Source organism: Somniosus microcephalus, unplaced genomic scaffold (genome assembly GCF_052327205.1).
Source record: "Somniosus microcephalus isolate GS21.2 unplaced genomic scaffold, FLI_Smic_1.0 unresolved_chr1, whole genome shotgun sequence".
NCBI classification, from domain to species: domain Eukaryota; kingdom Metazoa; phylum Chordata; class Chondrichthyes; order Squaliformes; family Somniosidae; genus Somniosus; species Somniosus microcephalus.
This window is the reverse complement of record NW_028225179.1, coordinates 164,234,853-164,305,474: the sequence shown is the minus strand read 5'-3', so window position 1 is coordinate 164,305,474 and position 70,622 is coordinate 164,234,853. Positions and strand designations below refer to the sequence as shown.

The 70,622-nt window shown below is 49.7% G+C and overlaps 2 protein-coding genes across 2 annotated transcripts; both read left to right on the top strand.

The window, feature by feature from the left end:
- Window positions 1-11,324: 11,324 nt before the first annotated feature.
- On the top strand, window positions 11,325-20,195 carry LOC147096459 (zinc-binding protein A33-like). Its single transcript, XM_085973827.1, has 6 exons — window positions 11,325-11,456; window positions 12,142-12,237; window positions 12,331-12,561; window positions 15,060-15,082; window positions 15,174-15,289; window positions 18,689-20,195. Exons 1-6 carry the CDS (start codon window positions 11,325-11,327, stop codon window positions 19,234-19,236), a joined length of 1,146 nt encoding a protein of 381 aa, XP_085829953.1. The 3' UTR covers window positions 19,237-20,195.
- A 12,034-nt stretch (window positions 20,196-32,229) lies between these two features.
- On the top strand, window positions 32,230-66,346 carry LOC147096458 (zinc-binding protein A33-like). Its single transcript, XM_085975257.1, has 6 exons — window positions 32,230-32,640; window positions 33,860-33,955; window positions 43,890-44,123; window positions 62,605-62,627; window positions 63,185-63,300; window positions 65,738-66,346. The coding sequence occupies exons 1-6, from the start codon at window positions 32,230-32,232 to the stop codon at window positions 66,283-66,285; spliced, it is 1,428 nt and encodes a 475-aa protein (XP_085831383.1). The 3' UTR covers window positions 66,286-66,346.
- The last annotated feature ends 4,276 nt before the right edge of the window (window positions 66,347-70,622 follow it).

Here is a 70,622-nt window from a genome sequence, read left to right as displayed (position 1 = left end):
ACGCCAAAACTTTCCCCTTTATCCCATGAGCCTCAATTTTCCATGCTAATCTTTTATGTGGGACCTTATCGAAGGCCTTTTGGAAGTCCAGGTACACCACATCTACTGGCTCTCCCCCATCTATTCTACCAGTTACTCCCTCAAAAAATTCCAATAGATTAGTCAAGCACGATTTACCCTTTGTAAATCCATGTTGACTCTGTCCTATCCTGTCCCCATTTGCTAAGTGCTCCGCTATTTCATCCTTAATGATGGACTCCAGCATTTTGCCCACAACTGATGTAAGGCTTACAGGTCTGTAATTACCTGCTTTTTCCCTACCCCCCTTTTTGAATAGTGGGGTAACGTTAGCTACCCTCCAATCCATCGGCACTGTTCCCGAGTCTAATGAATTCTGAAAAATCATCCTTAGTGCATCCGCTATCTCTAGGGCCACCTCCTTCAGTACCCTAGGATGCATGTTATCAGGCCCTGGGGATTTGTCCACCTTCAATCCCTTTAGCTTCCTTAACACCATATCCTTAGAGATATTGATTTGCGTCAGTTCCTCCTTTGCCAATGTCCCTATTTTTCCCGATATCCCAGGGAGGTTTTTTGTGTCTTCCTTCGTAAAGACTGACCCAAAGTATGCATTTAGTTGATCTGCCATTTCCTTATTTCCCATTATATATTCCCCCGTATCTGACTGCAATGGACCAACTTTGGTTTTCACCAGTCTTTTCCTTTTGATATATTTATAAAAGCTTTTGGAGTTAGTTTTTATATTTTCCGCCAGCTTGTTTTCGTAAGCTATTTTGCCCCTCTTGATCATGCCCTTTGCCCTCCTTTGCTCTATCTTAAACTGTTCCCAATCTTCCGCTCTGGCGCTTTTTTTGGCTATTTTATACGCCCTATCTTTGGATTTTATGCTGTCTCTAATTTCCCCTGTTATCCACGGTTGAGTCACCTTTTTAGATTTCCTTTTATGCCAGATTGGTATAAACAATTTTTGCAATTTTGTCATTCTATCTTTAAATGTTTGCCATTGTTTATCTACCTCCAGTCCTCCCAGGAACGTTGTCCAATCAGACCTACTCAGTTCCCGTCTCATGGCATCATAATTCCCCTTGTTTAAATTCAGGACCTTAGTCTCTGAGTCAATTTCTTCGCTCTCCATTTCGAGTGAGAAATCGATCATGTTATGGTCGCTCTGACCCAAGGGTCCCCGTACAACAAGATTACTGATTAGTCCCTTCTCATTGCACAGTACCCAGTCCAATATAGCCTGTTCCCGAGTTGGTTCCTCGACATATTGATCCAGATAACCATCCCTTAAACACTCAAGGAATTCCTCCTCCTCATTATTTTTACTGATTAGGCTAGTCCAATCTATATGTAAGTTAAAGTCACCTATGATGACAGCTGTGCTCTTATTGCACGCTTCTCTAATTTCCCTCGTGATGCCCTCCCTAACCTCTATTTTACTATTTGGAGGCCTATATACCACTCCTATTAATGTTTTTCGCCCCTCGCTATTTCTTAGCTCCACCCATATAGATTCTGTATTAACTGAGTTAATATCCTTCTTTTCAATTGCATTTATCCCCTCTTTTACTAGCAATGCTACCCCTCCTCCCTTTCTTTTTTGTCGATCCTTCCTAAATACTGAATACCCCTGTATGTTAAGCTCCCAGCCCTGCTCACCCTGCAACCATGTTTCCGTAATCCCAATTAGATCATAATTATTAACCTCTATTTCCACAGCTAATTCATCTACCTTGTTCCTGATGCTTCTCGCATTAAGGTATAAAACCCTCAGGCTTTTTTTATGCTCACATTTTTTATGAATTAGTTTGGCCCTTTGTTTTTTGTTCCTCACCCTTTTACCATTTATTTCTGTCTGCCTTTCACTTTCCTCTATTTCACTACATAGGTTTCTAGCCCCCTGCCATACTAGTTTAAATGCTCCCGAACTGCTTTATCAAAAATTACCCCGAGAACATCAGTTCCATCTCTGCACAGGTGTAGACCGTCCCTTTTGTATAGGTCACACCTACCACAAAACTGAGATTACAACCTTTGAGGTCCTGCTCTTTAATCCTTCACCTAGCTCCCTAAATTCTTGCTGCAGGACCTCATCCCTCTTTTTACCTATGACGTTGGTACCAATGTGGACCACGACCTCTGGCTGTTCACCCTCCCCCTCCAGAATGTCCTGCAGCCGCTCAGTGATATCCTTGACCCTGGCACCAGGGAGGCAACAAACCATCCTGGATTCACGTCTACGGCCACAGAAACGCCTATCTGTTCCCCTTACTATAGAATCCCCTACCACTATTGCTCTCCCACTCTTTTTCCCCCCTTCCTGGGCAGCAGGAGCACCCCCAGTGCCAGGAAGTTGGCTGCTGCTGCCTTCCCCTGGTGAGTCATCCCCCTCAACAGTATCCAAAGCGGTATACTTGTTTGAGAGGGGAATGGTCACAGGGGTCTCCTGCACTACCTGCCTGCTTCTATTGCTCCGCCTGGTGGTCACCCATTTCCTGTCTTCCTGTGCATCCCTTCCCTGCGGTGTGACCAACTCACTAAACGTGCTATCCACGACCCTCTCAGCATCGTGAATGCTCAACAACCCATCCACCCGCAGCTCCAGCGCCTCAATGCGGTCTGCTAGTAGCTGCAGATGGATGCATCTCTGGCACACGTGGCCATCAGGGGCACCGGGGTCCCTGAATTCCCACATAGAGCAAGAGGAGCATATCACGGGGCTGGGCTCACCTGGCATGACCTTCCCTTTACTTAATTTAAATTAATTTACTATCACCAATTAAAATTATCTCTAAGGCGCTTGTATAGTCTACCAACAGTCCCTGCTACACCAGAAAAGACGCTAGTAACTCTAAACTACAGAGTTAAAGTTTAAAAAAGAGAAATACTCACCAACCAATCACTTACCTGCTCCCTGGTGACGTCACACTCTCTCTCTCTAACTCACTGTCTCCAGTCTCTCTCTCTCTCTCTAGCTCACTCTCCAGTCTCTCTCTCTCTAACTCACTGTCTCCAGTCTCTCTCTCTCTAACTCACTGTCTCCCGTCTCTCTCTCTCTAACTCACTGTCTCCCGTCTCTCTCTCTCTAACTCACTGTCCCCAGTCTCTCTCTAACTCAATTCAATTCAATTCCAATTGCTTTATTGGCATGATAAGGTACATCTTATGTTGCCAAAGCATCAAAATACATTTATGGTTGAACACATAAACGCAGTTCTATTCATACAGTGTATAAACAGGTATATCCCTGAGTGTATAAATATACATTCGCATTATTTATATATACTCTTTTCTTAGGTTTACTGGTTGTCCCTCTGTTCATGGCAAGCTGTAACATAGTGTGCAGCCAGTGCTACACAGCTTCTCTCCTCCCCCAGTAGGTATGGGAGTTTTTGGTCGTCATTCAGATTTCTGAATTCAGGGCATATTTGTGAGAATTTTTGGTAGAAATTCTCGCTGATGCCCTGATATTTTCCACAGGCTGTGAGGAAGTGCATCTCTGTCTCCACTACTCCCTGACTGCAGTGAGAGCATATCCTGTCCTCTCTTGGCAGCCTGGTCTGCCTGTGTCTGTCTTTTTCGATCGCTAGGCTATGTTCGCTAAGTCTGTACCTTGTCAAGGTTTTTCTCAGTTTGTTATCCTTTACCATGGTCAGGTACTCAGCCATGTTGTATTGTCTGTTTAGGGCCAAGTAGCAATTGAGTTTGCTTTGGGTTTTTGTTGTTTCTGCCCAATATGACAGGTATTTTTCCTTTTGTTTAGTGACAATTGTGTTGGGTCGAATTCTCTCTGCTACGATGTCACTGTCCTGGGGCTGGTTATTGTTAGTAGTGTTAGTGGTTGCTTCACTGAGTCCCAGGACTAGTTGACTGAGGGAGTTATTCTTTATGGTCCTCGCTTGGCATTTCAAGGCTTCATAATGATAGCAGTGGGGGTTGCTCATTTTTAGGTGTTTCCAAAATTTGGTGGCTCTTTTTTGGATAGTAATTATTAGTGGAAATTGGCCTAGTTCTGCCCTGCATGCATTGTTTACGGTTTTCCTTTGAGTCCGGAGGATACTTTTACAGAATTCTGCATGTAGGATCTCAATTGGGTGTTTGTCCCATTTTGCAAATTCTTGTTGTGTTAGCGGTCCCCACACCTCACTGCCATAGAGTGCAATTGGTTCAATTACTGATTTGAAAATTTTGAGCCAAATGCTAATTGGGATTTCTATTTGGATTGATCTTTTAATGGCATAGAAAGCCCTTCTAGCTTTCTCTTTCAGTTCATTCACAGCCAGTTTGAAATTTCCCGTAGAGCTGATTTTTATGCCCAAGTATGTGTAGTTAGTGGTTTGTTCGATTTTAGTTGTTCCTAGTGTGAGATTTATTTTGGGTCCCTGATGTCTGGATCTTTGCTGGAACACGAGGACTTTGGTTTTTTGGAGGTTTATTGTCAGGGCCCAGGTCTGACAGGCCGACTCCAGCAGATCCAGGTTCTGCTGTAGGCCCTCCTTAGTTGGTGACAGCAGAACCAGGTCGTCTGCATAGAGGAGGAATTTAACCTTGGATTCATATAGGGTGAGGCCGGGTGCTGTAGATTGTTCAAGTAGTTTTGCCAATTCATTTATGTAAATATTAAAGAGTGTCGGTGAGATTGGCGAGCCCTGCGTCACCCCCCGCCCCTGTGGGAAGTATTTTGTTTGTTTGTCTCCAATTTTAACTGCACATTTGTTGTTTGTATACATTGATTTAATTACATCATATGTTTTTCCCCCTACCCCGCTTTCAATAAGTTTCAGGAATAGACCGTCGTGCCAGATGGAATCGAAAGCCTTCTGGAAATCTATAAAGCATGCGTAGATTTTGCTTTTGTTTTGATGAACGTGTTTGTCAATTAGGGTCTGTAGGGTGAAGATATGATCGGATGTTCTATAGTTTGGCAGGAATCCAATTTGGCTTTTACTCAAGACATTGTGCTCCTCAAGGAAGTTTATAAGTCTTTTGTTTATGATACTACAGAAAACCTTCCCCAGGTTACTGTTTACACAGATGCCTCGATAGTTATTTGGGTCACCTTTATCCCCACTTTTGTATATGGGTGTTATGAGTCCTTTGTTCCAGATATCAGGGAAGTAACCGACACTCGGAACCAAGTTGAAGAGTTTCAGTATAGCCAATCTCATTTTATCGTCCGTGTGTTTAATCATCTCGCTTAGGATGCCGTCTGCCCCACAAGCTTTTCCTGGTCGCAGGTCCTTGAGTTTTTCAATTAGCTCTTTTTCAGATATTATGGGGTCTATCGGGTTTTGGTTATCTTTTATGGCAGATTCTAGCTTTGCCATTTTTTCGCATATTTGGTATTGCTCTGGGCTTAGTGTGTTTTTCTGGTATAATTTTTCAAAATGGTTTTCCCATGTGTCTCCGTTTTGAATGGCCAATTCATCGTGTTGTTTTTTGTGTAATGTATTCCAGTTGTCCCAGAAACAATTGGAATCAATGGATTCCTCAATGGAGATGAGTGTATACTTAATATACTGCTCTTTCTTGGTTCTGAGTGTGCTTTTGTATTGTGTTAGTGCCTGACAATAAGTAAGGCGTAATTCCTCGTTTTCTGGTTGTCTGTGTTTTTGGTTTGATATTTTCCTGAGTTTTTTTCCTCATGTTCTGGCAATCGGAGTCACTGTCTCCAGTCTCTCTCTCTCTAACTCACTCTCTCCAGGCTCTCTCTCTCTAACTCACTGTCTCCAGTCTCTCTCTCTCTCTAACTCACTGTCTCCCGTCTCTCTCTCTCTCTAACTCACCTTCTCCAGTCTCTCTCTCTCTAACTCACTGTCTCCAGTCTCTCTCTCTCTAACTCACTGTCTCCCATCTCTCTCTCTCTAACTCACTGTCTCCAGTCTCTCTCTCTCTAACTCACTGTCTCCAGTCTCTCTCTCTCTAACTCACTGTCTCCAGTCTCTCTCTCTCTCTCTCTAACTCACTGTCTCCAGTCTCTCTCTCTCTAACTCACTGTCTCCAGTCTCTCTCTCTCTAACTCACTGTCTCCAGTCTCTCTCTCTCTAACTCACTGTCTCCAGTCTCTCTCTCTCTAACTCACTGTCTCCAGTCTCTCTCTCTCTAACTCACTCTCTCCCGTCTCTCTCTCTCTAACTCACTGTCTCCAGTCTCTCTCTCTGTCATTCATAACATAAGAAATAGGAGCAGGAGTAGGCCAATTGACCCTTTGGGACTGCTCCGCCATTCAATAAGATCATGGCTGATCTTCTACCTCATTTCCACTTTCCTGCACTATCCCCATATCCCTTGATTCCCTTAATATTGAAAAATCTATCGATCTCTGTCTTGAATATACTCAACGACGGAGCCACCACAGCCCTCTGGGGTCGAGAATTCCAAAGATTCACCACCCTCTGAGTGAAGAAATATCTCCTCATTCTCAGTCCTACATGGCCGACCCCTTATTTTGAGACTGTGACCCCTGGTTCTGGACTACCCATCCAGGAGGAACACTCACTTCCATCCAGATGTTCAATCTATGTTCAGCCTGGGTTGTAGCAAATCGGGCAGCGACAACTCTCTCTAACAGTTCAGATTACTTTCCTATCTGCGCCTCTGACGTCCAGTTATTCATTAACTGACCTTAATCATCATCTTCTTCTTAGGCAGTCCCTCGGAACCGAAGATGATTTGCTTCCACATTAAAAATGAGTCCAATGCGGGACCTACAGTCTCTGTCACAGGTGGGGCAGACGGTGGTTGAAGGGGCGGGTGGGTGGGGTGCTTGGGTTGACGTGCGCTCCTTGTGCTTGGCTTCCGCTTGCTCCCGGCGAAGAGACTCGAGGGCCTAGAAATTCAGTGGGCTGCGCCACCCGTTAGCGCCTTAAGAGGGCGCTAAGTGGGTCGGAAGCCACTGGCCATGCCTCCCGCTACATTCAGCGGGATGCTAATGGCGGCGCTAGCCGTTAGCGCTGCGCCGCCACCGATGATGTCATCGGTGTGCACAGCGCCCCGCTGACGCCCCGATTGCGATATTTAGATGCGCCCCCTGCTTTAACGCAGGACGCTATGTGTGACCGGTTCAGGGGGCCTACCTGCGGCGGTAGAGGCGCTAATTAAAGGAGAGGTGTGGGGCGGCCATTTTTGTTGCTGGCCGCCTGCCAGCACCTCTCCGCGCTGCTGTCCCCGGCCTCATGAGACCCCCCCCCCCCCGTGGAGTGCAGACTGCTTTCCAAGAGCCCGGCACTTCTCCTCGGTGCCGGGCTCTTTTGCCGGCACTCGTGATCCTCGATCACGCTGCACAAGGCCCCTCCCCTTTAAGAAGGGGAGGAAGGCCTGCAGTACCGCAGCGTGCGGTGCTGCGGCACGTTGCGCAGCGATATTCAGTTGCAGCGCCCCAAGGGGGATGTGGGGCGCCTCCAGTAGCGCCGTGCTTCCCTCTGGGGCGCGCCAACTGAATTTCCGGCGGGCGGTCGTGACTGCTTCCGGGGCGCTACTTTTAGTGCCCTGGCGAGGCTGGCGCCCCAAATGGGGCTATAGTGAATTTCTAGGCCGAGGTGTTCGGCGCCTTCCCGGATGCTTCTCCTCCACTTTGTGCGGTCTTGGGCCAGGGATTCCCAGGTGTCGGTGGGGATGTTACACTTTTTCAAGGAGGCTCTGAGGGTGTCCTTGAAGCGTTTCCTCTGCCCACCTGGGGCTCTCTTGCCGTGTCGGAGTTCCGAGTAGAGCGCTTGTTTTGGGAGTCTCGCATCGGGGATGCGGACAATGTGACCCGTCCATCGGAGCTGATTGAGCGTGGTCAAAGCTTCGATGCTGGGGATGTTAGCCTGAGCAAGAACACTGATGTTGGTGCGCCTATCCTGCCAATGGATTTGCAGGATCTTGTGGAGGCAGCGTTGGTGGTACCTCTCCAGTGCTTTGAGGTGCCTGCTGTACATGGTCCATGTCTCTGGGGCATACAGGAGGGCGGGTATCACTGCTGCCCTGTAGACCATGAGCTTAGTGCCGGTTTTGAGGTCCTGGTCTTCAAACACTCTCTTCCTCAGGCGACCGAAAGGCTGCACTGGCACACTGAAGGCGGTGTTGGACTTCATCGTCAACGTCTGCCCTTGTTGACAGTAGGCTCCCAAGGTATGGAAAGTGGTCCACGTTGTCCAAGGCCTTGTCGTGGATTTTGATAATCGTGGGGCAGTACTGTGTGGCGGGGGCAGGTTGGTAGAGGACCTTTGTCTTACGGATGTTTAGTGTAAGGCCCATGCTCTCGTACGCTTCGGTGAAGGTGTTGATGATGGTTTGGAGTTCGACCTCCGAGTGAGTGCAGACGCAAGCATCGTCTGCATACTGTAATTCAACGACAGAGGATGGGACGACCTTGATGGTGACTGTTAATGGGAACTGGATGGGTTCCCCAGTACCAACTCCCTCAGTACTAATGACTCCAGCCAACACTCATACACAACCGACAAGGAAGGGCACAATATGGGATTGGCAACTATGTCTTGACTCTCTATTGTCGTGTTTTAATTTAAATTGAGCCATATCACATGACTGGCTTGTCAGGAAGCTCCGGTCATGTCATTTTAATTCACCGCCCCATTCCCACTCAGACTTCACTGTACTCGGCCTCTTGCGTTGTTCCATGGAAGCTCAGCGTAAGCTCGAGGAACAGCACCTCATCTTCCGATTAGGCACTTTACAGCCTTCCGGACTCAATATCGAGTTCAACAATTTCAGATCATAACCTCGGCCCCCATTACATTTTTACTTATTTTTTATCCACACCTTTGTTTTGGCCCTTCCCCCCCTTTTTCTCTCTCCCACATGGCAGCTGTCTCCCATTCTGCCAGCGCATTTCACACCTAATCTAGAGCCGTCTTTTGTCTCCACTAGTCCGACCACCATCTCGTCTGGTTTTGAATACCTCTTAATGTCTCTTCACTTCTCTTTTGTTCTCTCCCAGCCTGGCCTTTTAATGTATTTCATTTCCTGTGCTTCTTCAGTCTTGACAAAGGGTTTTCACCCGAAACGTTGACTCTATTTTCTCCCCACGGATGTTGCCTGGCCTGCTGAGTTTTTCCAGCATTTTCTGTTGTTATTTAGGAAAGGGCTCAATATGGGATTGGCAACTATGTCTTGACTATCTATTGTCGTGTTTTTATATAAATTGAGCCATAGTCACCCTGATAACTGGGATGGCAGGAATGACGTATGAGGAGAGATTGGGTCGATTGGGCTTGTACTCGCTGGAGTTTAGAAGAATGAGAGGGGATCTCATTGAAACTTATAAAATTCTAACAGGACTAGACAGACTAGATGCAGGAAGGATGTTCCCGATGGTGGGGGAGTCCAGAACCAGGGGTCACAGTCTAAGGATAAGGGGTAAGCCATTTAGGACTGAGATGAGGAGGAATTTCTTCACCCAGAGAGTGGTGAACCTGTGGAATTCTCTAACACAGAAGGCAGTTGAGGCCAATTCATTAAATATATTGGCCCAGAAATTCGGGTCGGGGGCTTCCCGCGGGTGCAAGCCCCCGACCTACACTTACCTGGTGCGCCGACATTTGAGGCCTGGGCCTGCGTGGATTTCCGGTCTGTGGCCCGGTCCAGGTCCCGGCGCGCTGTGCTAGCATGATCCAGAGGCGTAGTTAGTTCGATGAGCTGGCTGGGATCAGGTGAGCACTGGGCAACCAATCGGAGGTTGCAAAAGTTCATTCATGAGTTTGATAGTAAGAACTGTCAAACTCATGAAAACTCCGGGCGCCCAAAACAGTACTTAAACTTAAAATAAAAGTTAAAAAAACATCCCACTAATTAAATGAACTATTAATAACTTTAAAAAACTATTTTAAACAATTATTCAAATTTCGGGAAAAAAGTTTTTTTTTCACGAAATCGGGTCTAAAAATACACTTACCTTAATGTAAATTCTTTAAAAATAATAAACCTGACGAAAAAAAATTCTAACTTTAATTATTAGACCACTTACCTTTTAAAACGCAGTCCTTATGCCTGGTTTTTACATTTCTAAAACCTAAAGACTTACCCTCACGGAAAAACCTGTAAAAAAAACGTAAGTGCAAAGCACACGCGCAGACTCCCGCGCGCACGCGTTCAACCTCTGAACCCCTTCATTCAGAGGTCCGGAAATGCCGGTTTCCCGCGCCTGCGCTGTGCATGCAAGAAACCGGCACTTCCATCGGGTCCACGCGTGGGTAGTCCGTCCGTACTCACACGTTGGGACCCGAATTACTGGGCGAATCAAGAAGGAGTTGGATATATTTTTTAAGGCTGTGGTAAACCACTTTTATCGTTACACTATAGTTATCACTGTTGTATTGTTATCACCGTTATCACTGTTGTGTCACGATACGAGGTCGCCTCTTGTCGCGCTGTTATACCTGGGCTGACCACCTCCGACTCCGCCCATGGCTCCACCTACCTGCCCAGGTATAAAGGTAGTCGACTGGCTGGTATTCCTCCTTGTTGGACCCGATCACCCACGAGGGTGGGCTCTGTTATTTAGTCAATAAAATTGATAAACCTATCAATTCGTCCAATAAAAAGCGACGAGTTAGGAACGTAACTAAAGGTTTTTATTGACTAAATAACAGAGCCCACCCTCGTGGGTGATCGGGTCCAACAAGGAGGAATACCAGCCAGTCAACTACCTTTATACCTGGGCAGGTAGGTGGAGCCATGGGCGGAGTCGGAGGTGGTCAGCCCAGGTATAACAGCGCGACAAGAGGCGACCTCGTATCGTGACACAACAGTGATAACGGTGATAACAATACAACAGTGATAACTATAGTGTAACGATAAAAGTGGTTTACCACAAAGGCTAAAGGCATCAAGGGATATGGGGAGAAAGCAGGGACAGGGTACTGAACTTGGATGATCAGCCATGATCTCATTAAATGGCAGAGCAGGCTCGAGGGGCCGAATGGCCTACTCCTGCTCCTATCTTCTATGTTTCTATGTTTAATACCTGATGGTGGCTGTAAATGGGAACTTGATGTGTTCCCCAGTACCAACTCCCTCAGTGCTAATGACCCCAGCCAACACTCAAACACAACCGACAAGGAAAGGGCACAATATGGGATTGGCAACCGTGTCCTGACTATCTATTGTCCTGCTTTTATTTAAATTGAGCCATAGTCACATGACTGGCTTGTCAGGAAGCCTCCGGTCATGTTACTGGTGTACGGTTTTGTTGACCTGCAGGCTGTGGGATTGAGTGACTCACCTTGTAAACAGGCGCCACTGGGTACAAAGGCGTTCGGTCGGTGGAGGGGCAAAGCGCAACATCACCCTGCCTCAACATGGCTGCGAGAGGCATTAGAGAGGGAGCCATCCGTGGCAAATCGTTGAGCGACCCTGGCCGCGGGGAACAGCGGGGCGAGCGGCGAGCGGCGAGCGTCCGGGGAAACGGACACGAAATGGACGAGTGGCAGGTGGAAGCGACAAGATCAGCACTGCCCTGCCTCAGGGTCGGCAGGACCAGCGGCCAAGGTACACGTCCGCACAACGCTCAGCATTGCGCCCTTATCGCTTTCCAGCTTTTTAAGATATACTTGCTCTCGAGGCGGTTCAGAGAAGGTTCACTCGGTTGATTCCAGAGATGAGGGGGTTGACGTATGAGGAAATGTTGAGTAGGTTGGGACTCTACTCATTGGAGTTCAGAAGAATGAGAGGCGATCTTATCGAAACATATAAGATTGTGAGGGGGCTTGATCGGGTGGATGCGGGGAGGATGTTTCCACTGATGGGTGAGACTAGAACTAGGGGGCATAATCTTAGAATAAGGGGCTGCCCTTTCAAAACTGAGATGAGGAGAAACTTCTTCACTCAGAGGGTAGTAAATCTATGGAATTTGCTACCCCAGAGAGCTGTGGAAGCTGCAACATTAAATAAATTTAAAATGGAGATAGACAGTTTCCTAGCAGATAAGGGAATTAGGGGTTACGGGGAGAGGGCAGGGAAGTGGACGTGAGTCTAGGTTCAGATCAGCCATGATCCTATTGAATGGCGGAGCAGGCCCGAGGGGCCGTATGGCCTACTCCTGCTCCTATTTCTTATGTTCTTATGTTCTAAATGCTTGCTTTCCTTCCCCGTGCAATGATTATTTTTTTGATATAGGGAGATCTCGGTAACCCATTGGATTGCCTTGAAAAGCAGGAGGCGAGTGTTCTGGACGCTGAGCGCCGGCAGGAACGGATGATTTCAGAAGTGACAGTAAGTTCATGACACCCTCGGAGGGGGAGCCCACCTGCGTTGCTTTTTTCTCTCGGGTTTTTTTTAAAACTCTTTTCTGATTTTAAAACGTAGGAACAGACTGTGCAGCGAGAGAATTTTATTGTGACCGAGTTTAACACACTGCACCGGATCCTCAATAACAAGAAACGGAATCTGATTAACAAGCTCAAGGCAGAGGAGCGAGGGATTTTGGAGGCGATGCGGACGAATCTCAAACTGATCCAGGATCAGCTCGCTGCCATTCAGCAAGAGCTTTCGGATCTGCGGAGCATTTCCGAGCAAGACCCGACCTCGCCCGAGCAGGTACTGAACTGCGATTATCTTTCATCACTATAAATAGAACCATATGGCACAAACATCGACTCCTGCATAATTCTGAAACATCATTTCGAAGAGGTGGTTCAATCGACCCCCTTCGGTGAAAAATAAAATGACAGGCATGTTACAATTAACCAAACATAAATTCCCAGTAGCTAAAATGAAAATGGATTAATATACTTCTTTTATTCGCTTATGGGATGTGGGCGTCACTGGCAAGGCCACTATTTATTGCCCATCCCTTATTCCCCCTTAAGTTGCTGTTCATAGACTATAGCTCAGCATTCAACACTATCATCCCCAACAAGCTGGCCACCAAACTCCAAACTCTTGGCCTGAACACTTCCCTCTGCAACTGGACCCTGGGCTTCCGAACAAACAGACCCCAGTCTGTCAAATTAGGTAACCACACCTCCCCCCCCCCCCCTGACCCTGAACACGGGGGCCCCACAAGGATGTGTGCTGAGCCCCCTCCTCTACTCCCTCTTCACCCACGACTGTGTGGCTGTTCATGGTTCCAACACCATCATCAAGTTTGCGGATGATACCACGGCAGTAGGCCAGATCACCAACAACGATGAGTCAGCCTACAGGGAGGAGGTCCAGCATCTCGTGAAGTGGTGCGCCGATAACAACCTGGCCCTTAACATCAAGAAAACCAAAGAAATCATTGTGGACTTCAGGAAGTCTAAAGGCGGAAGTCACACCCCCATCCACATCAATGGGGCTGTGGTGGAAAGGGTGGACAGCTTTAAGTTCCTCGGAGTCCACATCATGGAGGACCTCTCCTGGTCCCTCAATACCTCCTCTCTGGTGAAGAAGGCCCAGCAGCGCCTATATTTCCTAAGGAGGCTGAAGGGATGTAACCTGTCACCCCTGATCCTCTCTAACTTTTACCGCTGCACAATAGAGAGCATCCTGACGCACTGTATCACAGTATGGTATGGCAGCTGTAGCTACTATGACCGGAAAGCCCTGCAGCGGGTAGTCAAAACTGCCCAACGCATTACCGGCACCCGGCTACCGACCATAGAGCACATATACCAGAAACGCTGTTTACGGAGGTCACGGTCCATCATCAAAGACCCTACCCACCCCAGCCACAGTCTGTTCGCCCCCCTGCCATCTAGGAGACGCTACAGATGCATTCGCACCCGAACGACCAGATTTAGGAACAGCTTCTTTCCCAGGGCTGTCATCCTACTGAACTCCACAAATAAACACTAAAGCCTGCACATCTGCCAATGCACTTTATTATATTTATGTTAATGTATTACAAGCCAAATGAATTTTGAATGTTTAAATGTCTTAATCTAAATGTACACTCTCGGGAGCCGCAAGCCTACATTTCGTTGTACTGCACTTGTGCACTAACAATGACAATAAAGCTGATTATTATTATTATTATTAGAAGGTGGCGGTGAGCCGCCGCCTTGAACCACTGCAGTCCGTGTGGTGAAGGTACTCCCACAGTGCTGTTAGGGAAGGAGTTAGAAACATAGGAAAATAGGAGCAGGAGTAGGCCATTCGGCCCTTCAAGCCTGCTCTGCCATTCAATATGATCCTGGCTGATCCTCTATCTCAATACCATATTCCTGCTCTCTCCCCATACCCCTTGATGCCTTTTGTGTCTAGAAATCTATCTATCTCCTTCTTAAATATATTCAGTGACTTGGCCTCCACAGCCCTCTGGGGTAGAGAATTCCACAGGTTCACCGCCCTCTGAGTGAAGAAATTTCTCCTCATCTCTGTCCTAAATGTCCTACCCCGTATCCGGAGACTGTGACCCCTCGTTCTAGACCCCCCCAGCCAGGGGAAACATCCTCCCTGCATCCAGTCTGTCTATCCCTGTCAGAATTTTATACATTTCAATGAGATCCCCTCTCATTCTTCTAAACTCTAGTGAATACAGGCCTAGTCGACCCAATCTCTCCTCATACGACAGTCCTGCCATCCCAGGGGTGGGGGTTGGGGGCAGGCTGGTGGGGGGGGATGGTGTGTGGGGTGGGGTAGGGTGTGGCGGGGGGTTGTGGGGTGGTGGTGGTGGGGGGACTGGAGGAGATTACAGAGATGGGGAGGATCGAGGCCATAGAGGGATTTGAAAACACGGATGAGAATTTTTGAAATCGAGGCGTTGCTCAACCGGGAGCTAATGTAGGTCAGCGATTAATCAATTAATCCTCTCAATTAATCCATTAATTCATTCTTCATCCGATATTGGAAAACATACTCAGTACATGAGTGCGGAGCGCGATGTTTGTGAGTGAGCCTGTCACTGTTTTCTGTAACTATAGGCTGGGTGTCCCATTGCCCATGTATGGAGTTCACTTCCTTCTGTGAAACCTTCAGTATAAAGACTGGCCAATTATTCAGCTCGGTCAATATAATGATTAAATGGGTGACACTCTGTAAAAAGTCACAGGAACTAATAATGTGCAGTTATAATCTTGCTGTGAACTTATTTCTCTCTTATTTATTTTTAGGAGAAAGATTTCCAGAAGAGGAGGTACAGTCCTTTTTATCAAAGTACACAAATTGATTCCAGTCCTTGGCCAAAGCTTGTGTTGTTTTGATGTCCCATTGTATCCTATTTACAGGGTTAAGGACCAGCTGGATGAAGTATCCTTACTGTACGGTGATCTACCTCTAGGGATTTTCAAAGGCCCTTTACAGTACATGGTGTGGAAAGAAATGCTAGACTCCATCAGACCTGGTAAGAAGTCCAATGTGTGCTCCTCCTTCACTTCAAAACCCCTCATGATTTACCAGCTCTGTCTAGATAACTTGAACCAAAGCGTATAGAAAGGGAACATTTGCTCAAAATGATCCTGAAACAAATTTAAACAGCTTTGTGTGAGCCCCTGTGTCTCTATCACACCGATTAGAATGATGGTGCCCATGAGTAATTATTTCCAATTCGCTCACGCTGACTGCGTGACTGAGCCAGCGGATTGTGTTCCTGCTCCACACACTCCTGATACTTTTCCTGACCAGTATGCAGTATATCCCCTCCCCTCCCCTTTCAGCATTCCGTAGGGACCGCTCCCTCCAAGACACCCTAGTCCACTGCTCTATCACCCCCAGCACCCATAAGAACATAACATATTTTCTTAAATATGGAAAGCAAAACTGTATGCAGTATTCCAGGTGTGGCCTCACCAGTACCCTGTATAACTGAAGCAAGACTTCCCTGCTTTTATACTCCATCCCCCTTGCAATAAAAGCCAAGATTCCATTGGCCTTCCTGATCACCTGCTGCACCTGCATACTAACCTTCTGTGTTTCATGCACCAGGACCCCCAGATCCCTTTGTACTGTAGCACTTTGCAGTTTCTCTCCATTTAGATAATAACTTGCTCTTTGATTTTTTCTGCCAAAGTGCATAACCTCACACTTCCCACCCCTTCCCCTTCGCCCGGCACCTTCCCGTGCAAGCGCAGGAGATGCAACACCTGCCCTTATACCTCCTCCCTTCCCACCATCCAGGGCCCCAAACACCCCTTCCAGGTGAAACAGCGATTTACTTCTACTTCTTGCAATCTAGTATACTGTATTCGCTGCTCACGATGTGGTCTCTTCTACATTGGGGAGACCAAACGCAGACTGGGTGACCGCTTTGCGGAACACCTCCGTTCAGTCCGTAAGGATGACCCCGAGCTTCCGGTCGCCTGTCATTTTAATTCACCGCTCCATTCCCACTCAGACCTCACCGTCCTTGGCCTCTTGCATTGTTCCACGGAAGCTCAGCGTAAACTCGAGGAACAGCACCTCATCTTTCGATTAGGCACTTTACAGCCTTCCGGACTCAATATCGAGTTCAACAATTTCAGATCATAACCTCGGCCCCCATTACATTTTTACTTAATATTTTTTATCCACACCTTTGTTTTGCCCCCCCTTTTTTTCTCTCCCACATGGCAGCTGTCTCCCATTCTGCCAGCACATTTCACACCTAATCTAGAGCCGTCTTTTGTCTCCACTAGTCCGACCACCATCTCGTCTCGTTTTGAATACCTCTTAATGTCTCTTCACTTCTCTTTTGTTCTCTCCCAGCCTGGCCTTTTAATTTGTTTCATTTCCTGTGCTTCTTTAGTCTTGACAAAGGGTTTTGACCCGAAACGTTGACTCTCTTTTTTCTCCACGGATGTTGCCTGGCCTGCTGAGTTTTTCCAGCATTTTCTGTTGTTATTTCGGATTTCCAGCATCCGCAGTATTTTGCTATCGTGCAGTATATCCATGTTATATATTTTTTGTTAATTTTTGCAGCCCCGAGTTCACGGTACCCAAAGGATGGGTAGAATGTCTTCGATCACCATACATAGTAACGTCGTAAATGGTTCTATGAAGAGTTCAGAAAGGGCAAAGGCATTCAAAAAGCGGTTACCATTCTGCCAAAAATATCGAACGGAGCAAATCTTCATGAATCCATTTACACGTAGATAGACCAAGAGGAATTCTTACCCCATTACCGGCGTCTTTCTCTGGCTCTACACTTGTTTGAAGCCAATATCCCTTCCTTAGTTAGTTATTTAAAATGCACTAGTCTGTGATGTGGCATCTTTTATGGCCCCATTTGTTTCTAGTTGGAATTTGCATTTACTATAGTCTGTCATGTTTCAGATTCTTCACAAATATCCCTGAGGGGTTTCAGGAATTGAATGAGCAGATGGTAAACAACAATTCATATGTAAAATTAAACATGAAGTGCATTTAATCTTCTGGAATGCGTGAATATGAACAAACCTGGCCATCCCTGAAAGCCACAGAGAATAGAAACATAGAAACATAGAAGATAGGAGCAGGAGTAGGCCATTCGGCCCTTCGAGCCTGCTCCACCATTCAATGAGATCATGGCTGATCATCCAAATTCAGTACCCTGTCCCTGTCTTCGCCCCATATCCCTTGATCCCTTTAGCCTTAAGAAATATATCCAACTCTTTCTTGAATATATTTAATGAACTGGCCTCCACCGCCCTCTGTGGTAGAGAATTCCACAGGTTCACCACTCTCTGGGTGAAGAAATTCCTCCTCATCTCTGTCCTAAATGGCTTACCCCTTATCCTTAGACTATGACCCCTGGTTCTGGACTCCCCGGCCATCGGGAACATCCTTCCAGCATCTAGTCTGTATATAATGCAGAAATAGAATAACAACATCATTGTAAGGAGCTTGCTGTGTGCATATTTGGCTGCCGCCTTTCCTACATTACAACAGTGACTCCACTTTAAAGAAGTACTTAATTGGCTGTAAAGTGCTTTTTTGATGTCCAGTGGTCGTGAAAGGCACTATATAAATGCAAGTCTTTCTTTCTTTCTTTAACCTGCAAAGTACGATAGAAAACAAATTGCGTTCACTGTATTTAGTTTCACTGATGCAAAACTGATGGCCCTGCTCCACCTTACCTCTGCAATTTAAAAAATTCATTCATGGGATGTGGGCATCGCTGGCAAGGCCAGCATTTATTGCCCATCCCTAGTTGCCCTTGAGAAGGTGGTGGTGAGCCGCCTTCTTGAACCGCTGCAGTCCGTGTGGTGAAGGTACTCCCACAGTGCTGTTAGGTAGGGAGTTCCAGGATTTTGACCCAGTGTCAATGAAGGATCGGCGATATATTTCCAAGTTGGGATGGTGTGTGGCTTGGAGGAGAACTTGGAGGTGATGGTGTTCCCATGCGCCTGCTGCCCTTGTCCTTCTAGGTGGTGGAGGTCGCTGGTTTGGGAGGTGCTGCCGAAGAAGCCTTGGCGAGTTGCTGCAGTGCATCTTGTAGATGGTACACACTGCAGCCACGGTGCACCAGTGGTGGAGGGAGTGAATGTTTAAGGTGGTGGATGGGGTGCCAATCAAGCGAGCTGCTTTGTCCTGGATGGTGTCGAGCTTCTTGAGTGTTGCTGGAGCTGCACTCATCCAGGCAAGTGGAGAGTATTCCATCACACTCCTTACTTGTGCCTTGTAGATGGTGGAAAGGCTTTGGGGAGTCAGGAGTCAGGGGAGTTTGGGAAGTCAGAAATTCCACCTCCCTTCACCCCAACATTGGTGCCAGAGCCGTAAGCTCGCTTAGTGCTGCTTCTCTATTGAATTGAATTGAATGATACCCATTTATAACATCTTCACACAGTCCCAGCAGCAGTGACCCTGGATCCGAACACCGCGCACCCGAAGCTCATCCTGTCCGAGGACCTGACCAGCGTGAGTCACGGTGAGAGGTGGCAGGATCTCCCCGACAACCCAGAGAGGTTCAGCGCTTGTGTCAGTGTCCTGGGATCGAAGGGTTTCACAGCGGGGAGACACTACTGGGAGGTGGAGGCGGGGAACAAGACCAAGTGGACGGTGGGCCTGGTGAAAGAATCCAGCAACAGAAAGGGGAAAATCACAGCAGCCCCCGAGGATGGGTACTGGATCGTGGTGCTGATAAACGGAATTGACTACTGGGCTTGCACCTCACCCCCTACCCTCCTCAACCCGATTCCCAAACCCGGGAGGAGCGGGGTCTACCTGGACGGTAAGGGCGGACAGGTGTCTTTTTACAATGCGGACAGCATGTCCCATCTCCACACTTTCACCCACACCTTCACCGAGAGAATCTTTCCTTACCTTAATCCCTGTTTCAATGAAGGGGGCGAAAATTCCGAACCTTTGAAAATCTGCACCCCTAAAATCCATTAATACACGTTCTGTTGAGAAGATATTTATATCCTGAGGTCCATCTCACTTCAAGTGGGCTGCTTAATTTTATTATTCAGCGCATGTTTTCAACGTTATAGGCAAGTATAGCCTAGCCACTGGAGTGGACGTGGATGGAGAAATATGTCACTCTCGCTCTATCATTTATTACAATATATATATATTTAAAAGCCTGTGATATTGTTCAGGGTGCGTTCCAGGATATGGAACATCTGAAAGTGAGTGAGTGTAGGGAGATGCTGCCACCTATTGGCCTCAGGCGAAAACTACAGCATCACTGGGACCTGGTTACACAGGGACTTTCCCGCTATCACTGATTACGTGGCATTTCAATGTTAAATATATTGGAATAAAAACCTGACCAAAAATCGCGACAACGAGAAGTGGAGGTTTGCGGACAGGGAATGCAGACGAGCTTTATATTATTATATAGATAGACTGGGGATCCCGTTGCATTCAAGTGTGTACGTGGCATATTTTAGAATATTTTCTTCTACATAATCCACTTTGGTAGGAAAAATAGAAAAGCAGAGTATTTTTTAAATGGTGAGAGATTGGGAAATGTTGGTGTTCAGAGAGACCTGGGTGTCCTTGTACACGAATCACTGAAAGTTAACATGCAGGTACAGCAAGCAATTAGGAAAACAAATGGTATGTTGGCCTTTATTACAAGAGGTTTTGAGTATAAGAGTAAATACATCTTACTGCAATTATATCGGGCCCTGGTGAGACTACACCTGGAGTATTGTCTACAGTTTTGGTCTCCTTACCTACTTAAGGATATACTTGCTATAGAGGGAGTGCAACGAAGGTTCCTGGGATGGGGGGATTGTCCTATGAGGACTGATTGAGTAGACCAGGCCTATATTCGCTAGAGTTTAGAAGAATGAGAGGTGATCTCATTGAAACATACAAAATTCTTACATGGCTTGACAGGGTAGATGCAGAGAGGATGTTTCCCCTGGCTCGGGAGTCGAGAACCAGGGATCACAGTCTCAGAATAAGGGGTCGGCCATTTAGGACTGAGATGAGGAGAAATAACTTCACACAGAGGGCGGTGAATCTTTGGAATTCTCTACCCCAGAGGGCTGTGGAGGCTCAGTCGTTAAGAATATTATAGACAGAGATCGATAGGTTTTTGAATATTAAGGGCATCAAGGGATATGGGGATAGTGCTGGAAAGTGGAGTTGAGGTAGAAGATCAGCCATGATCTCATTGAATGGGTGGAGCAGGCTTGAAAGGCCGAATGGCCGACTCCTGCGCCTAATTCTTATCTATATATATAAAAGGATACTTCTGTCTGTCATTCCGTCTGTCTGTCTGTCTGTTTGTCTGTCTTGAATTAACTCGAAAGTTATAGAGCATACCTACACGTGCGTTATGTCGAAAGAAAGCTGACGATTCCAGAACCGTCCTAAGCGTATTTACGTTTCGGCCGGACAAAAATTGCACCCGCGGTATCCAAAAAACGTTCAACATTCCGCTCATTATCCGCTCATTAGCATCGAGTGACGTCGAGGTCGACCAATCATACGGCGGGTTCCTGGCACGTTCGGCCGGGCCCTCCTACGGTCGAGTGACGGGACGATTGACCAATCCTACGCTTCGGTGACCTGACGGTCCACCAATCGGTGCCTGTGTGGGCGGGCCTTATCGTTCTGAACCGAGGTGAGTCGCCGCCATCTTGATTCCAAACTTTTCATTTCTTTTTCCCGCTTTCTGCGTCTTTAAAAAAAAAAAAGTTCCTTTTAAAACAGAAATTCTTTTTAAAAAAAGTTAATTACTTTCAGAAATTGTTTTAAAAAAAAAGTTAATTACTTTCAGAAATTGTTTTAAAAAAAAAGTTAATTACTTTCTAAATCTTTTATCTAATCTCATTAATTTTCCTACCTTTCCCCGTTTTTGCAGGTAGGCCTCTAAGCCTGGGCGTCTGTTGCCAGCCATGCTGGACCCTAGGCAATTGTTTTGTGGCAAGCTCCTCCCACCCCTCACCCCCCCCCCTTCGGTCTCCCCCATCACGTGATGGTTGACCAATCCGATGGCGTGTGTGGGCGGGGCCTGATGCTTAATAAGACAGAATAAATAAAAGTTACTTTAGTCTTCGCGAGCACTGGAGTGACTGCAGCAACTATTGCAACGTAAGTGAAGAGATAGAGAATAAATAATTCAGTTTTTATATCTTCTAACTTTATCTCTTCTTTCCTTAAAAAACTTTCGGTTTTCAAAAGACGAAAGTTTTTTAAGGAAAGAACATATAAAGTTAGAAGATTTCCGATTTTGTACCTTGCAGCTACTTTTTTTAAAAGTAAAGAAATTTTGCAGTTTTTAATTAAGAATTTTTTTTTCCCGTGCTTCCAACCGACATGAGAAAATGGCCGCCGGCTTCTTCACGCACCTTCAAGGCTGGCCACACCCACCCTGAAGGCTGGCAGACAGCTTTTTTTTCTTTCTGCCCCCGCCCCCTATCCCCTGTCCCCCCCCCCCCTCTCAAGGGTTAACCCGGCAACCGGCTCTGGAGATCGGGAGGGGAGGAGGGTTACCCCGGCAACTGGGCCCGGCCATCTTTGATCCTGGCAGCAGTTCAATGCAGCGACACCACAGCACCATATTTGATCCTGGCGGCATGGCAATTTCCTCGTGACGCCATCTTTGATCATGGCGGAACTTCAATGTGGGCCCGAACAGCGCCATCTTTAGTCTGGGCTGCCCGGTTTCTTTCTTCCTTCCCTCTCTCCTTCCCCCCCCCCTCCCTCTCTCTCCCCCCCTCTCTCTCTCTCCTCCCTCTCCCTCCCCCCTCTCTCCCTGCCCCCCCTCTTCCCTGCCCCCCTCTCTCCCCTCTCTCCCCTCCCTCCCCCCTCTCTCCCCTCCCTCCCCCCCTCTCTCCCCTCCCTCCCTCCCTCCCCTCCCTCCCTCCCACCCCTTCCTCCTCCCCCTCCCTCCCACCCCTTCCTCCCCCCTCCCTCCCTCCTCCCCCACCCTCCCCCCTCCCCTCCCCCCCTCCACTCCCCCCCTCTCCCTCCTTCCTCCCCTCCCCCCTCCACTCCCCCCTCCCCTCTCCCCCCTCCCCTCTCCCTCCTCCCTCCCCCTCCTCCCTCCCCCCTCTCCCCCTCCCCTCCTCCCTCCCCCCTCCCTCCTCCCTCCCCCCTCTCCCTCTCCCCCCTGTAATGATATCAGCAAATAGTGATGATATTTGTCTGTGTTTGATTACTTATGCCTTACAGCATATTTGTCTGTGTTTTTGATTACTTGTGCCTGACCAGCAGAGGTCATGTGAGAGACAAGCAGTCCAGAGGAGTTTTACTTTCAGTTTCATTCCAGATGCATCACAGCATAGTGTGTTCTGTAAAAAGCTGTAGAAAGTCTTGAACAAGACTTTAGATTAAACAACATTCTCTTTCAGAAATGAGTCTTTATTGAACCCAAAAAGAAATCAAAACACCCCCCTCCTTCCCCCCCCGCCCCTCTCCCTCCTCCTCCTCCCTCCTCCCCCTCCCTCCTCCTCCCTCCTCCCCCCTCCCCCTCCTCCCTCCCCTCTCCCCCCTCCCCCCACCTTCCCTCCCCCCTCCCCCCTTCTCCCCCCCTCTTCCCCCCAGTCGCTCTCTCTCTCCCCCCCCAGTCGCTCTCTCTCTCTCTCCCCCCCCCCCCCCCCCCAGTCGCTCTCTCTCTCTCTTCCAACAACAACATGCCCTCAAAAAAGCCTCGGCACCGCCGGGCACTCCAGCTCGTGTTCTTATAATGCACATAGAGTCATAACGGCACAGAAGGAGGCCATTCGGCCCATCGAGTCCGTGTTGGCTCTCTGTAGAGCAGTCCAGTCAGTCCCATTCCCCCGCTCTATCCCCGCAGCCCTGCAAGTTTATTTCCCTCAAGTGCCTATCCAGTCTCCCTTTGAAAACATTGAGTCTCCGCTTCCACCACTTCCGTCGGCAGCGAGTCCCAGGTCCTCACCACTCGCTGCGTAAAAAAGTTTTTCCTCACATCCCCCCTGTATCTCTTGGCCAAAACCTTAAATCTGTGTCCCCTAGTCCTTGTACCATCAACTAGTGGGAACAGCCTTTCCCCGTCTAGCCTATCCAAACCCGTCATAATCCTGTACACCTCTCAAATCACCCCTCAACCTCCTTTGCTCTAAAGAAAACAAATCCAGCTTCTCCAACCTGTCCTTGTGGCTAAGATCCCCCATCCCCGGAGCCATCCTGGTAAATCTCCTCCGCACCCTCTCAAGGGCCTTCACATCCTTCACATTTTGAAGAAGTTGTTAAATAATGGAAAAGCGACAATGGAAAGCAAATCACTAATAGCTGATGAGATCGTTGAATTGCTAAAGTCAATTCCAACCTGGAAACAATTCTGAAGACACTTTGAAATAGTTGCCAATTTCCTTCAGTATGAGATTCTGTAACAATTACACCCTCAAACTTTTTTGTTCTCTTAGCTTTATTTTAAACTTTAATTACAATTTGTATCGGAAATGTGGCGGCTCTACTGCTGCACTTAGCCATGAATAAATATTACACGATTTTGTGTTGTTTTTGTCACATCATTCTTTCGTTCTGTCTGGATTATTTCCCATTTGTCAATTGATTGGCAGTAAAAAATATCATGAACCATCATTTATTTATCCATTTCAATTTAGTTCCAGGTGTTTCTGAATGAGATTAAACTGTGAATATGCAGAGTGGGAGCTGGATATTATACAAGAGGTGTCACTTCTTGGGCAGTCTGATAATAACCACTTTCTCTAATGTAAAGCAGATTAGCTGGGCAGGACACAAAGGGGGGAACATTCAGTGGCACCCCCTTTGGGGCACTGAATTCGCCGGGTGCTACTTTTAGCGCCCTGGAAAAGTTAGCGTCCACAGTGCCGTAAATTCAGAGGTAGCGCCCCAAGCAGAAGGCGGGGCGTAACATAGAAACATAGAAGATAGGAGCAGGAGTAGGCCATTCGGCCCCTCGAGCCTGCTCCGCCATTCAATGCGATCATGGCTGATCATCCAAATTCAGTACACTGTCCCTGCTTTCTCCCCATACCCCTTGATCCCTTTAGCCTTAAGAAATATATCCAACTCCTTCTTGAATATATTTAATGTATTGGCCTCTACTGCCTCCTGTGGCAGAGAACTCCACAGGTTCACCACTCCCCAGCCGAAGAAATTCCTCCTCATCTCTGTCCCAAATGGCCCACCCCCCATCCCTAGACTGTGACCCCTGGTTCTGGACTCCCCGACCATCGGGAACATCCTTCCTGCATCTAGTCTGTCTAGTCCTGTTAGAATTTTATAAGTTTCAATGAGATCCCCTCTCACTCCTCTAAACTCCAGCGAGTACAAGCCCAATCAACCCAATCTCTCCCCATACGTCATTCCTGCCATCCCAGGTATCAGCCCGGTGAATCTTCGCTGAACTCCCTCCATGGCACGGGGCCGGGGAAAGCGGCCTGGCACTACGAGGAGTGCCGGGTTGAGCGATCGCGGGGAAGCGGGCAGGCGCGGGCAGGTGGCCAGAAAAAAAAATGGCTGCTCGACCCCTGCCCCTTTAAATGCCACCACCGCCGCGGCTGCAAAAACCCTGACCCTGTTGGACATATCATCTGGCGAATGGTATGGGGGCGCAGCCGAAGATTGTGGCCGGGCCTCGAGCGGGACGCTGCGCACGTCAAATGATGTCATTGCTGGGGGCGCAGTGCCACGGGGCGCTGCCAGCTACTGCCGCCGCTAACCTCCCACTGAATTTCGCGGGAGGCGTTAGCGGTGCCACGCCCTGCACTAACGGGAGGCGCAAAGCAACCTAATTCCCCCCAAAAATGTCCATTTTAGCAAAATTATTAATATTTCACTATATTCATAAATATTTCTTCAATATTAATTTCTCACCTAAAATCTGCAACCATGATGTTAATGTATTGCAGTGTTTTCAAAGCGCTAGAAGCTTCTGTCTCTTCTGTGAAAGTCTGCTCACACTTTCAGGTTGCACATGGGTTGGAGGTCCCTGTTCCTGCCCAGGAGAGAGTTCCAGGTTACCTGTAATTGGCCATTGCCTAAAGCTCCTCGTTTAGCATTGAAGAGCAGCCCGGGTTAGAGTTCACGATCACCCACCCCCCCCCTCCCCCACCCCGTGTTTAAATTAAACTACAGGTAGTTCTTTAAGAATGTCTTTTTAAACCTGCTTTGACATTGTATTGAAGTTGGTACTGTAACGATCAATAACATGTCATTCTATAGTGGACACTAGGTGGAGCCGGAGAGCTGTATATAGCTGTATGTATAAGACTACACTACCCAGCTGTATGATATTAAGACTACATTACCCATGAGGCTAGGCTACCCACAAGGCAGCAGTCAAGATGGAAGCCTCTACAAGATGCTGTACAAGCCCACATGTGCTCAATAAAATAACTAGCAAAAGCTAGCTGTGTTCATAATAAGAATGTCTATTTATTAATGAACATAACAGGTACCTCACATGGAATGAGAATACAGGCATAGAAACATAGAAGCTAGGAGCAGGAGTAGGCCATTCGGCCCCCCGAGCCTGCTCCGCCATTCAATGAGATCATGGCTGATCTTCCAAATTCAGTACCCTGTCCCTGCCTTCTCCCCATATCCCTTGATCCCTTTAGCCTTAAGAAATATATCTAACTCCTTCTTGAATATATTTAATGTATTGGCCTCCACTGCCTTCTGTGGTAGAGAATTCCACAGGTTCACCACTCTCTGGGTGAAGAAATTCCTCCTCATCTCTGTCCTAAATGGATTACCCCTTATCCTTAGGCTGTGACCCCTGGTTCTGGACTCCCCGACCATCGGGAACATCCTTCCTGCATCTAGTCTGTCTAGACCTGTTAGAATTTTATGTTTCAATGAGATCCCCTCTCATTCTTCTAAACTCCAGCGAGTACAAGCCCAATCGACCCAATCTCTCCTCATACGTTATTCCTGCCATCCCAGGTATCAGCCTCGTGAATCTTCACTGCACTTGAAGAGCAGCCCGGGTTAGAGTTCACTATCACCCTGCTAACCCCCCCCCCCTTCCCCGTGTTTAAATTAAGCTACAGGTAGTTCTTTAAGAATGTCTTTTTAAACCTGCTTTGACATTGCATTGAAGTTGGTACCTCACACGGAATGAGAATATAGGCAAAAAGATCACTGCGGAATATTTGCTGTTGTGCGATTTAAGAATTGGATTCATGAACCGAATTGAAAGATTGTGTTGCTAAGAGACCATCCACAAAACTGGAGACCACCAGAACATTTTACATGCACACATAATATTTGTTTCAATCATTCATCGGGACGTGGGCGTCGCTGGCAAGGCCAGCATTTATTGCCCATCCCTAATTGCTCTTGAGAAAGTGGTGGTGAGCCGTCTTCTTGAACCGCTGCACTCCGCGTGGTGGCTGTAATCCCCTTCCCGCCTCCAGGAGATGGGACCCGGCGCGGGTCGGCTACCCGCCTCCTGGGAAGATGGCACAGAAGCGGGTTGAGGGTGGGCGGGATGGGTACCCGCCCCCAGATTCTGCCATTTTCCCTACAGTACCGCCTCCCCAGCTCTGGCAAGATCGTGCCCTTGATCTCTAGGCAATGGGACAACCTTTCTTTCTGTACTAGGAGTGTCCCACAAACAGCAATCAGACGAATAACCAGCTAATCTGTTTTTTTTATCATGTTGCTTGAGAGAGGATTGTTGGCCATGGTGCCCAGAAATTCCCTGCTTCTCTTCCAAGTGATCACCTGCACAGGTAGACGAGACATCAATTTAGCTTCTCATCTGAAGGACAGTGCTTCGAACGATGAAGTACTCAGTACAGCATAGATTATGTTGTGATGTTGGTTTAGTGTGACTACCAGCTCACTGAGTTGAATATTTGTAACTAAAGTGAGTTGATAACCTCTATATTGTTGAGGTGGATCAGTAATGGCATAGGCAGTCTTTCTGACAGAGTTGCTAAATTGATAATCCTAACACCATTTGCCTGCACACTGTAGTCTGTCTGTATCTGCTTACATTGATTGTGGCAGGCAGTGACGAGTGGGGTACCGCAGGGATCGGTCCAGCTATTCACAATATATATTAATGATCTAGACGAGGGAACTAGATGTAATATCTCCAAGTTTGCTGATGACACAAAGCTGGGTGGGAGTGTGTGCTGTGAGGAGGATGCCGAGAAACTCCAGTATGATTTGGACAGGTTGGGTGATTGGGCAGATGTATGGCAGATGCAGTATAATGTGGATAAATGCAAGGTTATCCACTTTGGTGGCAAAAACAGGAAGGCAGATTATTATCTGAGCGGCAATAGATTGGGAGAAGGGGAAGTGCAACGAGACCTGGGTGTCCTTGTGCATCAGTCGCTGAAGGTAAGCATGCAGGTGCAGCAGGCGGTTAAGAAGGCAAATGGTGTGTTGGCCTTCGTAGCAAGAGGGTTCGAGTACAAGAACAAGGATGTCTTGCTGCAGTTGTACAGGGCCTTGGTGCGACCACACCTTGAGTATTGTGTGCAGTTTTGGTTGCCTTATCTGAGGAAGGATGTTCTTGCCATGGAGGGAGTTCAGCAAAGATTCACCAGGCTGATACCTGGGATGGCAGGAATGACGTATGAGGAGAGATTGGGACGATTGGGCTTATACTCGCTGGAGTTTAGAAGAATGAGAGGGGATCTCATTGAAACTTATAAAATTCTGACAGGACTGGACAGACTAGATGCAGGAAGGATGTTCCTGATGGCGGGGGAACCCAGAACCAGGGGTCACAGTCTAAGGATAAGGAGTAAGCCATTTAGGACTGAGATGAGGAGGAATTTCTTCACCCAGAGAGTGGTGAACTTGTGGAATTCTCTACCACAAAAGGCAGTTGAGGCCAATTCATTAAATATATTCAAGAAGGAGTTATATTTCTTAAGGCTAAAGGGATCAAGGGATATGGGGAGAAGGCAGGGACAGGGTACTGAATTTGGATGATCAGCCATGATCTCATTGAATGGCGGAGCAGGCTCGAGGGGCCGAATGGCCTACTCCTGCTCCTATCTTCTATGTTTCTATGTTAGGTAGGGAGTTCCAGTATTTTGACCCAGCGATGATGAAGGATCGACGATATATTTCCAAGTCAGGATAGTGTGTGACTTGGAGGGGAACTTGGAGCTGGTGGTGTTCCCTTGCGCCCGCTGCCCTTAAACAATGATCCACCCCCAGCGTCTGTGATCAACAGATACTTATTCCAGAAATTCGGTTCTCCACGGGTGAGTACGCACGGGGTACTCACCCGTAAGCCCAATGGAAGTGTCGGTTTCCTGCATGCACTGCGCATGCGCGGGAAACCGGCACTTCCATTCCCCTGAAAGAAGGGGTTCAGAGGTGGAACGCGTGCGCCGGAGAGGCAGCGCGTGCGCATCGAACTTACGTTTGTTTTGCAGGTTTTCCCGGGAGGGTAAGTCTCCAGGAGTTACACTTTTAAAAAGCAGGCGCAAGGCCTGCTTCTTACAAGGTAAGTGGTGAATTAATTCAAATTAAAACATTTTTTCCACAGGTTTATTATTTTTAAAGACTTTAAAGAAAGGTAAGTTTATTTTTAGCCCCGTTAGAAAATAAAATTAATTTTTTCAAAAATTAAAATTATTGTTTAAAATAGTTATTGCATGTAATTTATAGTTTATTTAAAAAAATGTGATGTTTTAAAAAAAAATTATTTGAAGATTTATTGAAGTTTTGGGGCCCGTCGTATTTATAGGTTTGACAGCTCTTCCTGTCAAACTTATGAATGAAGCATTCCCTGCTCCGATTGGCTCCCCATGGCCCATGTGATCCCAGGGGACCCATCGAACTAACTGCGCCCCTGGGATACACAAGCACTGCGCGCCGGCAGTTGGAGGAGGCCCAGGATCGGAATCCCACGGGGGCCCACAGCTCAACGGCCAGCGCGCTAGGTAAGTGCAGGTCGGGGGCTTACACCCGTGGGAAGGCCCCGACCCGAATTTCTGGGCCATTATTGCATTCATCAGGGTGATAATCAAATGTAGTTACTTGCAGAAGGAAAAAGCACAAAACTGGGTGTAGCAGTGTAATGCTTAAATTACTGGACTGGTAATCCAGAGACCCAGGTGAATAGTGCGGAGAATATGAGCGCCAATCCCACCATAGCAGTTTGAGAATCTGAGTTCAATTGAATTAAAATCTGGAAGGAAAGTAGCCGGTATGAGTAACAGTGACCATGAGGATTTCCAATGTTCGTAAAAACTGAACTGGTACACTCATGTCCTTCAGGGAAGAAAAGCCTCTTCATACGGCTGCAAACTGGAAATCTGAACAGAATGAGCTCAACATGCTGAACCGATCCAAAAACCGACTGCTCCACTCTCAAACCAACAAACTATGTTAATAGGCAGCCAACGCCCAGATAGAACTGGTTACACTGCAGCAAGGATACACATGTTAACCAACCCCTGTAATTTCAGCTTTACATATCTAGAAATTAAGGCATTAAGCTTCACCTGTCTGTGTCACGTGAAATATCTGAGGATAGACAGGAATAATTGGTGAGGGGAGGGTGTGGCTGGAGTGTTTTTTTTTATTCGTTTATGGGACGTGGGCGTCGCTGGCAAGGCCAGCATTTATTGCCCATCCCTAATTGCCCTCGAGAAGGTGGTGGTGAGCCGCCTTCTTGAACCAATGCAGTCCGTGTGGTGATGGTACTCCCACAGTTCTGTTCAGGGAGGGAGTTCCAGGATTTTGACCCAGCGACGATGAAGGAACGGCCGATATATTTCTAAGTCAGGATGGTGTGTGGCTTGGAGGGGAACTTGGAGTCTGGTGGTGTTCCCATGCGCCTGCTGCCCTTGTCCTTCTAGGTGGAAGAGGTTGTGGGTTTGGGAGGTGCTGCTGAAGAAGCCTTGGCGAGTCGCTGCAGTGCATCTTGTAGATGGTACACACTGCAGCCACGGTACGCCGGTGGTGGAGGGAGTGAGTGTTTAAGGTGGTGGATGGGGTGCCAATCAAGCGGGCTGCTTTGTCCTGGATGGTGTCGAGCTTCGTGAGTTATGTTGGAGCTGCACTCATCCAGGCAAATGGGGAGTATTCCATCACACTCCTTACTTGTGCCTTGTAGATGGTGGAAAGGCTTTGGGGAGTCAGGAGGTGAGACACTCGCAATTCAACTCTCTACAAATCTGTTAAGGCCTTAATGGGCAACTATAAGAATGTAAAATTATATTTATTATTTCTTGTCTAGTGCACAATTTGTTCTCTAGTCTTTTGCCATTGATATATCACTCATATTTCAATTAAACAATTATGCATTATTATGTGCTCAACCGCCGAAGGCTTCTTCGACAGCACCTCCCAAACCCGCAACCTCTACCACCTAGAAGGACAAGGGCAGCGGGTGTATGGGAACGCCACCACCTCCAAGTTCCCCTCCAAGTCACACACCATCCTGACTTAGAAATATATTGCCGATCCTTCATCGTCACTGGGGCAAACTCTCCTCATACGTCATTCCTGCCATCCCAGGTATCAGTCTGGTGAATCTTCGCTGATCTCCCTCCACGGCAAGAACATCCTTCCTCAGATAAGGCGACCAAAACTGCACACAATACTCAAGATGTGATTGCACCAGAGAAGGGGATTTACGAGGATATTGCCAGGATTGGAGAATTTTAGCTATGAGGAAAGACTGGATAGGCTGGGGTTGTTTTCTTTTGAACAAAGGAAGCTGAGGAGAGACTTAATTGAGGTGTATAAAATTATGAGGGGCCTGGATAGAGTGGATAGGAAGGACCTATTTCCCTTAGCAGAGAGGTCAATAACCAGGGGAGCGTAGATTTAAAGTAATTCGTAGATGGATTAGAGGGGAGTTGAGGAGAACTTTTTTCACCCAGAGGGTGGTGGGGGTCTGGAACTCACTGCCTGAAAGGGTGGAAGAGGCAGAAACCCTCATCACATTTAAAAAGTACTTGGATAAGCCCTTGAAGTGCTGTAACCTACAGGGCTACGGACCAAGAGCTGGAAAGTGGGATTGGGCGGGATAGCTGTCTTTCAGCCGGCATGGACACGATGGGCCGAATGGGGCTACTTCTGTCCCGTAAATGTCTATGGAGTAGGATCAGGGTTTTTATTTGTTATCTTCTCTTCTTAGGCAGTCCCTCGGAACCGAGGATGACTTGCTTCCACATTAAAAATGAGTTCTCAGGTGACTGATGAGTCCAATGCGGGACCTGCAGTCTCTGTCACAGGTGGGGCAGACGGTGGTTGAAGGGGCGGGTGGGTGGGGTGCTTGGGTTGACGTGCGTTCCTTTCGCTGCCTGCTCTTGCTCCCGGCGAAGAGACTCGAGGTGTTCGGCGCCTTCCCGGATGCTTCTCCTCCACTTTGTGCGGTCTTGGGCCAGGGATTCCCAGGTGTCGGTGGAGAAGTTACACTTTTTCAAGGTGGCTTTGAGGGTGTCCTTGAAGCGTTTCCTCTGCCCACCTGGGGCTCTCTTGCCGTGCCGGAGCTCCGAGTAGAGCGCTTGTTTTGGGAGTCTTGTATCGGGCATGCGGACAATGTGACCCGTCCATCGGAGCTGATCGAGCGTGGTCAGAGCTTCGATGCTGGGGATGTTGGCCTGAGCGAGAACACTGACGTTGGTGCGCCTATCCTGCCAATGGATTTGCAGGATCTTGCAGAGGCAGCGTTGGTGGTACCTCTCCAGTGCTTTGAGGTGCCTGCTGCACATGGTCCATGTCTCTGAGGCATACAGCAGGGCGGGTATCACTGCTGCTCTGTAGACCATGAGCTTAGTGCCGGGTTTAAGGTCCTGGTTTTCAAACACTCTCTTCCTCAGGCGACCGAAGGCTGCACCTTGTGAGGCTTCTTTGTATTCAATCTGTAAGCTGATACTTGTCACGGGAACACTGGACATACAGGTCCGACTGGTAACCCGGACTGGAAACACCCAGCTGAGAAGCTCCGAGGGGAAAACCTCTTTGAATCAGGAAGCGTGGGACATGGCGGTCCAAGCGCAGGCTGAGCTGTTCACAGAGGAGTTAATTTGTCCCATCTGTCTGGATTTTTTTACCGACCCAGTCACCTTGCAGTGCAGTCACACTTTCTGCCGAGCCTGCATCACTCGGTACTGGGGGCAGCGCACCCGGGAATCCTGCCCGGCATGTCGGCGGGTCTTCCCGCAGAGGGATCTGCGAGGCAGCCGAGTGCTGAGCAACCTGGTAGAGAAAGCCCGCGGATTAAGTCAGAGGCGGAAAGAAGTGGGGCTTCAACGTCACTGCGAGGAGCACCGGGAGGAACTCCGGTTCTTCTGCGCGACAGACCAGAGGCTGATTTGCATCCTGTGCAGGGACGCGCCGGAGCACAGGAATCATAGCTTCGCCCCGGCAAACCAACCGCCCGAGGGCTGCCAGGTACGCCCCAAAATCGCAATAGTCCTTGGACCCCAGCTATTCACAATATATATTAATGATCTAGACGAGGGAACTAGATGTAATATCTCCAAGTTTGCAGACGACACAAAGCTGGGTGGGCGTGTGTGCTGTGAGGAGGATGCCGAGAAACTCCAGTATGATTTGGACAGGTTGGGTGATTGGGCAGAAGCATGGCAGATGCAATATAATGTGGATAAATGTGAGGTTATCCACTTTGGTGTCAAAAACAGGAAGGCAGATTATTATCTGAATGGCAATAGATTGGGAGAAGGGGAAGTGCAACGAGACCTGGGTGTCCTTGTGCACCAGTCGCTGAAAGTAAGCATGCAGGTGCAGCAGGTGGTTAAGAAGGCAAATGGTATGTTGGCCTTCGTAGCGAGAGGGTTTGATTACAGGAACAAGGATGTCTTGCTGCAGTTGTACAGGGCCTTGGTGAGACCACACCTTGAGTATTGTGTGCAGTTTTGGTCGCCTTATCTGAGGAAGGATGTTCTTGCCATGGAAGGAGTTCAGCGAAGATTCACCAGGCTGATACCTGGGATGGCAGGAATGACGTATGAGGAGAGATTGGGTCGATTGGGCTTATACTCGCTGGAGTTTAGAAGAATGAGAGGGGATCTCATTGAAACTTATAAAATTCTGACAGGACTGGCCAGACTAGATGCAGGAAGGATGTTCCCGATGGTCGGGCGTCCAGAATCAGGGGTCACAGTCTAAGGATAAGGGGTAAGCCATTTAGGACAGAGAAACATAGAAACGTAGAAGATAGGAGCAGGAGTAGGCCATTCGGCCCCTCGAGCCTGCTCCGCCATTCAATGCGATCATGGCTGATCATCCAAATTCAGTACTCTGAAGGACAGAAATGGGGAGGAATTTCTTCACCCAGAGAGTGGTGAACCTGTGGAATTCTCTACCACAGAAGGCAGTAGAGGCTAATTCATTAAATATATTCAAGAAGGAGTTGGATATATTTCTTAAGGCTAAAGGGATCAAGGGATATGGGGAGAAAGCAGGGACAGGGTACTGAATTTGGATGATCAGCCATGATCTCATTAAATGGCGCAGCGGGCCCGAGGGGCCGAATGGCCTACTCCTGCTCCTATCTTCTATGTTTCTATGTTTCTATGTTTCTATGCAATCCTTCTCATTGCGCTGCATGCACGCACTTCCTTCAATGTACATTTCTATTTGTTTCTAGCTTAAACTCCTGTTGGCCATAGATGCCCTCAAGAAGGAAAGGGCCGCGATTCTAGACACTAAACTAAAGCAAAAAGAAATGATTTCGGAACTGAAAGTAAGTTACTTCTGTTTAATAATCAAAGAAATCTCTTGTTGGTTTTTCTCCCCTCCCTCTTTGAGATACTGGCTCAGTGGGCAGCACCCTCGCCTCTGAGTCATGAAGGTTGTGGGTTCAAGTCCCACTCCAGAGACACGGGCACAAAAATCGAGGCTGACACTCCCAGTGCAGTACTGAGGGAGCGCCGCACTGTCGGAGGGCCAGTGCTGAGGGCGTGCCGCACTGTCGGAGGTGCAGTACTGAGGGCGTGCCGCACTGTCGCAGGTGCAGTACTGAGGGAGCGCCGCACTGTTGGAGGGGCAGTACTGAGGGTGTGCTGCACTGTCGGAGGGCCAGTGCTGAGGGCGTGCCACACTGTCGGAGGGCCAGTGCTGAGGGAGCGTCGCACAGTCGGAGGGGCAGTGCTGAGGGCGTGCCGCACTGTCACAGGGAGAGTACTGAGGGAGTGCTGCACTGTCGGAGGGTCAGTACTGAGGGAGCGCTGCACTGTCAGAGGGTCAGTACTGAGGGAGTGCCGCACTGTCGGAGGGGCAGTGCTGAGGGCGTGCCGCACTGTCACAGGGACAGTATTGAGGGAGTGCTGCACTGTCGGAGGGTCAGTACTGAGGGAGTGCTGCACCATCAGAGGGTCAGTACTGAGGGAGCGCTGCACTGTCGGAGGGTCAGTACAGAGGGAGTGCCGCATTGTCGGAGGGGCAGTACTGAGGGAGTGCAACACTGTCGGAGGGTCAGTATCGAGGGAGCGCTGCACTGTTGGAGGGTCAGTACTGAGGGAGTGCCGCATTGTCGGAGGGGCAGTACTGTGGGAGTGCCACACTGTCGGAGGGGCAGTACTGAGGGAGCGCTGTGCTGTCGGAGGGACAGCACTGAGGGAGCGCTGCACTGTCGGAGGGTCAGTACTGAGGGAGCGCCACACTGTCAGAGAGGCCGTACTGAGGGACTGCCGCACTGTCAGAGAGGCAGCACTGAGGGAGCGCTGCTCTGTTGGAGGGGCAGTACTGAGGGAGCGCCGCACTGTTGGAGGGGCAGTACTGAGGGAGTGCCGCACTGGTGGAGGGGCAGTACTGAGGGAGCGCCACACTGTTGGAGGGGCAGTACTGAGGGAGTGCTGCACTGTCGGAGTGGGCAGTACTGAGGGAGCGCTGCAGTATCGGAGGGGCGGTACTGAGGGAGCGCTGCACTGTCGGAGGGGGCAGTACTGAGGGAGCGCTGCACTGTCGGAGGGTCAGTACTGAGGGAACGCTGCACTGTCGGAGGGGCAGTACTGAGGGAGTGCCGCACTGTCAGAGAGGCAGCACTGAGGGAGCACTGCACTGTTGGAGGGGCAGTACTGAGGGAGTGCCGCACTGGTGGAGGGTCAGTACTGAGGGAGCGCTGCACTGTCGGAGAGGCAGTACTGAGGGAGCGCCACAGTGTTGGAGGGGCAGTACTGAGAGAGCGCCACACTGTCGGAGGGGCAGTACTGAGGGAGCGCCGCACTGTCGGAGGGGCAGTACTGAGGGAGTGCTGCGCTGTTGGAGGGGCAGTACTGAGGGAGTGCCGCACTGTTGGAGGGGCAGTACTGAGGGAGCGCCACACTGTCGGAGGGGCAGTACTGAGGGAGCGCCGCACTGTCGGAGGGGCAGTACTGAGGGAGCGCCGCACTGTCGGAGGGGCAGCACTGAGAGAGTGCCGCATTGTTGGAGGGGCAGTACTGAGGGAGTGCTGCACTGTCGGAGGGGCAGCACTGAGAGAGTGCCGCATTGTTGGAGGGACAGTACTGAGGGAGTGCTGCACTGTCAGAGGGACAGTACTGAGGGAGCGCTGCACTGTCGGAGGGGCAGTACTGAGGGAGCGCTGCATTGTCGGAGGGGCAGTACTGGGAGCGCTGCACTGCTGGAGGGGCAGTACTGAGGGAGTGCCGCACTGGTGGAGGGGCAGTACTGAGGGAGCGGCGCACAGTCAGAGGGGCAGTACTGAGGGAGTGCCGCACTGTCAGAGATCAGTACTGAGGGAGCGCCGCACTGTCGGAGGGGCAGTACTGAGGGAGCGCTGCACTGTCGGAGGGGCAGTAAAGAGGGAGCGCCGCACTGTTGGAGGGGCAGTACTGAGGGAGTGCCGCACTGGTGGAGGGTCAGTACTGAGGGAGCGCTGCACTGTCGGAGGGGCGGTACTGAGGGAGCGCTGCACTGTCGGAGGGGGCAGTACTGAGGGAGTGCTGCACTGTCGGAGGGTCAGTACTGAGGGAATGCCGCACTGTCGGAGGGGCAGTATTGATGGAGCGCCGCACTGTCGGAGGGACAGTACTGAGGGAGCGCTGCACTGTCGGAGGGGCAGTACTGAGGGAGTGCCACACTGTCAGAGAGGCAGCACTGAGGGAGCACTGCACTGTTGGAGGGGCAGTACTGAGGGAGTGCCGCACTGGTGGAGGGTCAGTACTGAGGGAGCGCTGCACTGTCGGAGAGGCAGTACTGAGGGAGCGCCACAGTGTTGGAGGGGCAGTACTTAGAGAGCGCCACACTGTCGGAGGGGCAGTACTGAGGGAGCGCCGCACTGTCGGAGGGGCAGTACTGAGGGAGCGCCGCACTGTCGGAGGGGCAGTACTGAGAGAGTGCCGCACTGTCGGAGGGGCAGTACTGAGGGAGTGCCGCACTGTCGGAGGGGCAGTACTGAGGGAGCGGCGCACAGTCGGAGGGGCAGTACTGAGGGAGCGCTGCACTGCTGGAGGGGCAGTACTGAGGGAGTGCCGCACTGTCGGAGGGGCAGTACTGAGGGAGCGGCGCACAGTCGGAGGGGCAGTACTGAGGGAGCGCTGCACTGTCGGAGGGGCAGTACTGAGGGAGCGCTGCACTGTCGGAGGGGCAGTACTGAGGAAGCGCTGCATTGTTGGAGGGGCTGTACTGAGGGAGCGCCGCACTGTTGGAGGGTCAGTACTGAGGGAGTGCCGCACTGGTGGAGGGGCAGTACTGAGGGAGCGCCGCACTGTCGGAGGGGCAGTACTGAGGGAGTGCCTCACTGTTGGAGGGGCGGTACTGAGGGAGCGCCGCAATGTCGGAGGGGCAGTAGTGAGGGAGCGCCGCACTGTCGGAGGGGCAGTACTGAGGGCGTGCCGCACTGTCGGAGGGGCAGTACTGAGGGAGCGCCGCACTGTCGGAGGGGCAGTACTGAGGGTGTGCCGCACTGTTGGAGGGGCAGTACTGAGGGAGCGTCGCACAGTCGGAGGGGCAGTACTGAGGGAGTGCCGCACTATCAGAGATCAGTACTGAGGGAGCGCCGCACTGTCGGAGGGGCAGTAAAGAGGGAGCGCCGCACTGTTGGAGGGGCAGTACTGAGGGAGTGCCGCACTGGTGGAGGGTCAGTACTGAGGGAGCGCTGCACTGTCGGAGGGGCGGTACTGAGGGAGCGCTGCACTGTCGGAGGGGGCAGTACTGAGGGAGTGCTGCACTGTCGGAGGGTCAGTACTGAGGGAATGCCGCACTGTCGGAGGGGCAGTATTGATGGAGCGCCGCACTGTCGGAGGGACAGTACTGAGGGAGCGCTGCACTGTCGGAGGGGCAGTACTGAGGGAGTGCCACACTGTCAGAGAGGCAGCACTGAGGGAGCACTGCACTGTTGGAGGGGCAGTACTGAGGGAGTGCCGCACTGGTGGAGGGTCAGTACTGAGGGAGCGCTGCACTGTCGGAGAGGCAGTACTGAGGGAGCGCCACAGTGTTGGAGGGGCAGTACTTAGAGAGCGCCACACTGTCGGAGGGGCAGTACTGAGGGAGCGCCGCACTGTCGGAGGGGCAGTACTGAGGGAGCGCCGCACTGTCGGAGGGGCAGTACTGAGAGAGTGCCGCACTGTCGGAGGGGCAGTACTGAGGGAGTGCCGCACTGTCGGAGGGGCAGTACTGAGGGAGCGGCGCACAGTCGGAGGGGCAGTACTGAGGGAGCGCTGCACTGCTGGAGGGGCAGTACTGAGGGAGTGCCGCACTGTCGGAGGGGCAGTACTGAGGGAGCGGCGCACAGTCGGAGGGGCAGTACTGAGGGAGCGCTGCACTGTCGGAGGGGCAGTACTGAGGGAGCGCTGCACTGTCGGAGGGGCAGTACTGAGGAAGCGCTGCATTGTTGGAGGGGCTGTACTGAGGGAGCGCCGCACTGTTGGAGGGTCAGTACTGAGGGAGTGCCGCACTGGTGGAGGGGCAGTACTGAGGGAGCGCCGCACTGTCGGAGGGGCAGTACTGAGGGAGTGCCTCACTGTTGGAGGGGCGGTACTGAGGGAGCGCCGCAATGTCGGAGGGGCAGTAGTGAGGGAGCGCCGCACTGTCGGAGGGGCAGTACTGAGGGCGTGCCGCACTGTCGGAGGGGCAGTACTGAGGGAGCGCCGCACTGTCGGAGGGGCAGTACTGAGGGTGTGCCGCACTGTTGGAGGGGCAGTACTGAGGGAGCGTCGCACAGTCGGAGGGGCAGTACTGAGGGAGTGCCGCACTATCAGAGATCAGTACTGAGGGAGCGCCGCACTGTCGGAGGGACAGTACTGAGGGAGTGCCGCACTGTCGGAGGGGCAGTACTGAGGGAGTGCTGCGCTGTTGGAGGGGCAGTACAGAGGGAGCGCCGCATTGTCGGAGGGTTAGTACTGAGGGAGTGCCGCACTGTCAGAGGGGCAGTGCTGAGGGAGCGCCGCACAGTCGGAGGGGCAGTACTGAGGGAGTGCCGCACTATCAGAGATCAGTACCAAGGGAGCGCCGCACTGTCGGAGGGACAGTACTGAGGGAGTGCCGCACTGTCGGAGGGGCAGTACTGAGGGAGTGCTGCGCTGTTGGAGGGGCAGTACAGAGGGAGCGCCGCACTGTCGGAGGGTTAGTACTGAGGGAGTGCCGCACTGTCAGAGGGGCAGTACTGAGGGAGCGCCGCACTGTCGGAGGGGCAGTACTGAGGGAGTGCCGCACTGTCAGAGGGGCAGTACTGAGGGAGCGCCGCACTGTCGGAGGGGCAGTACTGAGGGAGTGCTGCGCTGTCAGAGGGGCAGTACTGAGGGAGCGCCTCACTGTCAGACGGGCAGTACTGAGGGAGCGCCGCACTGTCGGAGGGGCAGTACTGAGAGAGTGCCGCACTGTTGGAGGGGCAGTACTGAGGGAGTGCTGCGCTGTCGGAGGCGCAGTACTGAGGGAGTGCCGTACTGTCGGAGGGGCATTACTAAGGGCGTGCTGAACTGTCGGAGGGGCAGTACTGAGGGAGCGCTGCACTGTTGGAGGGTCAGTACTGAGGGCGTGTCGCACTGTCGGAGGGGCAGTACCGAGGAAGCGCTGCACTCTCGGTGGGGCAGTACTGAGAGAGTGCTGCACTGTCGGAGGGTCAGTACTGAGGGAGCGCCGCACTGTCAGAGGGGCAGTACTGAGGGAGCGCTGTGCTGTCGGAGGGGCAGTACTGAGGGAGCGCCTCACTGCTGGACGGGCAGTACTGAGGGAGCGCCGCATTGTCGGAGGGGCAGTACTAAGAGAGTGCCGCACTGTCGGAGGGTCAGTACTGAGGGCGTGTTGCACTGTCGGAGGGGCAGTACTGAGGAAGCGCTGCACTCTCGGAGGGGCAGTACTGAGAGAGTGCTGCACTGTCGGAGGGTCAGTACTGAGGGAGCGCCGCAATGTCGGAGGGGCAGTACTGAGGGTTCGCAGCACTGTCGGAGGGTCAGTACTGAGGGAGCGCCGCACTGTCGGAGGGTCAGTACTGAGGGAGCGCCGCACTATCAGAGGGTCAGTACTGAGGGAGCGCCGCACTGTTGGAGGGGCAGTACTGAGGGAGTGCCGCGTTGTTGGAGCGGCAGCACCGAGGGAGCGCCGCACTATCGGATGGTCAGTACTGAGGGAGCGCCGCACTGTCGGAGGGGTGGCACTGAGGGAGCACTGCACTGTCGGAGGGGCAGTACTGAGGGAGTGCCTCACTGTTGGAGGGGCAGTACTGAGGGAGCGCCGCACTGTCGGAGGGTCAGTACTGAGGGACTGCCGCACTATTGGAGGGTCAGTATTGAGGGAGCGCCGCATTCTCGGAGAGACAGTACTGAGGGAGCACCACACTGTCGGAGGGTCAGTACTGAGGGTGTGCCGCACTGTCGGAGAGACAGTACTGAGAGAGCACCACACTGTTGGAGGGTCAGTACTGAGGGAGCGCCGCACTATTGGAGGGTCAGTACTGAGGGAGCGCCGCACTGTTGGAGGGGCAGTACTGAGGGAGTGCCGCACTATTGGAGGGTCAGTACTGAGGGAGCGCCGCACTATTGGAGGGTCAGTACTGAGGGAGCGCCGCACTGTTGGAGGGTCAGTACTGAGGGAGCGCCGCACTATTGGAGGGTCAGTACTGAGGGAGCGCCGCACTATTGGAGGGGCAGTACTGAGGGAGCGCCGCACTATTGGAGGGTCAGTACTGAGGGAGCGCCGCACTATTGGAGGGTCAGTATTGAGGGAGCGCCGCACTGTCGGAGGGGCAGTACTGATGGAGCGCCGCACTGTCGGAGGGGCAGTACTGAGGGCACGCCGTACTGTCGGACGGACAGTACTGAGGGAGCGCCGCACTGTCGGAGGGGCAGTACTGAGGGAGCACTGCACTGTCGGAGGGGCAGTAACGAGGGAGCGCCGTACTGTCGGAGGCACAGTACTGAGGGAGCGCCATACTATCGGAGGGGCAGTACTGAGGGAGCGCTGCACTGTCGGAGGGGCAGTACTGAGGGAGTGCCGCACTGTCAGAGGGGCAATACTGAGGGAGTGCTGTGCTCTCAGAGTGGCAGTACTGAGGGAGCGCTGCACCATCGGAGGGACAGTACTGAGGGAGCGCTGCACTGTCGGAGGGGCAGTATTGAGGGAGCGGCGCACTGTCAGAGGGACAGTACTGAGGGAGCGCCGTACTGTTGGAGGGACAGTACTGAGGGAGCGCCGCACTGTAGGAGGGGCAGTACTGAGGGAGCGCTGCACTGTCGGGGGGCAGTACTGAGGGAGCGCTGCAGCATTGGAGGGGCAGTACTGAGGGAGCGCTGCACTGTTAGAGGGGCAGTACTGAGGGAGAGCAGCACTGTCGGAGGGGCAGTACTGAGGGAGCGCTGCACTGTCGGAGGGGCAGTACTGAGAGAACGCTGCACTGTCGGAGGGGCAGCACTGAGGGAGCGCCGCACTGTCGGAGGGGCAGTACTAAGGGAGCGCTGCACTGTCGGAGGGGCAGTACTGAGGGAGCGCCGTACTGTCGGAGGGGCAGTACTGAGGGAGCGCTGCACTGTCGGAGGGGCAGTACTGAGGGAGCGCCGTACTATCGGAGGGGCATTACTGAGGGAGCGCTGCACTGTCGGAGGGGCAGTACTGAGGGAGTGCCGCACTGTCAGAGTGGCAGTACTGAGGGAGCGCCGCACTGTCGGAGGGACAGTACTGAGGGAGCGCTGCACTGTCGGAGAGGCAGTACTGAGGGAGCGCCGTACTATCGGAGGGCATTACTGAGGGAGCGCTGCACTGTCGGAGGGGCAGTACTGAGGGAGTGCCGCACTGTCAGAGTGGCAGTACTGAGGGAGCGCCGCACTGTCGGAGGGACAGTACTGAGGGAGCGCTGCACTGTCGGAGAGGCAGTACTGAGGGAGTGCCACACTGTCAGAGTGGCAGTACTGAAGGAGTGCTGCACCATCGGAGGGACAGTACTGGGGGAGCGCCGCACTGTTGGAGGGGCAGTACTGAGGGAGCACCACACTGTCGGAGGGGCAGTACTGAGGGAGCACCACACTGTCGGAGGGGCAGTACTGAGGGAGTGCCGCACTGTCGGAAGGGCAGTACTGAGGGAGCGCTGCACTGTCGGAGGGGCAGTACTGAGGGAGCGCCGCACTGTCGGTGGGTCAGTACTGAGGGAGTGCCGCACTGTCGGAGGGGCGGTACTGAGGGAGTGCCGCACTGTTGGAGGGGCAGTACTGAGGGAGAGCTGCACGGTCGGAGGGGCAGTACTGAGGGAGCACCGCACTGTCGGAGGGGCAGTACTGAGGGAGTGCTGCACTGTCGGAGGGGCAGTACTGAGGGAGAGCTGCACTGTCGGAGGGGCAGTACTGAGGGAGCGCTGTACTGTCGGAGGGGCAGTACCGAGTGAGCGCTGCACTGTCGGAGGGGCAGTACTGAGGGAGCACCGCACTGTCAGAGCGGCAGTACTGAGGGAGCGCCGCACTGTCGGAGGGGCAGTACTGAGGGAGTGCCGCACTGTCGGAGGGGCAGTACTGAGGGAGCGCCGCACTGTCGGAGGGTCAGTATTGAGGGAGCGCTGCACTGTCGGAGGGGGAGTACTGAGGGAGTGCCGCACTGTCGGAGGGGCAGTACTGAGGGAGCACCGCACTGTCGGAGGGGCAGTACTGAGGGAGTGCTGCACTGTCGGAGGGGCAGTACTGAGGGAGAGCTGCACTGTCGGAGGGGCAGTACTGATGGAGCGCTGTACTGTCGGAGGGGCAGTACTGAGTGAGCGCTGCCCTGTCGGAGGGGCAGTACTGAGGGAGCACCGCACTGTCAGAGCGGCAGTACTGAGGGAGCGCCGCACTGTTGGAGGGGCAGTACTGAGGGAGTGCCGCACTGTCGGAGGGGCAGTACTGAGGGAGCGCCGCACTGTCGGAGGGTCAGTATTGAGGGAGCGCTGCACTGTCGGAGGGGGAGTACTGAGGGAGTGCCGCACTGTCGGAGGGGCAGTACTGAGGGAGTGCCGCACTGTCGGAGGGGCAGTACTGAGGGAGCGCCGCACTGTTGGAGGGGCAGTACTGAGGGAGAGCTGCACTGTCGGAGGGGCAGTACTGAGGGAGCGCTGCACTGTTGGAGGGGCAGTACTGAGGGAGCGCCGCACTGTCGGAGGGGCAGTACTGAGGGAGCGCTGCACTGTTGGAGGGGCAGTACTGAGGGAGCGCTGCACTGTTGGAGGGGCAGTACTGAGGCAGTGCTGTACTGACGGAGGGGCAGTACTGAGGGAGCGCCGCACTGTCGGAGGGTCAGTACTGAGGGAGCGCTGCACTGTCGGAGGGGCAGTACTGAGGGAGCGCTGCACTGTCGGAGGGGCAGTACTGAGGGAGCGCTGCACTGTTGGAGGGGCAGTACTGAGGGAGCACCGCACTGTCAGAGCGGCAGTACTGAGGGAGCGCCGCACTGTCGGAGGGGCAGTTCTGAGGGAGTGCCGCACTGTCGGAGGGGCAGTACTGAGGGAGCGCCGCACTGTCGGAGGGTCAGTATTGAGGGAGCGCTGCACTGTCGGAGGGGCAGTACTGAGGGAGTGCCGCACTGTCGGAGGGGCAGTACTGAGGGAGCGCCGCACTGTCGGAGGGGCAGTACTGAGGGAGCGCCGCACTGTTGGAGGGGCAGTACTGAGGGAGAGCTGCACTGTCGGAGGGGCAGTACTGAGGGAGCGCTGCACTGTTGGAGGGGCAGTACTGAGGGAGCGCCGCACTGTCGGAGGGGCAGTACTGAGGGAGCGCTGCACTGTTGGAGGGGCAGTACTGAGGGAGCGCTGCACTGTTGGAGGGGCAGTACTGAGGGAGTGCTGTACTGTCGGAGGGGCAGTACTGAGGGAGCGCCGCACTGTCGGAGGGTCAGTACTGAGGGAGCGCTGCTCTGTCGGAGGGGCAGTACTGAGGGAGCGTGGGACTGTCGGAGGTGCCATCTTTTGGATGAGACATTAAACCAAGGCCTCGTCTACCCTCTCCTATGGCACTATTGGAAGAAGAGCAGGGGAGTTCTCCCCGGAGTCCTGGGCCAATATTTATCCCTCAATCAACATCACTGAAAATCCAGTTATTATCACATTGCTGTTTGTGGGAGCTTGCTGTGCGCAAATTGGCTGCTGTGTTTCCTACATTACAACAGTGACTACACTTCAAAAAGTGCTTCTTTGGCTGTGAAGAGCTTTGGGACATCCTGAGGTCGTGAAAGGCGCTATAGAAATGCAAGTCTCTCTTTTTTTTAAATGCCAAAACTTCATTCTGTAGGAACAGTCGAGCAGTCTGCAGACCCGCATCACGTCCGAGTTCGCTAAAATGCACCAGATTCTCACCAACAGGGAGCAACGTTTAATCAGAGATCTCAGGGAACAAGAGGAGGAGATTCAGGAACCAATGGAGAAAAACCTTCGAGCAATTCGGGAGAACCTACGTTCAATTGAGCGAGAGTTGTGCAAGTTACAGAAACAGATGGATGATCGAGACAGGTTCTCTTTTGCGGAGGTAGTTTTGAAAAATAAAGCTGTCGACATAATCAAATAAAACCGTTAAAGAAAATCCATAAAATGTCTTAATTATCCGAACCTTTGATGATAAATTCAGGTTAACGTGATTGATCCACACATTAAGGAGACAATTATATTGCAGGCGCACCCTAGCGAAGTATTCACGCCCAGTTTGACAGACAGTCAGCACAATCAAAGACACAAATGCTGCAGTTCTGGCTTGTATCTGTGCGCACGCGCATTTGTGTGAGTGAGTGAGTGACAGAGAGTGTGTATCAGTATATGTGGGTATGTAGCAGTGAATATCTGTGTGTGTGTGAGAGCGAGAGCGTATGACTATATATGGGTACAACTTTTTAAATAGTTTTTATGGGATGTGGGCGTCGCTGGTAAGGCCAGCATTTATTGCCCATCCCTAATTGCCCTTGAGAAAGTGGTAGTGAGCCACCTTCTTGAACAGCTGCAGTCCGTGTGGTGAAGGTACTCCCACAGTGCTGTTAGGGAGGGAGTTCCAGGAGTTTGACCCAGCGACGATGAAGGAACGGCGACATATTTCCAAGTCAGAATGGTGTGTGCCTTGGAGGGGAACTTGGAGGTGGTGGTGTTCCCAAGCGCCTGCTGCCCTTGTCCTTCTAGGTGGAAGAGGTTGCGGGTTTGGCAGGTGCTGCTGAAGAAGCCTTGGCGAGTTGCTGCAGTGCATCTTGTAGATGGTACACACTGCAGCCACTGTACGCCGGTGGTGGAGGGAGTGAATGTTAAGGTGATGGATGGGGTGCCAATCAAGTGGGTTAACATAGAAACATAGAAGATAGGAGCAGGAGTAGACCATTCGGCCCCTCGAGCCTGTTCCGCCATTCAATGAGATCATGGCTGATCATCCAAACTCAGTACCTTGTCCCTGCCTTCTCCCCATATCCCTTAATCCCTTTAGCCTTAAGAAATATATCTAACTGCTTCTGGAATATATTTAAAGAATTGGCCTCAACTGCCTTCTGTGGTAGAGAATTCCACAGGTTCACCACTCTCTGGGTGAAGAAATTCCTCCTCATCTCTGTCCTAAATGGCTTACCCCTTATCCTTAGACTGTGACCCCTGGTTCTGGAATTCACCACCATCGGGAACATCCTTCCTGCATCTAGTCTGTCTAGTCCTGTTAGAATTTTATAAGTTTCAATGAGATCCCCTCTCATTCTTCTAAACTCCAGCGAGTATAAGCCCAATCGACCCAATCTCTCCTCATACGTCATTCCTGCCATCCCAGGTATCAGCCTGGTGAATCTTCGCTGCACTCCCTCCATGGCAAGAACATCCTTCCTCAGATAAGATGACCAAAACTGCACACAATACTCGAGGTGTGGTCTCACCAAGGCCCTGTACAACTGCAGCAAGACATCCTTGTTCCTGTACTCGAACCCTCTCGCTTTGTCCTGGATGGTGTCGAGCTTCTTGAGTGTCGTTGTAGCTGCATTCATCCAGGCAAGTGGAGAGTATTCCATCACACTCCTTACTTGTGCCTTGCAGATGGTGGAAAGGCTTTGGGGAGATTAAGTGTATGAGAGAGAGTACGAGCATCTGTGGGTATGTAGCAGAGTTTATGGCCCCGATTTTCTGCCAGCCGTCGGGCGGGTTTTCAGGCGGGCGGGGGCCGAAAATCGCAGAAATAGGGGGTCGCGACCCCCCTGCCCGATTCCCCGCCCCACCCGACTTTCGCCCCCGTGTTTCAGCGCGACCCGAATCAGCCCCACCCGCCGCAGGCGGGAATGGTCGGCGGGAGCCTAATGAGCAATTATTGGCATGTTTAATCCTATTTTCAAGGGCCCTTGCAATTTTCAGCCTTTCCCCACGTAAAACATGCCTGGTGGGTACACCGCTGATGAAACCTGGCGTGAACAGAGTTGGCTTGCTTGGTCAATCAGGACTGAAGAGATTTAATCAGACAGTATTTGCAGGCTGCAGGACCTTGATGTTGAAGACTTGGGGCAACTTGTTGAAGGCCTAGGCACAGCTGTGGAAGGTTGGAGCCTCACACACTTCTCCAGTGTGAGCTCCTGGGAAGCCCCTCTCAGCACCCTAACTCAGCGCCTCCTCAACGGAGGCATCTGCCAGAAGCATGGGAGGCCTTTTGTTCCTTCCCTTCCTGGTATTAGAGGATCTCCAACAGCAGAGGCGTCAGCAGCAGGAGCGCCAGGCTGCTGCTCACTCACCTGAAGCTGCACAGGCCAGAAGGAGCCAGCGCTTGGATGTGGCTTGAGAGCACCTTGCTGCGCATCAGGGGGCCATGGGGACCCGTATCTGCACTGGCAGTCCTACTCAAAAGGACTTCCATGAAGGTCTGGTTTCTCTGTTCAATAAATGCCCATCGCTCCTCAAGAGATGTAATTCTATTATGAGCACTCACCATGTTTTCCATACCCTGGCGACTTATCTCCTCCATGGAGGGTGCCAACCTTTCCATGGTGATGCGTTCATGTGCCAATGACTCCACAAAGGCTCAGCTCATCTTCGCTATGGACTCCTCCATTCGCTCCACACTCGCAGCGACCCTGGAGACAAAACCTGCCAGAGACTCCTGCATCTGTGCATGGAGATCCATCACCTCTTCTCTTGCGGATGGACCCAGAGGCAGAGGGTCGACATGCAGCTGAGCTGAGCTGGCAGAGTCCTGCACCCTCCGACGAGGACACTCCACTGCTGTCCCTGTCTCCACAATCTGCTGATGCTCACTTGTGAGCTGTGAAACACCAGGTGACAACACTACTCTATGTCCCGAAGGTCCCCCCGAGGAGTGAGTGTCTGCGCTGGTGCTGGGTGTGCTTACTTCTGCTGATGCTGCGCCCTCAGAGGTTGGAGCTTCCTCTGAGGAGTCTGGCTGCACAGCCTCTTCCTCCTCCACAGTGAGGATGGGGGCTCTGGATGGTACTGTGGGGGAGTAAAGGAAGGAGATAGAGATGTAATGCCAAGGTTCTTCTGGTGACTCCCAGCGAGTTGGCATCTGCTGACACCTGCATCCATGCAGCCTTGGTCTCAGTGGGTGGCCTCTTCCTCCCTGACCTAGGGAAGAGGACCTCCCTGTGGGCCCTAAGCCCATCCAATGATGCCTGCAGTGAAACCTCGTCGAATTTGGAGGCAGCTCGGGGTCTGGCACTGGCCACAGCTGCTGCAGGCTCCTCTGCCATCCTGTATGGTTCGTTTGGAAGCCTTCAGAGGATGCAGTGCTTGCTGTGGACCTTGAAAGCACCACGAATGATGACAGCATACTGTGGGGCTTCCTGACTGGAAATGGACAGTTAGCAAGGCTGCCCACACGCTGGAACTTAATTGGCCACTTGAGGGAAAATTGCGTGCAGCTGGCTGACCCATTATTTTGGGTCGGAAACCGACATTCGGGGAACCCGAAAATTTCCCGCACGATTCACAAAATCGGGCCCTATATGTGTGTGAGGGATAGTGTATGAGCACATATGGTTATATAGGGGACTTTATATGTATGTATGTATATGTGTGTGAGAGAGAGATTATGAGCACATTTGGGGGTATAGGGGAGTTCATCGCTGTGAGAAAGAGACAGTGGCCTAGAAATTGAGTGGGGTTAGCGCCCATTTTGAGGCGCTAGAGGGCCTAGCGCCGCAAGTACAGCCGATTGAGAAATTCACTTGGGCGCTGCCATCGGCGTTAGCCGGTTGCGCTGCGCCGGCACCGATGACGTCATCGGTGTGCGCAGCGTCCCGGTTGCCGTGGCAACGCGCCCGAACGCCGAAATTGAGTTGCGGCCGCCTCGCCCGTGGCAGCCGCAACCAACGATTTCTCAAAAGTTCGCTACGGGTCTTAGCGCCGGCGCATTAAGGTCGCGCGGCGGCCGGCCGCTTTCCCGGCGGCCGCCTGCCCGCACCTCCCTCCCCGGACTCCTCCAACACCCCCCCGCGGCACAGATGCGTGTGGGCCGCGAGCCCGGCACTTCTCCGAGGTGCCGGGCTCATTTTTCTCCACAGATCAACGGCCAGCGGTCGGGTGCAGGCAGCTCCTCCTTAACGGAAGGAGGAGGCCCGCACTTCCCCAGCCTGCCGCACCGCATCGGGTGCCGCAGCGGCGGATTAGCGCCGCAATGCGGCAGTCAGCGCCCATTGCGAGGCGCTGACACCCTCCATTAGCGCCGGCGCTAAATTTCCGGCGCTAAAGCCCTGTCGCGGCGCCAACTCAATTTCTAGGCCAGTGTGTATATATGTGGGTATGTAGGAGAGATTATGTGTGAGAGATTATGAGCATCTATGGGTACATAGGAGAGATTATATGTGTGTGTGAGGAAATGTACAAACACATGCGGTGAGTTTATGTATGAGTATATGTGGGTAAACAGGAGAAATTATGTATGTGTGTGACAGAGAGTGTCAGAATATGTGGGTATATTGAGGAGTTTATATGTGTGTGAGGGAGTGGATGAATATATGTGGGTATGTAGGGGAGTGTTTGTGTGTGTGAGGGAGTGGATGAATATATGTGGGTATGTAGGGGAGTTTATGTGTGTGTGACGGAGTGGATGAATATATGTGGGTATGTAGGGGAGTTTATCTGTGTGTGAGGGAGTGGATGAATATATGTGGGTATGTAGGGAGTTTATGTGTGTGTGAGGGAGGGGATGAATATATGTGGGTATGCAGGGGAGTTTATGTGTGTGTGAGGGAGTGTGGATGAATATATGTGGGTATGTAGGGGAGTTTATGTGTGTGTGAGGGAGTGGATGAATATATATGGGTATGTTGGGGAGTTTATGTGTGTGTGAGGGAGTGGATGAATATATGTGGGTATGTAGGGGAGTTTATGTGTGTGTGACGGAGTGGATGAATATATGTGGGTATGTAGGGGAGTTTATGTGTGTGTGAGGGAGTGCATGAATATATGTGGGTATGTAGGGGAGTTTATGTGTGAGGGAGTGGATGAATATATATGGGTATGTAGTAGAGTTTATGTGTGTGTGAGGGAGTGGATGAATATATGTGGGTATGCAGGGGAGTTTATGTGTGTGTGAGGGAGTGGATGAATATATGTGGGTATGTAGGGGAGTTTATGTGTGTGTGAGAGAGTGGATGAATATATGTGGGTATGTAGGGGAGTTTATGTGTGTGTGAGGGAGTGGATGAATATATATGGGTATGTTGGGGAGTTTATGTGTGGGTGAGTGTGTGGATGAATATATGTGGGTATGCAGGGGAGTTTATGTGTGTGTGAGGGAGTGGATGAATATATGTGGGTATGTAGGGGAGTTTATGTGTGTGTGAGGGAGTGGATGAATATATGTGGGTATGTAGGGGAGTTTATGTGTGTGTGAGGGAGTGGATGAATATATGTGGGTATGTAGGGGAGTGTTTGTGTGTGTGAGGGAGTGGATGAATATATGTGGGTATGCAGCGGAGTTTATGTGTGTGAGAGGGTGTGGATGAATATATGTGGGTATGTAGGGGAGTTTATGTGTGTGTGAGGGTGTGGATGAATATATGTGGGTATTGTAGGGGAGTTTATGTGTGTGTGAGGGAGTGGATGAATATATGTGGGTGTGTAGGGGAGTTTATGTGTGTGAGAGGGTGTGGATGAATACATGTGGATATGTAGGGGAGTTTATGTGTGTGAGAGGGTGTGGATGAATATATGTGGGTATGTAGGGGAGTTTATGTGTGTGTGAGGGAGTGGATGAATATATGTGGGTATGTAGGGGAGTTTATGTGTGTGTCAGGGAGTGGATGAATATGTGTGGGTATGTAGGGGAGTTTATGTGTGTGAGAGGGTGTGGATGAATATATGTGGGTATGTAGGGGAGTTTATGTGTGTGTGAGGGAGTGGATGAATATATGTGGGTATGTAGGGAAGTTTATGTGTGTGAGGGAGTGGATGAATATATGTGGGTATGTAGGGGAGTTTATGTGTGTGTAAGGGAGTGGATGAATATATGTGGGTATGTAGGGGAGTTTATGTGTGAGGGAGTGGATGAATATATGTGGGTATGTAGGGGAGTTTATGTGTGTGAGGGAGTGGATGAATATATGTGGGTATGTAGGGGAGCTAATGTGTGTGTGAGGGAGTGGATGTATATATGTGGGTATGTAGGGGAGTTTATGTGTGTGTGAGGGAGTGGATGAATATATGTGGGTATGTAGGGGAGTTTATGTGTGTGTGAGGGAGTGGATGAATATATGTGGGTATGTAGGGAAGTTTATGTGTGTGAGGGAGTGGATGAATATATGTGGGTATGTAGGGGAGTTTATGTGTGTGTAAGGGAGTGGATGAATATATATGGGTATGTAGGGGAGTTTATGTGTGAGGGAGTGGATGAATATATGTGGGTATGTAGGGGAGTTTATGTGTGTGAGGGAGTGGATGAATATATGTGGGTATGTAGGGGAGCTAATGTGTGTGTGAGGGAGTGGATGTATATATGTGGGTATGTAGGGGAGTTTATGTGTGTGTGAGGGAGTGGATGAATATATGTGGGTATGTAGGGGAGTTTATGTGTGTGTGAGGGAGTGGATGAATATATATGGGTATGTAGGGAAGTTTATGTGTGTGTGAGGGAGTGGATGAATATATGTGGGTATGTAGGGGAGTTTATGTGTGTGTGAGGGAGTGGATGAATATATATGGGTATGTAGGGAAGTTTATGTGTGTGTGAGGGAGTGGATGAATATATGTGGGTATGTAGGGGAGTTTATGTGTGTGTGAGGGAGTGGATGAATATATGTGGGTATGCAGTGGAGTTTATGTGTGTGTGAGGGAGTGGATGAATATATATGGGTATGTAGGGGAGTTTATGTGTGTGTGAGGGAGTGGATGAATATATGTGGGTATGTAGGGGAGTTTATGTGTGTGTGAGAGAGTGGATGAATATATATGGGTATGTAGGGGAGTTTATGTGTGTGTGAGGGAGTGGATGAATATATGTGGGTATGTAGGGGAGTTTATGTGTGTGTGAGAGATTGGATGAATATATGTGGGTATGTAGGGGAGTTTATGTGTGTGTGAGGGAGTGGATGAATATATGTGGGTATGTAGGGGGGTTTATGTGTGTGAGAGGGAGTGGATGAATATATGTGGGTATGTAGGGGAGTTTATGTGTGTGTGAGGGAGTGGATGAATATATGTGGGTATGTAGGGGAGTCTATGTGTGTGTGAGGGAGTGGATGAATATATGTGGGTATGTAGGGGAGTCTATGTGTGTGTGAGGGAGTGGATGAATATATGTGGGTATGTAGGGGAGTTTATGTGTGTGTGAGGGAGTGGATGAATATATGTGGGTATGTAGGGGAGTCTATGTGTGTGTGAGGGAGTGGATGAATATATGTGGGTATGTAGTGGAGTTTATGTGTGTGTGAGGGAGTGGATGAATATATATGGGTATGTAGGGGAGTTTATGTGTGTGTGAGGGAGTGGATGAATATATGTGGGTATGTAGGGGAGTTTATGTGTTTGTGAGAGATTGGATGAATATATGTGGGTATGCAGGGGAGTTTATGTGTGTGTGAGGGAGTGGATGAATATATCTGGGTATGTAGGGGGGTTTATGTGTGTGAGAGGGAGTGGATGAATATATGTGGGTATGTCGGGGAGTTTATGTGTGTGTGAGGGAGTGGATGAATATATATGGGTATGTAGGGGAGTTTATGTGTGTGTGAGGGAGTGGATGAATATATGTGGGTATGTAGGGGAGTTTATGTGTGTGTGAGGGAGTGGATGAATATATACGGGTATGTAGGGGAGTTTATGTGTGTGTGAGGGAGTGGATGAATATATGTGGGTATGTAGGGGAGTTTATGTGTGTGTGAGGGAGTGGATGAATATATGTGGGTATGTAGGGGAGTTTATGTGTGTGTGAGGGAGTGGATGAATATATGTGGGTATGTAGGGGAGTTTATGTGTGTGTGAGGGAGTGGATGAATATATGTGGGTATGTAGGGGAGTTTATGTGTGTGTGAGGGAGTGGATGAATATATATGGGTATGTAGGGGAGTTTATGTGTGTGTGAGGGAGTGGATGAATATATATGGGTATGTAGGGGAGTTTATGTGTGTGTGAGGGAGTGGATGAATATATGTGGGTATGTAGGGGAGTTTATGTGTGTGTGAGAGAGTGGATGAATATATATGGGTATGTAGGGGAGTTTATGTGTGTGTGAGGGAGTGGATGAATATATGTGGGTATGTAGGGGAGTTTATGTGTTTGTGAGAGATTGGATGAATATATGTGGGTATGTAGGGGAGTTTATGTGTGTGTGAGGGAGTGGATGAATATATCTGGGTATGTAGGGGGGTTTATGTGTGTGAGAGGGAGTGGATGAATATATGTGGGTATGTCGGGGAGTTTATGTGTGTGTGAGGGAGTGGATGAATATATATGGGTATGTAGGGGAGTTTATGTGTGTGTGAGGGAGTGGATGAATATATATGGGTATGTAGGGGAGTTTATGTGTGTGTGAGGGAGTGGATGAATATATGTGGGTATGTAGGGGAGTTTATGTGTGTGTGAGGGAGTGGATGAATATATGTGGGTATGTAGGGGAGTTTATGTGTGTGTGAGGGAGTGGATGAATATATGTGGGTATGTAGGGGAGTTTATGTGTGTGTGAGGGAGTGGATGAATATATGTGGGTATGTAGGGGAGTTTATGTGTGTGTGAGGGAGTGGATGAATATATACGGGTATGTAGGGGAGTTTATGTGTGTGTGAGGGAGTGGATGAATATATGTGGGTATGTAGGGGAGTTTATGTGTGTGTGAGGGAGTGGATGAATATATGTGGGTATGTAGGGGAGTTTATGTGTGTGTGAGGGAGTGGATGAATATATATGGGTATGTAGGGGAGTTTATGTGTGTGTGAGGGAGTGGATGAATATATATGGGTATGTAGGGGAGTTTATGTGTGTGTGAGGGAGTGGATGAATATATGTGGGTATGTAGGGGAGTTTATGTGTGTGTGAGGGAGTGGATGAATATATGTGGGTATGTAGGGGAGTTTATGTGTGTGTGAGGGAGTGGATGAATATATGTGGGTATGTAGGGGAGTTTATGTGTGTGTGAGGGAGTGGATGAATATATATGGGTATGTAGGGGAGTTTATGTGTGTGTGAGGGAGTGGATGAATATATATGGGTATGTAGGGGAGTTTATGTGTGTGTGAGGGAGTGGTTGAATATATGTGGGTATGTAGGGGAGTTTATGTGTGTGAGAGGGTGTGGATGAATATATGTGGGTATGTAGGGGAGTTTATGTGTGTGTGAGGGTGTGGATGAATATATGTGGGTATTGTCATAGAGTCATAGAGTCATAGAGTTTTACAGCACAGAAAGAGGCCCTTCGGCCCATCGTGTCTGCGCCGCCCATCCCTCCCTGTCCAGTCTAATCCCATTTTCCAGCATTTGGTCCATAGCCTTGTATGCAATGGCATTTCAAGTGCTCATCCAAATGCTTCTTGTATGTTGTGAGGGTTCCTGCCTCTACCACCCTTTCAGGCAGTGAGTTCCAGCTTCCAACCACCCTCTGGGTGAAAAAGTTCCTCCTCAAATCCCCCCTAAATCTCCTGCCCCTTACCCTGAATCTGTGCCCCCTTGTTATTGACCCCCCTACTAAGGGGAAAGGTTCCTCTTTATCTACCCTATCTATGCCCCTCATCATTTTGTACCCCTCAATCAGGTCCCCCCTCAGCCTTCTTTGCTCCAAGGAAAACAACCCCAGCCTGTCCAGTCTCTCTTCATAGCTGAGGCGCTCCATCCCAGGTAACATCCTGGTGAATCTTCTCTGCACCCTCTCCAAAGCAATCACATCCTTCCTATAGTGAGGCGACCAGAACTGCACACAGTACTCCAGATGTGGCCTCACCAGCGTTTTGTACAGCTCCATCATAACCTCCCTGCTCTTATATTCTATGCCTCTGCTAATGAAGGCAAGTATCCCATAAGCCTTTTTAACCACCTTATCTACCTGTTCCGCTGCCTTCAGGGATCTATGTACATGTACACCAAGGTCCCTCTGACCCTCTGTACTTCCTAGGGTCCTACCACTCATTGTGTAGGGGAGTTTATGTGTGTGAGGGAGTGGATGAATATATGTGGGTATGTAGGGGAGTTTATGTGTGTCTGAGGGAGTGGATGAATATATATGGGTATGTAGGGGAGTTTATGTGTGTGTGAGGGAGTGGATGAATATATATGGGTATGTAGGGGAGTTTATGTGTGTGTGAGGGAGTGGATGAATATATGTGGGTATGTAGGGGAGTTTGTGTGTGTGTGAGGGTGTGGATGAATATATGTGGGTATGTAGGGGAGTTTGTGTGTGTGTGAGGGAGTGGATGAATATATGTGGGTATGTAGGGGAGTTTGTGTGTGTGTGAGGGTGTGGATGAATATATGTGGGTATGTAGGGGTGTTTATGTGTGTGTGAGGGAGTGGATGAATATATGTGGGTATGTAGGGGAGTTTATGTGTGTGTGAGGGAGTGGATGAATATATACGGGTATGTAGGGGAGTTTATGTGTGTGTGAGGGAGTGGATGAATATATGTGGGTGTGTAGGGGAGTTTATGTGTGTGTGAGGGAGTGGATGAATATATGTGGGTATGTAGGGGAGTTTGTGTGTGTGTGAGGGTGTGGATGAATATATGTGGGTATGTAGAGGAGTTTATGTGTGTGTGAGGGAGTGGATGAATATATGTGGGTATGTAGGGGAGTTTATGTGTGTGTGAGGGTGTGGATGAATATATGTGGGTATGTAGAGGAGTTTATGTGTGTGTGAGGGAGTGGATGAATATATGTGGGTATGTAGAGGAGTTTATGTGTGTGTGAGGGAGTGGATGAATATATGTGGGTATGTAGGGGAGTTTATGTGTGTGTGAGGGTGTGGATGAATATATGTGGGTATGTAGAGGAGTTTATGTGTGTGTGAGGGAGTGGATGAATATATGTGGGTATGTAGGGGAGTTTGTGTGTGTGTGAGGGTGTGGATGAATATATGTGGGTATGTAGAGGAGTTTATGTGTGTGTGAGGGAGTGGATGAATATATGTGGGTATGTAGGGGAGTTTATGTGTGTGTGAGGGATTGGATGAATATATGTGGGTATGTAGGGGAGTTTATGTGTGTGTGAGGGAGTGGATGAATATATACGGGTATGTAGGGGAGTTTATGTGTGTGTGAGGGAGTGGATGAATATATGTGGGTATGTAGGGGAGTTTATGTGTGTGTGAGGGAGTGGATGAATGTATGTGGGTATGTAGGGGAGTTTATGTGTGTGTGAGGGAGTGGATGAATATATGTGGGTATGTAGGGGAGTTTATGTGTGTGTGAGGGAGTGGATGAATACATATGGGTATGTAGGGGAGTTTATGTGTGTGTGAGGGAGTGGATGAACATATGTGGGTATGTAGGGGAGTTTACGTGTGTGAGAGGGAGTGGATGAATATATATGGGTATGTAGGGGAGTTTATGTGTGTGAGGGAGTGGATGAATATATGTGGGTATGTAGGGGAGTTTATGTGTGTGTGAGGGAGTGGTTGAATATATATGGGTATGTAGGGGAGTTTATGTGTGTGTGAGGGAGTGGATGAATATATATGGGTATGTAGGGGAGTTTATGTGTGTGTGAGGGAGTGGATGAATATATATGGGTATGTAGGGGAGTTTATGTGTGTGTGAGGGAGTGGATGAATATATGAGGGTATGTAGGGGGGTTTATGTGTGTGTGAGGGAGTGGATGAATATATGTGGGTATGTAGGGGAGTTTATGTGTGTGTGAGGGAGTGGATGAATATATGTGGGTATGTAGGGGAGTTTATGTGTGTGTGAGGGAGTGGATGAATATATGTGGGTATGTAGGGGAGTTTATGTGTGTGTGAGGGAGTGGATGAATATATATGGGTATGCAGGGGAGTTTATGTGTGTGTGAGGGAGTGGATGAATATATATGGGTATGTAGGGGAGTTTATGTGTGTGTCAGGGAGTGGATGAATATATATGGGTATGTAGGGGAGTTTATGTGTGTGTGAGGGTGTGGATGAATATATGTGGGAATGTAGGGGAGTTTATGTGTGTGTGAGGGGGTGGATGAATATATGTGGGTATGTAGGGGAGTTTATGTGTGTGTCAGGGAGTGGATGAGTATATATGGGTATGTAGGGGAGTTTATGTGTGTGTGAGGGTGTGGATGAATATATATGGGTATGTAGGGGAGTTTATGTGTGTGAGAGGGAGTGGATGAATATATGTGGGTATGGAGGGGAGTTTATGTGTGTGTGAGGGAGTGGATGATTATATATGGGTATGTAGGGGAGTTTATGTGTGTGTCAGGGAGTGGATGAGTATATATGGGTATGTAGGGGAGTTTATGTGTGTGAGGGAGTGGATGAATATATGTGGGTATGTAGGGGAGTTTATGTGTGTGTCAGGGAGTGGATGAGTATATATGGGTATGTAGGGGAGTTTATGTGTGTATGAGGGTGTGGATGAATATATATGGGTATGTAGGGGAGTTTATGTGTGTGAGAGGGAGTGGATGAATATATGTGGGTATGTAGGGGAGTTTATGTGTGTGTGAGGGAGTGGATGAATATATATGGGTATGTAGGGGAGTTTATGTGTGTGTGAGGGAGTGGATGAATATATATGGGTATGTAGGGGAGTTTATGTGTGTGAGGGAGTGGATGAATATATGTGGGTATGTAGGGGAGTTTATGTGTGTGTGAGGGAGTGGATGAATATATGTGGGTATGTAGGGGAGTTTATGTGTGTGAGGGAGTGGATGAATATATGTGGGTATGTAGGGGAGTTTATGTGTGTGTGAGGGAGTGGATGAACATATATGGGTATGTAGGGGAGTTTATGTGTGTGTGAGGGAGTGGATGAACATATATGGGTATGTAGGGGAGTTTATGTGTGTGAGAGGGAGTGGATGAATATATGTGGGTATGTAGGGGAGTTTATGTGTGTGAGGGAGTGGATGAATATATGTGGGTATGTAGGGGAGTTTATGTGTGTGTGAGGGAGTGGATGAACATATATGGGTATGTAGGGGAGTTTATGTGTGTGTGAGGGAGTGGATGAACATATATGGGTATGTAGGGGAGTTTATGTGTGTGAGAGGGAGTGGATGAATATATGTGGGTATGTAGGGGAGTTTATGTGTGTGTGAGGGAGTGGATGAATATATATGGGTATGTAGGGGAGTTTATGTGTGTGTGAGGGAGTGGATGAATATATATGGGTATGTAGGGGAGTTTATGTGTGTGTGAGGGAGTGGATGAATATATGTGGGTATGTAGGGGAGTTTATGTGTGTGTGAGGGAGTGGATGAATATATGTGGGTATGTAGGGGAGTTTATGTGTGTGTGAGGGAGTGGATGAATATATATGGGTATGTAGGGGAGTTTATGTGTGTGTGAGGGAGTGGATGAATATATGTGGGTATGTAGGGGAGTTTATGTGTGTGTGAGGGAGTGGATGAATATATGTGGGTATGTAGGGGAGTTTATGTGTGTGTGAGGGAGTGGATGAATATATGTGGGTATGTAGGATAGTTTATGTGTGTGTGAGGGAGTGGATGAATATATACGGGTATGTAGGGGAGTTTATGTGTGTGTGAGGGAGTGGATGAATATATGTGGGTATGTAGGGGAGTTTATGTGTGTGTGAGGGAGTGGATGAATATATGTGGGTATGTAGGGGAGTTTATGTGTGTGTGAGGGAGTGGATGAATATATGTGGGTATGTAGGGGAGTTTATGTGTGTGTGAGGGAGTGGATGAATATATGTGGGTATGTAGGGAGTTTATGTGTGTGTGAGGGAGTGGATGAATATATGTGGGTATGTAGGGGAGTTTATGTGTGTGTGAGGGAGTGGATGAATATATACGGGTATGTAGGGGAGTTTATGTGTGTGTGAGGGAGTGGATGAATATATGTGGGTATGTAGGGGAGTTTATGTGTGTGTGAGGGAGTGGATGAATATATGTGGGTATGTAGGGGAGTTTATGTGTGTGAGGGAGTGGATGAATATATGTGGGTATGTAGGGGAGTTTATGTGTGTGTGAGGGAGTGGATGAATATATATGGGTATGTAGGGGAGTTTATGTGTGTGTGAGGGAGTGGATGAATATATGTGGGTATGTAGGGGAGTTTATGTGTGTGTGAGGGAGTGGATGAATATATGTGGGTATGTAGGGGAGTTTATGTGTGTGTGAGGGAGTGGATGAATATATGTGGGTATGTAGGGGAGTTTATGTGTGTGTGAGGGAGTGGATGAATATATGTGGGTATGTAGTGGAGTTTATGTGTGTGTGAGGGAGTGGATGAATATATGTGGGTATATAGGGGAGTTTATGTGTGTGTGAGGGAGTGGATGAATATATATGGGTATGTAGGGGAGTTTATGTGTCTGTGAGGGAGTGGATGAATATATGTGGGTATGTAGTGGAGTTTATGTGTGTGTGAGGGAGTGGATGAATATATGTGGGTATGTAGGGGAGTTTATGTGTGTGTGAGGGAGTGGATGAATATATGTGGGTATGTAGGGGAGTTTATGTGTGTGTGAGGGAGCGGATGAATATATGTGGGTATGTAGGGGAGTTTATGTGTGTGTGAGGGAGTGGATGAATATATATGGGTATGTAGAGGAGTTTATGTGTGTGTGTAAGAGAGAGAGATTGTGCGTATATGTTGGTATGATAGAATAATAGAATCATAGACTGATACAACACAGAAGGAGGCCATTCGGCCCATCGTGCTTGTGCTGGCTCGTTGGTACAGCTGTCCAATAAATCCCACTCCCACCCTACTCTTTTCCTATAGCGTTGCAATTTTTTCCCTTCAAGTATTTATTCAATTCTCTTTTGAATGTTGCTGTTGAATCTGCTTCCACCGCCCTTTCCGGCACCGCATTCCAGATTGCAACAGCATGTTGCATAAATGAATGTTTCCTTATGTCACCTCTGGTTCATTTTGCCAATCACCTTAAATCTGTGTCCGTTGGTTACCGACCCACCTGCCACTGGAAACAGTTTCTCCTTATTTACTCTGTCTAAACCCTTCATGATTTTAAACACCTCAATCAAATCTCCTCTTAACCTTCTCTGCGCTAAGGAGAACAATCCCAGCTTCTCCAGTCTCTCCACATAACTGAAGACCCTCATCCCTGGTGCCACTCTAGGAAATCTCCTCTGCACCCTCTCCAAGGCCTTGACATCCTTCCTAAAGTGTGTTGCCCAGAGTTGAACGCAATACTCCAGCTGAGGCCTAACCAGTGTTTTATAAAGGTTTAGCGTGACCTCCTTGCTTTTGTACTCTATTCCTCTATTAATAAATCCAAGGATCCCGTATGCTTTTTAATAGACTATCAACTTATGCTGCCACCTACAAAAAGGTGTGTAGATGCACCCCCAGGACTCTCAGTTCCTTCACCCACTTTAAAATTGTACCATTTCGTTCATATGTAGTTTATGCAAAATGAAAGTCCTACCTCGAACATTTAGTTTGTATGTGGCAAAGTTTATGTGTGTGAGTGAGTGAGAGAGAGTGCGAGTATATGTGGATATATAGGGGAGTTTATGTGTGAGAGAAACTGGTGTATGAGTATATGTGTGTGTGTGCATGAGTTAATGTGGGTATATAGCGGAGATTTTGTGTGTGTTCATGTGTGTGCGTGAGAGAGGGAGAGTATATCAGTATATGTGGGTGTGTAGGAGAATTTCAGTGGGGGTGAGAGAGAGGGTGTATGAGTGTATGTAGGAGAGTTATTGTAAGAGAGAGTGTATCTATATATATAAATAAGTATGTCTCTCTGTCTGTCTCTCTGTCTCTCTGTCTGTCTCTCTGTCTCTCTGTCTGTCCGGCTATACAATGAAAAGTTATAGAGCGTACCTACACATATGTTATATCAAAAGAAAGCTTATCATTAGGGGACTCTCGTAGGCATATTTACTTTTCCGTCACACAAAAATTGTTAGGACAGTATACAAAAAAGTTTCAAAAATCCTACCTTTCATTAGCGTTGACTGACGTGCTGCTTGACCAATCCTACAGTTCACTCACCTGATGGTTGACCAATCAGTGTGTCATGGGCGGGTCCTAATCCTCCAGTCTCCCTAAACTTCGCCGCCATTTTTTCCATCCCCACAGAGACAGCAACACCAAAAGAAACCCCCACATTGCGGCTCCCGATCCTGCTCCTGCCCTGCCGGAGCGGCAGGTAAGTTGGGCTCACTCGGGCCGTGCCTCGCAACCGCTCGGCCCGACACACACAGCGGTCGGGGGAGCGGCAGCGGCCGGCCGTCAGCCGCGCGATCCGCGGGGGAGCTCAGCTCGGGTCCGTCTCGGCCCGACAGCCCGGCCGCGCCTCAACCTCTAGGCCCCGCACGGCCACTATCACAACAGCACCGGGCCTCAGGCGCTAGGCAGGGAGGGGGGGGGGAGGGGGAGGGGAGGGAAGGAGAGGACAGCACAGGGAGACGAGGAGAGGGAGAGGGGGGACAGACAGGGGCACAGAGACCGCGCGGCCCAAAATTGCCCTGGCAACGCCGGGCTCCCCTGCTAGTATGAGTATATATGTGTGTGTGTTGGAGAGTTTATGTGTGTGTGAGAGAGCCAGAGATAGTATGTATGGGCACATGTGGGTGTTTCTAAGAGTTTCCTTGTGAAAGAGAGGGTGTATGAATATATGTGGGTGTGTCGGAGAGCTTGCGTGTGTGAGAGATAGCGAGAGAGCTGAACAGGTGCCAGAGGAATTGTTATAGGCATGTTTCCTCTCTCAAACAGAACTAGAGCTGAAAGCTTAAAAACAAATGAGGAACAAAAAGCACCAACTGTTTAAGGTGTGGTACAGTGTTGTGTATTAGCGCTGTCTGTGTGTGCAGCAGGCTGTTTATCTGCATGTGCTCCCTGCAGAGGTACAGCATTTAGTCTTCCTGTTTTACATATCAATTCAATTCAAATCGCTTTATTGGCATGACAAGTTACATCTTATGTTGCCAAAGCATCGAAAAACATTCATGTTTGTACACAAAAATACAGATCTATCCATATAGTGTATAAACAGATATATCCCTGAGTGTATAAATATACTTTCATATAATTTATATATACTCTTTTCTTATATTTAGTGGTTGTCCCTCTGTTTATGGCAAGCTGTAACATAGTGTGCCGCTAGTGTTACACAATTTCTCTCTTCCCCTAGTAGGTATGGGAGTTTTTGGTCGTCATTCAAATTTCTGAATTCCGGGCATATTTTTGTGAATTTTGGGTAGAAATTCTCCCTTATGCCCTGATATTTTCTACAAGCTGTGAGGGAGTGCATCTCTGTCTCCACCACTCCCTGACTGCAGTGAGAGCATATCCTGTCCTCTCTTGGTAGCCGGGTCTGCCTGTGTCTACCTTTTTCGATCGCCAGGCTATGTTCACTAAGCCTGTACATTGTCAAGGTTTTTCTCAGTTTGCTATCCTTTACCATGGTCAGGTAATCAACCATGTTGTATTGTCTGTTTAGGGCCAAGTAGCAATTGAGTTTGCTTTGGGTTTTTGTTGTTTCTGCCCAATATGACAGATATTTTTCCTTTTGCTTAGCGACGATTGTGTTGGGTCGAATTCTTTGTGTTACGCTGTCACTGTCCTGGGGCTGGTTATTGTTAGTAGTGTTAGTAGTTACTTCACTGAGTCCCAGGACTAGTTGACTGAGGGTATTCTTCTTTATGGTCCTCTCTTGGCATTTCAGGGCTTCGTAATGATAGCATTGGGGGTTGCTCATTTCTAGGTGTTTCCAAAATTTGGTGGCTCTTTTTTGGATAGTGATTATTAATGGATATTGGCCTAGTTCTGCCCTGCATGCATTGTTTACAGTTTTCCTTTGAGTCCGGAGGATACTTTTACAGAATTCTGCATGTAGGATCTCAATTGGGTGTTTGTCCCATTTTGCTAATTCTTGTTGTGTTAGCGGTCCCCACACCTCACTGCCATAGAGTGCAATTGGTTCAATTACTGATTTGAAAATTTTGAGCCAAATGCTAATTGGGATTTCTATTTGGATTGATTTTTTAATGGCATCGAAAGCCCTTCTTGCTTTCTCTTTCAGTTCATTCACAGCCAGTTTGAAATTTCCCGTAGAACTGATTTTTAAGCCCAAGTATGTGTAGTTAGTGGTTTGTTCAATTTTGGTTGTTCCTAGTGTGAAATTTATTTTGGGTCCCTGATGTCTGGATCTTTGCTGGAACACAAGGACTTTGGTTTTTGGGGGATTTATTGTCAGGGCCCAAGTCTGGCAGTACGACTCCAGCAGATCCAGGTTCTGCTGTAGACCCTCCTTAGTTGGTGACAGCAGAACCAGGTCGTCGGCATAGAGGAGGAATTTAACCTTGGATTCATATAGGGTTCAATATGATGAACTATAGTCATCTAACGATTAAAGCTCTGTGTAATTGACTTTACGCTGTCATTACTGTGAACTGAAATCTGCATTTTGTCTGTTTTAGGAGAAAGTCTCGTTGAGAAAGAGGTAGGACATTCATTTCATGTATACTAATTTAAATTAATTAAATTATCATAGTGCTCAGCCGTGGCTCAGTGGGTACCACCCTCACCTCTGAGTCAGAAGGTTGTGGGTTCAGAGTCCCATCCCAGAGACTTGAGCACAAAAATCTAGGCTGACAATCCAGTGCAGTACTGAGGGAGTGCTGCACTGTCGGAGGTGCCGTCTTTCAGATGAGACCCAGATTAAACCAAGGCCCCGTCTGCTCTCTCAGGTGGATGTAAAAGTTCCCATGGCACTATTTTGAAGAAGAGCAGGGGAGTTCTCCCCGGTGTCCTGGGTCAATATTTATCCCTCAATCAACATCACTAAAAAACAGATTATCTGGTCATGATCACATTGCTGTCTGTGGGAGCTTGCTGTGCGCAAATTGGCTGCTGCGTTTCCCACATTACAACACTTCAAAACAGTACTTCACTGCAATGCACTTTGGGACGTCCGGTGGTCGTAAAGCCGCTATAGAAATGCAGGTCTTTCATGTTTTTTCTTTCATTTTCAAACATTGTATAATTTCCCTTTTCTAGTATCACTGAAAAATATAAACCAATGTCACTGGTCCACGGCGATCTGCCTTTGGGTGTATTTAAGGGCCCGTTACAATATGCAGCCTGGAAAGAAATGAGAGACCGCATCAACCCTGGTAAAGAACTCGTTTTATTTTTCCGTTCTTAACTGAGACAATCTTCATTAGGTTCATAGCTTAAATAGTGTGAATGTGGAAAGTTCTAAGCATTAAATATTTAAAGACAGAAATGAAATCAAGAACATTTAGTTGGAAAAGTAATAATTCTGTTGGGAGAAATGTATCGAAGTGTCTCTAAACCAGGATGTAACTGTGATGTAATAAATTGACGTTGATTTATGAGGCAACACTTGGAAGGAAGGACAAATTCCCAGCTAAGTGAACAGGAATAAACGTTTATACAGAGCGGTATTTACTAAAACAAGTGATGAGAAGATAGAGTGCGTGTGTGTGTGTGTGTGTGTGTGTGTGTGTGTGTTACAGCAAGAGGCCCTTCGGCCCATCGTGTCCACGCCGGCCATCAAGCCCTGTCTGTTCTAATCCCATTTTCCAGCATTTGGTCCGTAGCCTTGTATGCTATGGTGTTTCAAGTGCTCAGCTAAATGCTTCTTGAATGTTGTGAGGGTTCCTGCCTCTACCACCCTTTCAGGCAGTGAGTTCCAGATTCCAACCACCCTCTGGGTGAAAAAGTTTTCCTCAAATCCCCTCTAAACCTTCTGCCCCTTACCTTGAAACTATGCCCCCTGGTTATTGACCCCTCTACTAAGGGGAAAAGTTCCTTTCCACCTATCCTATCTATTCCCCTCATAATTTTGTACACCTCAATCAGGTCCCCCTCAGCCTTCTCTGCTCCAAGGAAAACAACCCCAGCCTGTCCAGTCTCTCCTCATAGCTGAAGCGCTCCAGCCCAGGTAACATCCTGGTGAATCTCCTCTGCACCCTCTCCAGTGCAATCACATCCTTCCTATAGTGTGGCAACCAGAACTGCACACAGTATTCCAGCTGTGGCCTAACTAGCGTTTTGTACAGCTCCATCATAGCCTCCCTGCTCTTATATTCTATGTCTCGACTAATGAAGGCAAGTATCCCATATGCCTTCTTAACCACCTTATCTACCTGTCCTGCTGCCTTCAGGGATCTATGTACATGCACACCAAGGTCCCTCTGATCCTTTGTCCTTCCTAGGGTCCTACCATTCATTGTGTATTCCCTTGCCTTGTTAGTCCTCCCAAAATGCATCACCTCACACCTTTCAGGGTTAAATTCCATTTGCCACTGTTCTGCCCATCTGACCAGCCCGTCTATATCATCCTGTAGCCTGAGGCTTCCCTCCTCGCTATTTACCACCCACAAATTTTTGTGTCATCTGCGAACTTACTGATCACACCTCCTACATCCATGTCTAAATCATTAATGTACACTACAAACAGCAAAGGACCCAGCACTGATCCCTGCGTTACACCACTGGACACAGGCTTCCAGTCACAAAAACAACCTTCGACCATCACCCTCTGCCTCCTGCCACTAAGCCAATTTTGGATCCAACATGACAAATTGCGTGTGTGTGTGTGTGTGTGTGTGTCTGTGTTTGTGTGCTTGTGTGTGTGTGTGTGTCTTTGTGTGTGTGTATGTTTGTATGTCTGTGTGAGTGTCTGTGTTTGTGTTTCTGTGTGTTTGTTTGTATGTGTGTGTGTGTGTGTGTGTGTGTGTGTGTGTGTGTGTGTGTGTGTCTTTGTGTATGTGTGTGTTTGTGTGTATGTGTGTGTGTATGTGTGTGTATGTTTGTGTGTCTGTGCGAGTGTCTGTGTTTGTGTGTCTGTGTGTTTGTGTGTTTGTATGTGTGTGTGTCTTTGTGTATGTGTGTCTGTGTATGTGTGTTTGTGTGTGTGTGTATGTCTTTGTGTGTGTTTTGTGTGTGTGTGTCTTTGTGTGTCTGTGTGTGTCTTTGTGTGTGTGTATGTGTCTTTGTGTGTGTGTGTGTTTGTGTGTGTGTGTCAGTGTGGGTTTGTGTGTGTGTGTCTGCGTATGTGTGTTTGTGTGTGTTTGTGTTTGTGTGTGTGTGTCTGCATGTGTGTGTCTGTGTGTGTGTGTGTGTGTGTGTCTGCGTATGTGTGTGTGTGTGTGTCTGCGTATGTGTGTGTGTGTGTGTCTGCGTATGTGTGTTTGTTTGTGTTTGTGTGTGTGTGTCTGTGTATCTGTGTGTCTGTTTGTGTCTGTGTGTGTGTTTTCAAGCGTTGTGTTATTTGGATTTCACCTGGTTTGTAGAGTTTGATAAGAAGCTATCATTTGTTATTATATATGTTATGTTAGCAAATAACCAAAAATATAAGATAGAAATAGGCAGCTACAAAGACACTCTGAAGACTCCTCTTCCAGGTGTGACTTGCAGCTGTGCAGCAGCTAGGGGGAAGTCCCACCAGGGAGCTACCTCCACGAGCCCTCCCTAAATTATATGGGGAAGCTGGCACCTTACAAGAGGAAAGTCATTCAGTGCCTTCATAACTTCTCATAAGAAGCCAAACCATTGTGCTAAGTTCTCCTCTCTGCCCCTCAGCTCCAGCCCCTTTGACGCTAGATCCCAGCACAGCGCATTGTCGGCTCGTCCTGTCTGAAGATCTGACCGCCGTGAAACACGGAGACACACGGCGGCCGCTCCCCGACACCCCGGAAAGGTTCGACCCTTACGTCTGTGTCTTGGCCAGCGAGGGCTTCGCGTCAGGGCGGCACTACTGGGAGGTGGAGGTGAAGAATAAGGTCAAGTGGGATGTGGGCGTGGTGCGGGAATCTGTCGACCGGAAAGGGAACGATGCCCCGTCGCCAGAGTCCGGATACTGGATTGTGTGGCTGAGAAATGAAAAGGAATATTGGGCTGTTACAAGACCACGGACCCGCCTCACCCCGAGAGCGAGACCCCGGAGGATTGGGGTGTACCTGGACTATGAGGGCGGACAGGTGTCATTTTACAACGCGGACAACATGTCCCATCTCCACACTTTCAGCCACACTTTCACTGAGAGACTCTTCCCTTACTTCAGCCCCTGTTTGAATGAAGGTGGGAAAAATTCAGAACCACTGCGAATCTGCTGGGAGAATGGTCACTGACTGTGAGCTGCCGGTTGCCGTGGCGCTTTTGTTTCCTCCTGAAAGCTCCGTTCCGAGTGTGTTTCTGTCTCCTGGCATTCCTGTGTAACAGACAAAAATCTGAATAAAAAGTTAAAAACAACTGCAATTGCTTAAAACAGTAAACGCTGTAAACACGCGACAGGTCAATTTTAAGTCAGTTTCTAACCCGTGTACAACTGCATCAAGTCACCAGTCAGCCCATAGGAACAGGAGGAGGCGATTCAGCCCATCGAGCCTGCTCCGACGTTCAATTAGATCATGGCTGATCTGTACCTCAACTCCATTCAAGTGCCTTGGTTCTGTAACTCTTAATGGCCTAGAAATTAAACGGATGGAGCGGCTTGCGCCAGCGCGATATTCAGTTTCAGCGCCCCAAACGGAAGCGGGGTGCTGCTCGAGGCGCCCCGCGTCCCTCTTGGGGCGTTGCAACTGAATATCGCAGCGCCACACGCTGCGGCACGGCGTGCTGCGGTACTGCAGACCTTCCTCCCCTTCTTAAAGGGGAGGGGCCTGCACCAGCGCGATCAGAGATCGCGAGTGCCGGCAAAAGAGCCCGGCACCGAGGAGAAGTGCCGGGGTCTTGGGACACAGCTGGCACTGCCCGGGGAGGGGGCTCAGGAGGCCGGGGACGGTGGCGCGAGGAGGTGCTGGCAGGCGGCCAGCAAAAAAAATGGCCGCCCCGCACCTCCCCTTTAATTAGCGCCACTACCGCCACAGGTCGGCCCCCCTGAACCGGTCGCAGGTTGCGACCGGCGTTACAGCGGGGGGCGCGACCCAATATCGCGATCAGGGCGGTAGCGGGGCGCTGCGCACACCGATGATGTCATCGGTGGCGGCGCAGCGCTACAGGCTAACGCCGCCATTAGCGCCCCGCTAAATTTCACGGGGGGCGTGGCCAGTGGCGCTAAAGCCACTAAGTGCCCTCTTTGGGCACTAACTGGTGGCGCAGCCCACCGAATTTCTAGGCCAATATCCTTACCTAACAAAAATTCCCTGGATCTCAGTCTTGGAATTTTCAATTGACCCCCAGCAGCTACAGCTTTTTGGGGAGAGACTTCCAGATTTGCACTACTCTTTGACCCAGGAATTCGGGTCGGGGGCTTCCCGCGGGTGCAAGCCCCCGACCTGCACTTACCTAGCGCGCCGGCCGTTGAGCTGTGGGCCCGCGTGTGATTCCGATCCTGGGCCTCCTCCAACTGCCAACGCGCAGTGCTTGCGTATCCCAGGGGCGCAGTTAGTTCGATGCGTCCCCTGGGATCACGTGGGCCATGGAGAGCCAATGGTAGCAGGGAATGCTCCATTCATAAGTTTGACAGGAAGGGCTGTCAAACCTATAAATGCTATAAGACCCAAAACATCACTAAAACTTCAAATAAATTTCAAAAAATCACATTTTTAAAATAACTATAAATTACATGAAATAACTATTTTAAACAATAATTTAAATTTTTGAAAAAACTAATTACATTTTCTAACGGGGCTAAAAATAAACTTACCTTTCTTTAAAGTATTTAAAAATAATAAACCTGTGGAAAAAATGTTTTAATTTTAATTCATTCACCATTTACCTTGTTAAAAGCAGGCCTTGCGACTGCTTTTTACATGTCTAACTTCTGGAGACTTACCCTCCCGGAGAAACCTGGAAAAAAAACGTAAGTTCGATGCGCACGCGCTGCCTCTCCCGCGTTCCACCTCTTAACCCCTTCGTTCAGGGGAACGGAAGTTCCGGTTTCCCGCGCATGCGCAGTGCATGCACGAAACCGGCACTTTCGTTGGGCCTATGCGTGAGTACCCCGTGCGTACTCACCCGTGGAGACCCGAATTTCTGGGCCATTGAGTGGAGAAAGTGCTTCCTGACATCACCCCTGAACGGCCTGGCTCTAATTTTAAGGTTATGCCCCCTTGTTCTGGACTCCCCTCGACAACAACAACTTATAATTATACAGCGCCTTTAACATAGTAAAACACCCTAGCCCGGAACCAGTGCGTTACGGTCATCAGTGCGTACGCCCCAACACTGCAAGCCAAGCGCAGGCAGCGCAAGGAGCACACGTCAACCCAAGCACCCCACCCACCCGCCCCTTCAACCACCGCCTGCCCCACCTGTGACAGAGACTGTAGGTCCCGCATTGGACTCATCAGTCACCTGCGAACTCATTTTTAGTGTGGAAGCAAGTCATCCTCGGTTCCGAGGGACTGCCTAAGAAGAAGAAGAAAACACCCACAGGAGCGTTATCAAACAAAATTTGACACCAAGCCGCATAATGAGAAATTAGGGCAGATGACCAAAATCTTGGTCAAAGAGGTAGGTTTTAAGGAGCATCTTAAAGGGGGAGAGAGAGGTGGAGAGGTGGAGAGGTTTAGGCAGGGAATTCCAGAGCTTAGGGCCCAGGCAATAGAAGGTGTGGCAGCCAATTGTAGAGTGATTATAATAGGGGATGTGCAAGAGGCCAGAATTGGAGGAGCCCAGAGATCTCGCAGGGTTGTAGGAGGTTACAGAGATAGGGTGGGGCGAGGCCTAAGAGGGAGCTGAAAACTTGGATGAGAAATTTAAAATCGAGGCGTTGTTGGGCCAGGAGCCAATGTAGGTCAGCGAGCACAGGGGTGATGGGTGAACGGGACTTGGTTCGAGTTAGGATACGGGCAGCAGAGTTTTGGACAAGCTCAAGTTTATGGAGGGTGGGAGGTGGGAGGCCGGCCAGGAGTGTGTTGGAATAGTCAGGTCTAGTGGTAACAAAGGCATGGCCAGACACAGGTATTGTTTGTACCCGTGCACTAGCTTTTAGATGGACATCCAAATCCCTTTCAAAATTGAAAATTAATAGTTCATGCACAAAAAAATCCACAAGGCAGACATTCTCTCTCTCCCCCACTCCCCGAGGCTCACACAAGCACGCATGGGCCAAGCTTGAAAGTTCAAGCAGGAATGACAGTGGGTGAAACTGGCTTCCAGATAGCTGGTGGAGAGCCGGAACGAGAAATGAAAGCGCCTGATTTGTCCAGAATTGTTTAAGGATCCGCTCGCAGTGGAGTGCGGCCACAACTTCTGTCGATGGCACAGTGCCCGCAGGAGGAGACGAATCTCTGGCCCTCTGGAGTACTGTGTGCAGTTTTGGTCTCCTTACCTAAGAAAGGATATACTTGCCATAGAGGGAGTGCAGCGAAGGTTCACCAGACTGATTCCTGGGACGGCAGGACTGTCGTATGAGGAGAGATTGGGTCGACTAGGCCTGTATTCACTAGAGTTTAGAAGAATGAGAGGGGATCTCATTGAAACGTATAAAATTCTGACAGGGCTAGACAGACTGGATGCAGGGAGGATGTTTCCCCTGGCTGGGGGTCTAGAACGAGGGGTCACAGTCTCAGGATACAGGGTAGGACATTTAGGACTGAGATGAGGAGAAACTTCTTCACTCAGAGGGTGGTGAACCTGTGGAATTCTCTACCACAGAAGGCTGTGGAGGCCAAGTCACTGAATATATTTAAGAAGGAGATAGATAGATTTCTAGACACAAAAGGCATCAAGGGGTATGGGGAGAGAGTGGGAATATTGTATTGAGATAGAGAATCAGCCATGATCATAGAAACATAGAAACATAGAAGATAGGAGCAGGAGTAGGCCATTCGGCCCCTCGAGCCTGCTCCACCATTCAATGAGATCATGGCTGATCATCCAAATTCAGTACCCTGTCCCTGCTTTCTCCCCATACCCCTTGATCCCTTTAGCCTCAAGAAATATATCCAACTCCTTCTTGAATATATTTAATGAATTGGCCTCAACTGCCTTCTGTGGTAGAGAATTCCATAGGTTCACCACTCTCTGGGTGAAGAAATTCCTCCTCATCTCAGTCCTAAATGGCTTACCCCTTATCCTTAGACTATGACCCCTGGTTCTGGACTCCCCCGCCATCGGGAACATCCTTCCTGCATCTAGTCTGTCTAGTCCTGTTAGAATTTTATAAGTTTCAATGAGATATTGAATGGTGGAGCAGGCTCGAAGGGCCGGATGGCCTACTCCTGCTCCTATTTTTCTATGTTTCAAATGCCAAACGCCATTTGAAAAGAAGGCCCGAATGGCCAACCTGGGCAGGGGAACCTGGCATGAAAAAGCAGGGAAGGTCAAAGCGATTTGGAAGGTGAAGTGCGGTAAAAGGGTCTGCGAGGAACATGAGGGAGATCACCAGCTGCTTTGTGAAACCGTCAAGAAATTGCACTGTTGCATTTGCAGAGGTGGGTGGAGTCACAAAAAACGCAACTTCCTGCCCATTGATGAAGCTGTTGAGATGTGCAAGGTAATAATGAAAGACGTTGAGCAC

What these genes read in the sequence shown, in the direction of transcription:
- LOC147096458 (XM_085975257.1), top strand. Translation starts at nt 32,230, where the DNA reads ATGGCGGTCCAAGCGCAGGCTGAGCTGTTCACAGAGGAGTTAATTTGT. An exon ending in AAAGTCTCGTTGAGAAAGAG is followed by an intron (nt 62,628 to 63,184) that starts GTAGGACATTCA and finishes TCCCTTTTCTAG; the next exon opens with TATCACTGAAAAATATAAAC. An exon ending in GAGAGACCGCATCAACCCTG is followed by an intron (nt 63,301 to 65,737) that starts GTAAAGAACTCG and finishes TCTGCCCCTCAG; the next exon opens with CTCCAGCCCCTTTGACGCTA.
- LOC147096459 (XM_085973827.1), top strand. Translation starts at nt 11,325, where the DNA reads ATGGCTGCGAGAGGCATTAGAGAGGGAGCCATCCGTGGCAAATCGTTG. An exon ending in ACCCGACCTCGCCCGAGCAG is followed by an intron (nt 12,562 to 15,059) that starts GTACTGAACTGC and finishes ATTTATTTTTAG; the next exon opens with GAGAAAGATTTCCAGAAGAG. An exon ending in AAAGATTTCCAGAAGAGGAG is followed by an intron (nt 15,083 to 15,173) that starts GTACAGTCCTTT and finishes TCCTATTTACAG; the next exon opens with GGTTAAGGACCAGCTGGATG.